The sequence below is a fragment of the Mytilus galloprovincialis genome, chromosome 4, assembly GCF_965363235.1.
Source record: "Mytilus galloprovincialis chromosome 4, xbMytGall1.hap1.1, whole genome shotgun sequence".
NCBI classification, from domain to species: domain Eukaryota; kingdom Metazoa; phylum Mollusca; class Bivalvia; order Mytilida; family Mytilidae; genus Mytilus; species Mytilus galloprovincialis.
In genome coordinates this window covers 85,190,964-85,256,958 of record NC_134841.1, presented here as the reverse complement: position 1 = coordinate 85,256,958, position 65,995 = coordinate 85,190,964, and the positions used below count along the sequence as shown (strand labels likewise).

The following is a 65,995-nucleotide window of genomic DNA, read 5'->3' as shown; positions in this document are numbered from 1 at the left end:
CCCTTTCGATTTTTATTAATTTTCGATTTTATGTTATTCAGTTAAGGGGTTTATTCATGAAACAAGGGTAAAACTATATGGCATCGACAACTTCGTTGAGGGGCCATAAAAAGATGGTATTTTCCAGTTTTCGGACAATAACTCAAAAAATGTTTTCAGCAGTTCTCATGAAACTTTGATGTATTGTTTATATACAGTTATGTGCAGCTTCGAAACCCAGTACATGGTGGGAACTTTCATTGTACAATGTATTTGGTTCTGCCTTGAAAGGTGCTGAGTCTATACCATATAATATAAAAGGTTAACTGGTTGTCAGGACCTAGTACTTAATTGAGATCCTTGTCAGATATCCCTGGCCATATGTTTTCCTTTTTGTCATATTAAGAATTGTTCTAATTTAATACGTTCGTACGGGAAACCAGAACATTATCCTCATACAAAAGAATAAGATAATTCTAAATAAATGTTCCAAAAAAAATGGAATGTATTACAAAGGATAATCATAAGATATACTGGAATATTGTCCTGGACCTCACTTCTGTGATGGGTATATGTTAATGGAATCCTTCTCCGAATACGGGACCAACATATTAGTAGTGGTAGACTCCAATGTCCAATGATCTTCAATTTCTACCGAATTTTGGCTGTCAAAAAAATGCTAACTTTCCAATTTTCAATAACAGTTAACAGCAAATACATTATCAAAATAACTGATAACAAAAAAACTAAAAGCCCAATAACAGCTAACAAAGAATAAGACAATAACAGCTAACAGCAAATAGATTTTCAAAATAACAGATAACAAAGAATTAAAATGCCCCATAACAGCATAACAGCTAAACCCCTTGCCCCCCTCATTGAATTGAATATATAATTTACTGGTATTATTATTTCCCACTAGGAGCAAAAAATCATAAATGTAAATACATTTGTGTACTGGTAAATATATTACTTATGATCAATAATTTGCCTTTAAAAATTCAACAATGTAATACCAGAAGTCCATTATCTAGTATTCGACTTCTGGTAATACGTATTCGTATACACAAATTTGGGAGAAGGATGCATATACAATGAATAAATGACCAAAGTCACATAATATAAAAAATCTTTGTCTTTTCGACTTGTATTTTTCAGTCATTTCAGTTATCTTGAGCCCCATAGGCGGGTCAAAAGGGGGGGGGGGGGCTTTAGGCACGCCCCCTTTGGTGGGGAAAATTTGGTTGATTATATAGGGAATCTCTGAAGCATAACGGGAGCGGGGCCCCCTTAGGTGATTAGCGTCCTCCCTCTTATCAAAAGTTCTGGATCCGCCACTTTTGGCATCACTCGGCATTACTTTCAAAACTTAATAGGTTTTTATGATCAGTACATTTTAAAAATTATATTTCGAAGTTATTGCCCCAATCACTGCCAGAAAACTGTAAGTTTTAAGCTAGTCGGACTAGAATTCGTCTTGAAGACATGTAACCATTGCTATTCTTATTCTTGTAAATTTTTGTGTCCTTCCCTTAAAAGTTCACTAAATAAAATATATATCAGATCATTCTCCAAAAACTTATAGGAGTAAGTAAATTATTTATTATAGTGACATGTGTACAGATTATACATATACAATATATGATAAATATTAATACACCCGGCCAAATGGACCTATAAGTCACCTCAAATGAAATTAAGTAATTATAAAACAATATATCACGTTCTTGGAGTATATAATAATATAAAAAATATTACTTTACCTTACTCACTTTTTTAAAACAGAAAAACAATCTATATGGATCGTCTTCATATTGCAGTAAAATATTAGTTCTTTAGCTCATCACGTAAGATCTAGAAGATTTCAAGACGAAAAAAAAAAGTAAAAAAATAGTTGTCCGGAAATGATTATCGTTGTATGCAAATTATGTAACGAACGGTAAAAATAAAGCCCCCCAAAAAAACGTATGCATACGGCAATAAACGAAAAACCACCGTATTACAGCACAACATTTAGAAGTTTTTAAAAGAACTATAAAAACAAGTTGAAAATGCTTGTCTAATCAGATCGGTTCTAAGCAACAAAAACTACAAATGACAAAACACAAAGTACTTATCTAAGAGTTCTCAGAATCACTGAAAACTCAGTAGTTCAAAGCCTAAATTCAAATAATGAATAGACTATGATAAGCTAGACCAAACTAAATCAACCAATGACACCTTCAAATAGGTTATGGAAAGAATGCATATCGGCAGTATGAGAAACTGATCGGTTCCTGCACTGCTGAAATCAAACTATTGACAGCATGCTGGATTATGAGCGTAAATAAGTGGATAACAATAAAGGTTTATTAGCTATAAATGTATTGAAATCGATAATAGTAACGATGGAGATCATAGGTAACTTCGAAAAATACCTTTTTAAAAGTGTATTCAAAAGATCAATAAGTTAAGTATACTTAGCCTGATATCTTACTTTAGTTAATGAGCTAAAGATATAAACCACATTACTGGAAAAATTAATATATATACTTACGTGATGTCTCGTTTGTGTTGTTTGTTGCAAGTCAAGACGCTATTCCAGACACGAGCATAGTCGCAAAGGAGAAATATACCGTGACATCGTTAGACTGGGCAAAAGAAAATTCGTCGTCTAAAATTGGAAAATGTTTTGTTTTATAAATGCTGCAGCCAGTAAATCTTTAAAAACCATCTATTTCTATTCTGTCGACAAATGCTTGTATAACCTTTAAGGAACTTGCTATCAATCTTTTTAACTAGTCTAATGTTAATATTAAATAGAGCTAAAAAGGGTGTATGGCGCGAATGGGGAGACATGGAGGAGTCTATGATAAGCACAGAATCCGTTTGTTTCCCTTGACAATTATGGTTTCTCAAGTTGTGCTTACGACCTTTACCCTGTCCCACATAACTTGAATATTATGAAATTAAATTATGATTGTGTAGTTTAATATTACGGTCTTTTGTTTGGTCCTAGATGTAACTGTATTGTGGTAGTTTCACTCCTTCTCTCCAGTCAGGAGTCTACTTCGTCAAAATTATCTCCCCATTACGCCAGTTCATTTTCACAATCGTAGAAATGGAAGCCATTGTAGGGATGACGCGCTACCAATATTGCTCTTGGTAACCGATAAATTTATCCACATTACACCATTACGATCCTTATATGTTAGTTGTATTTTAAAAGACAAATGTATCAACTAGCTAATGAGCATCAGTTAATAATCTTGTCTGCATTGATTCAACTTAAAACTATTGTCTGATCGGTTGTCAGGTGGAATTTTCGAAAATTCATAAACATTTAAAAAAATTCGAATTAAATATTTCGTGGAAGGGCAAACTAGATTTTTTTAGTGTATGAAGACTATAAACCTAGTAATCACACACAAAAAAAATAGAATTTTTCGAAGATATGCATTTTCATCATCCAACTTGAAAGACTGTCGTCAAGTACTTTCAGTAAAAAAATAGCTATTCGAAAACACCTTCTCTGTTTTTGTGACTCATTAGATAGGTATTTCACTTGACCCATATATTTCATCTTTTAGTACTGTGATTCTTTTGTGTTATAAAGTCAACCTGTAGCTTTAATATATAAAAATGATAGAATTTGAAGCGAGACGATGTATGAAATATTCTTACTTTGTACGATATCAAGACAAAATACCGTACTCAAACACGCCCTAACATAAAAAGGTGCATTCGATTTTCTCTTTTTGTTACCCATTTTTTGGAATTTTTTCTTCAGTCACATAATGGAAGGGCAGACACGAAAATTACTGAACTAATAGATTGATATGTTTTCCGTCCGTGGTAATTTTTTCATAAAAATCGGAGGTTATGCATTTTCTTCATCCAACTTGAAAGATACCCATGTCGTCGACTTGATATCTAATTGTTCTGCTTAACCATGTACTAGATAAATTGAAAACTTATGCAAATGGTGTTTTTAAAATAAAACACCTCGTAATTGAGAAGAAAACTGCAATTTTGTTTGTTTCTATTAACTTTCAAAAATTTGGTCACTATAGTTAACAATACAGTAAACATTTATCGCCTTCTCTAACAAAGAGCTTCGATTCTTTTGTTCCATTTCAACCTGGTTTCCGACTGTCTCATAGTGATAAATCTTTCAAATACTCAAATTGGACTGGCAAAGAATTGATAAACGCTTCTAGAACTTTTTGCCTTAGGTTTTGGGTTTAGTTATACAGACTAATTTTTGTATTCCGATTAGGACTAACTGCTTTACCGAATACCTTTCAAGCTATGATTGAATCGGCACACTTTATTGGCAATCTCCATGCTTCATTGATTGACTATTTGATATATTTTTTTCAACAATAAGAGCAGTCTAGGATTACTCTGACGTCCAACGTCTGTTTCGCCAGCAGTTGGATGTCAGAGTAATCTCGGACTACAATAAGAGTTGATATCTACTAGAATTATTCATTTTAATCATCAAGATTTTTTTCTTCTAAAAATACCGATAACATTCACCATTCTCTAATTTTATCGTACCAAGTTCTTATACGTAAAAAGTTGGATAGCTGTTCTTTGTATACCGCCAATACGATAAGAGAAGGTCACAGATGCAATGCCATACTAAATGAGCTTCATGTGAACTCCCTTGCTTTTGGCATTTTTAGATCAAATATTTATATTTTCTCGTTTTGTTTTGAATGGATATATCATTAATGTGATTGCAATAGACATTTTCTTTAATTCCCGGTTAGCATTCATGTGATTGAGAAGAAAATAATATGTTGTGTTACTTAGAATTCTGACCCTCTCCTTTAAAAACGATCTCTCTTATTTGCAAGGTGTGTGGTTTATATTGGTTAATGAAGCCATTTAAATGCAGCAGAACATAACTCAGTTGTGGTAAATGAATACACGAGTTATGGATCATCTTTATTCAGATGGCGGACTAGAAAACATAACGGAAAAACGATTGCCGGATTATTATGGTTTGAATTGTATGAAAATGATAACCTTAATATATGTCAGTTAGTATATTCCGCTTAATATGATGACCTCGTGCCTCGCAAGTATGGCAGAGATCAATTAGTAAGGGGAAAGCGAAAAACTATTGATGATTTCAAGTTTTATACAAACATATTTTATTACAAGTGATTGTAAAATTGATTGGATTGATTAGGTTTAACGCCACTCAGTTTCAGCACTCTTGACCGTGCTATTTCGTGGTTGTCGGTTTTTATTGGCTGAATGAGGAAGCCGCAGTAAACTATCGACCTTCGGTAGAATAACTGATGCCTGATTCTAGTCAATATAAGATTGGAGTCGAGCGCACCTGCGTCGACGTTTGGGATTCGAACTCACAATTGTCTGACCGTCACACGTGAATGAAATATTAAATTATACCCGGGAATCGTATATCAAAAGAACATTTGAATTGGTAATTTTTTGAGGAGTGATTATTTTCGAATATCTTGTATTATATCATATTTGTGCTGGGGCTAATCATAAAAAATAGTAACTTGAGACATTAAAAATAGAACTTATGGTTACCGTACATTATTCTATAGTTTGCATTGATAAATATATAAAGACTATAAAGAATATCAATTTCTATAAAAATATCTTATTCTGTCACCAATTTGGATCAAATAAGGATGGAATACTTGGAACAAAGATAACAAATGATAAAAATCTTTCGAATGGAAACGACAATACCAAATTTGGTCAGATTTTAAATGCGCATGTCTATACCACTACATCCGTTTTTCCAAAATCACTTCCGGGGTTTGCCGGGTTCTGAATCACACCTTCGCCAAGAAACTGATATAAACTAAAATTTGAAGCAAACCAGACATTCTGAAACATGACAGATACAATTCCTAGTAAGAATATGTATATTTCTTTTTATTTTTCATTTAAATTGTAAGTCAATGAACGAAAATATGTACTAATCTGATGTTTTCCGGTTTGTTTACATCTTTAAATATTTTATTTTTCTAATGTCTTGTATAGGACGGATTGCATAAAATGCTGATATAATTGTGTTTTCTCGTTATGAAAACAATTTGCGAATCAACTGGACGCACTTAGTTTCCCTGTTCATTCATGTATTGATTGAAATTTGTGCCTGTGGTTCAACTGACAACTTACTAATGTACAGAAATTGTCAGAAGCCCTCTCCTTCCCTATACACCTGGCATGCAGATTCATGCAATTTTGCCAAGGTGACAAGTTTAATATGGATATGGTTGGGATTAAACGACATATTTACTTATATTCTTTATCTGGATACTATCAACAATCCTTTTAGTTTTTGGGTTGTGCATATATATAAAAAAAAAATGATGATGTAGTATGATTACTAATGAGACAACTCTCCACAAAAGACCAAAAGGCACAGAAATTAACAACTATAATGAAAAACAAAACAAATATGTAACACATAAACAAAAGACAACCACTGACAGGGGCGGATACCGGATTAGACGTTAGGGGGGGGCGCAGAATAAAATTTCGCCGAGCAGAGCGAGGCGAAATTTTTTTGAGGTTAAAATAATCAAAGTTATTGAAATATTCTTCTAGAGTGGGTGCAATGTAGATAGATATCTTGCCAAGCGAAGTGTGGCGAGAAACATTTGTGGTAAAATGAGCGAGAAATTAAAGTTTCAATCTAAAACCGCAAAATTTTAATGACAATCTACATTAACCATAATGTGAAGAGTTGACAGATAGACAGGCGGACCGACAGACGCAAAGTGAGACGAAGCAAATGACGATTTTTCATCTGACCAATATAAGATTTTGAAAACGAAAATTATTACTGGTACAATTTATTTGTCAATTCATAATACGTGTTTTTATTTTTGTTCTATTTTCGGAGGTCGTAACAGACTTTTCAATTCTGTAAAAAAAAAATGGCCGCTAACCACTAAAATCAAAATGAGATCCTTCAAAAATTGTGCTTATTTTCTTGGGATCCCATGTAATACTGTAGTACCTACTGGTTTGGTCCTTGACCGTTTATGCATGATTCTGCAAAATTTATATGTTGCAAGTGAGAATCATATATTGTCACAGAGATATTAAATAATGAGTCAAATTAACAAACTAACCTCTCGCTTGAACCATAATCTTTATCTTTCCTTAAGAAAGAATCTAACTTAGACTGCTTTCTTGGTCGTGCCATGATGAAATAACCCAAATGGCGGGTAGGGCACTTCCACCTTCTTCGTGGGAAAGTGATGTAGGGATGTTTTTGAACTTCGATTATCAAAGAAATTGTTTATTAAAACTGCTACTACAATGTCACAGTTGTTTTATTCTAACTGCTGAAAGCCTATGATATTTGTCATCAAACGCAGTACCGCGTTTGACACCTTCCTTTGAAGTGTAACATGTTTATAGAACTTAAATAAACAATAGGTCAGTTGATTAGTAATCACGTTAAATAATTCTGTTAAATTACTGTTTTATATAGTAATACTTGTTTGAATGTTAAAACAGATTGAATGCGAAGACATAAGGCTAGCTTTCGTCGTCTCTTCGGATACTTATTACGAGGGGTAGCCTTCTCCCTTCTCCCACCCCTCTTCTCCTTTCTCCTACCCCCGTTCTCCTTTCTCCCATTAGAATAAAACATCTCCTTTTGAGATATTTTTTCTTGAAATATTAGAAAATTTTTTAAAAGGAGAGATATTTTATTTTTTCTCCTTTCTCCAACTTTTTCTCCTTTCTCCCAGCCTTCCTCTCCTTTCTCCTACCCCCTTTCTCCTACCCCCTTTCTCCTTTCTCCCACCCCCTTTCTCCTTTCTCCTACCCCCTTTCTCCCGGTCTCCCTTACCCCTGTCCTCCCCCTCTATTACGTGCGGACAACCCATGCTTTGCAAATTTTAGGGGGGGCGCACGCCCGCCACGCCCCGCCTAAATCAGCCCCTGACTGAATAATTTACAGGCTCCTGACTTTGGACAGCCACATACATACAGAATGTGGTAGGGTTAATCATGTAAGTGGGATCCCAACCCTCCACCTAATCTTGGACAGTGGTATAACAGTACAACATACATTTTAAGAACGAACTATAAAAATCAGTTGAAAAAGGCTTCACTCATCAGATGGACAAAAATACAAGTGGATGTGGTCAGGTATGGTGCTATTAGCAGGGTTTAAATTAAACTAGATTCAGAACCATAAATCAGAAAATAACATGAGACAACTCAATATTCAGGGCGCTTTAAAGAAAAATGAAGAGTTCTGTAAGTTGTATTGAATCCTGACCTTGGAACATTTACTCTTCACATAAATTTCAATATCATCATTTTCTTCTTGATTCTTAAAAAAGGATTACATTTTTAGAAAAAGAAATGTGATTAGGTGGTTTGTTCTCAATCTTATTTATATGTAACAGCTCCTGTAGTTGAGAAACAACTGTTAGAACTACATGTATGAGGAAAAAGATTAAGTTGAAAAGGGATTTCAGGATTTACATTTAAAAAAGAGAGGCCAAAAGGATATTAAAATCTCATAAGGCGAAGAGAAAATGAAATAAAAAAAACCCCAAATAGATAGCACAAACTTACAATTCCATTTGCCCCAAAAAGGAAACAATAAAAAAACAATGTACACAATACAACATAGAAACACAAACCAATAACCAGGATGTGCTCTCAGGTGTTCAAGAAGGATAAGTAATAAGTTTTTCATGTGCCACATGTGACATGCTTCATGTTGCCAATGTCTCCATCGAAGTCACAATATGTAAAAATTAAACCATTATAAATCAAAGTAGGGCCTTCAATATGGAGCCTTTGCTCACACATAACAAGCAAGCTATAAATGGCTTTAATTTCGAAGGAGGATTTTCTGGTTGCATTTTATAAGAATGATGATTTGGTGAAAGTTCTTGCTTTTGGGAATTTTAAACTTCTATATGTGCATTTAAAAAAAACACCTTTCTTTTTAAAATGATTATGATATTGATACATGTATTAAAAATTAAAACTGGATTTATTTATCCAGATATTACAAAATTTTATATAAAGTCTTCTTTTAAGACACTAGATTACAAATTGCTTAACTCAAAGGAAATTGTCAATATTTTATACTAAAAACCTAGGGTATACTGCTTTAAATGGAGATTTTTCATTGTTTTCATAATGAATTAATAACAGGAGGAAGGATGTAAGATGAGGTGATTTATCTATTTTTTGTCGAGCCTGCAACTTTTGTTGCAGAAAGCTCGACATAGCGATAGTGATCCGGCGGCGGCTACGGCGGCGGTGGTGTTAGCTCACTTCTTAAAAGCTATATATTTTAGAAGGTGGAAGACCTGGATGCTTCATATTTTGTATATAGATGCCTCATGTTACGAAGTTTCCGTCAGTCACATGTCCATTGTCCTTGACCTCATTTTCATGGTTCAGTGACCACTTGAAAAAAAGTTCAGATTTTCATACGACCGCAAAATTTGTAAAATTTTTCGTCGTATATTGCTATCACGTTGGTGTCGTCGTCGTCGTCCGAATACTTTTAGTTTTCACACTCTAACTTTAGTAAAAGTGAATGGAAATCTATGAAATTTTAACACAAGGTTTATGACCACAAAAGGAAGGTTGGTATTGATTTTGGGAGTTTTGGTCCCAACATTTTAGGAATTAGGGGCCAAAAAGGGCCCAAATAAGCATTTTCTTGGTTTTCGCACTATAACTTTAGTTTAAGTTAATAGAAATCTATGAAATTTTGACACAAGGTTTATGACCACAAAAGAACGGTTGGGATTGATTTTGGGAGTTTTGGTTTCAACAGTTTAGAAATTAAGGGCCAAAAAAGGGCCCAAATAAGCATTATTCTTGGTTTTCGCACAATAACTTTAGTTTAAGTAAATAGAAATCAATGAAATTTAAACACAATGTTAATGACTACAAAAGGAAGGTTTGTATTGATTTTGGGAGTTTAGGTCCCAACAGTTTAGGAATTAGGGGCCAAAAAGGGACCCAAATAAGCATTTTTCTTGGTTTTCGCACCATAACGTTAGTATAAGTAAATAGAAATCTATGAAATTTAAACACAAGGTTTATGTCCATAAAAGGAAGGTTGGTATTGATTTTGGGAGTTTTGGTCCCAACAGAATAAGGGGCCCAAAGGGTCCAAAATTAAACTTTGTTTGATTTCATCAAAATTGAATAATTGGGGTTCTTTGATATGCCGAATCTAACTGTCATGACTGTGTATGTAGATTCTTAACTTTTGGTCCCGTTTTCAAATTGGTCTACATTAAGGTCCAAAGGGTCCAAAATTAAACTTAGTCTGATTTTAACAAAAATTGAAATCTTGGGGTTCTTTGATATGCTGAATCCAAAAATGTACTTAGATTTTTTATTATGGGCCCAGTTTTCAAGTTGGTCCAAATCAGGATCTAAAATTATTATATTAAGTATTGTGCAATAGCAAGTCTTTTCAATTGCACAGTATTGCGCAATGGCAAGAAATATCTAATTGCACAATATTGTGAAATAGCAAATTTTTTTTTAATTAGAGTTATCTTTCTTTGTCCAGAATAGTAAGCAAGAAATATCTAATTGCAAAATATTGTGCAATAGCAAGATTTTTTTTTAATTGGAGTTATCTTTCTTTGTCCAGAATCAACTTAAATCTTTGTTATATACAATATACAATGTATATTCACTTTTTACTACCAACTGATAAATTAAAATAATCTTTACCATTCAGTGATAACAAGCAGTTTTTTTACATCTTAATATTTTATGATGTATTTAAATGAGTAGTTATTGTTTCAAACTCCATTAGAAATTTTAATTGAGATTAGTTTTGGAATAAGGGAAAGGGGGATGTGATTAAAAAAATTGGGTTCAATTTTTCTCATTTGAAATTTCATAAATAAAAAAGAAAATTTCTTCAAACATTTTTTTGAGAGGATTAATATTCAACAGCATAGAGAATTGCTCTAAGAGAAAACAAAAATTTTAAGTTCATTAGAACACATTCATTCTGTGTCAGAAACCTATGCTGTGTCAACTATTTAATCACAATCCAAATTTAGAGCTGAATCCAGCTTGAATGTTGTGTCCATACTTGCCCCAACCGTTCAGGGTTCAACCTCTGCGGTCGTATAAAGCTACGCCCTGCAGAGCATCTGGTTTGTAATGTTAAATTCTCTCTTACTGTAAGTAATAGGATAACAATATTTAGTATGTGCGTACCTTGCAAGGTCCTCATGTCCGCCAGACAGTTTTCACTTGACCTCGACCTTATTTCATGGATCGGTGAACAAGGTTAAGTTTTGGTGGTCAAGTCCATATCTCAGATACTATAAGCAATAGGTCTAGTATATTCGGTGTATGGAAGGACTGTAAGGTGTACATGTCCAACTGGCAGGTGTCATCTGACCTTGACCTCATTTTCATGGTTCAGTGGTTATAGTTAAGTTTTTGTGTTTTGGTCTGTTTTTCTCATACTTTATGCAATAGGTTTACTATATTTGTTGTATGGAATGATTGTAAGGTGTACATGTCTAGCAGGCAGATGTCATCTGACCTTGACCTCATTTTCAAGGTTCAGTGGTCAAAGTTAAATTTTTGAGTTTTGGTCTTTTTATCTAATACTATATGCCATAGGTCAACTATATTTGGTGTATGGAAATATTTTATGATCTATATTTCAGTTGTGCAGGTTTTATTTGACCTTGACCTGGTTTTCACGGTTTATTGCTCAGTGTTAAGTTTTTGTGTTTTGGTCTATTTTCTTAAACTATAAGCAATAGGTCAACTATAGTTGTTGTATGGAAGCATTGTTAGCTGTACATGTCTGCCTGGCATATGGTTCAACTGACCTTGACCTCATTTTCATGGTTCATGTTAAGTTTATGTGACAGTCGTAATAAAGCTTTATATTTAGGAGTATCAACATAATATCAATGATTAGTAAAGAAGGCGAGACATTTCAGTGTGTGCACTCTTGTGATATATTGCTCTAGTTATATCTTTCAGGAATAAACTATGTAGCTTCAGTCATTGTCAGTAGAATTTATAAAGTACAGGGTTAGAGTAGCTGGATAAACTGATAAGTTATGCTTAAATGTATGCATTGATGAACAATTCTGTAAATGACAGACAAAACATGAAATGTAATACAACATTAATATGTATCGTTGTCTAGTTAACAAGAGAAAAGAATTAATTTTGAATAAACTTTTTCTTTAACAGGATGTGTTTTTGCTTCACTGCCGAGGACAACCAGAGGTGTCCCAATAGTGTTAGGAGGAGATCCCAAAGGCAAAAACTTTCTGTACACAAATAACAACAGTGTTTTCATTAGGGATATTTCAGTAAGTAAATCAAAACAAAATACCCTTCATTTGTATCAAAAAGACCTTGGTACAATGTATATAGTGATAGCAGTGTCTACCTATTTGTCCATTTCTTCAATTCCATAAAACTTTTGTATCAATTTTTTGTTTCTGAGTTACCTGACAAATTCTGTATGAATCTTACTCACACGATGTACTGTTGTGCCTCATATTTAATTACTTCATCTAATTTCTATTTTCTAAATGATTTTTGAATTCTGCCTAGGATTTACAACAAGTTTACTGTGGCAGAAATTTTCAGTAGAATCCTTGAGTGGTTGCCCTTGAATTAAAGTCTGTTACCCGTTTTTGCCTTTTTTGGATTATACACAAATATGTGTATTCATGGGAATGTGTACATTCTTTAAATTCTAACCATGTCTATATCAAGCAGTTTATTGATAATAAATCATGCTATAATACAAGGCCAACCACAATAAATTCTTTGTTTGATGTTCCTGCTTTGTTGCCTACCTTCGCCTTGTAGGATTGGGTAGATTGGTAGTGTTTTTTTTGTCAACAGCATAACATGTTTTAGACAAGAATAGGACAAAGAGAAATGTGTTTATTCCATGTTTTTCAAGACATTCATTTTATTGAAAATTACAAAAGTTGCAAAAAGTAGTAAGTACTTGGTGTGTGAATCTATCAGGTCTACAATGTATATGGACAAAGGGACATTTCTCTAATTACAATATTGCCAAAGTATCATTATGTTTCTTTGCTAAATACAGTGCAGTGATTAATTTTTAAAGTTCACAATTCAAAATGAAAGCAATATTACCCTCTCAGCACATGGTATCAAGCACTTTGCTTAAATTTTGTTTTGACTCTGTGATAATGAATTTATTATAATTTTTAGGACCCATCAGTAGCAGACATTTATACACAGCACTCACTCAATGCTATTTCAGCTAAATATTCACCAAGTGGATTCTATATTTGTAGTGGAGGTTAGTAACTAGTTTTAATCCAAAAATAAAGTAGAGCGATAGCATAATGTACAAACAGAACAAATATATTATATTTTGTTGACAAAAAAAAAGAACAAATTATTGGTTTAACATACTGATCATATCTTCTTAACTTGTTTCCAGAAAGAAAGAAAAAATGTTTCTTACAACAAATGTATCTTTACTACCAGGTACAAAAATCTAGAATAAGTTGTTAGCAATCTAACAAATGGAACTGACACAAGTTTAACAATGTACAAATATCTTCTCCAAAAGTGGTGCAAGAGACTGTCTAGACCTTGCAGTGAGGTGTTAGCTTTTACTCATTATTGAAGGCCCTAATAAGTATATTTTTTTCTGGAAGTGCCATTATAAATAATTTAATCATGAAAAATTGATAGAAAAGAATAATGGATTACCATAAATCAATTGTGAAAAGTTTCAAACTGAAATATTTTAATTATGCTATACTTGATTCTGTATTTTTAACTATTAAAATGTACACAAATAGAAAAACAATAATTTTTGGCATGAAAACTGGAAATACTTGATCCTAGTCAACAAAATCTGAAAAAGATCTAGCTACAAAGTCACTATACTCACTACCAAATTCTTTGGGCACTCCACCTTATTAAATTAATAAATTCTGACAACCATGATATGGTCAAAGCTGAAATTTGTGTTCAACACCAAAAGACAAATAAACAATCAAATGTTAATATAAATAAAAGCATTTTTTCTGACTTTCCTGATTATATATTTTGTAGATGCCTCAGGAAAGGTCAGAATTTGGGACACAGTTAACAGGGAGCATATATTAAAGGCAGAATACCAGCCTTTAGGTGGTTGTGTCAAAGACATTGCATGGTCAGGTGACAGTACAAAGATTGCAGTATGTGGCGAAGGACGAGAAAAGTATATATTTTAAAGTTTTAGATTTTTGTAAAACTTTAGGCTATGTCTTTAAATTTTTAATGGTTTTCTAAAAAAAAAGAAAAAGGAAAATTACTTTTTTTTATTCACATAAATTAGATAAAGAATTTAAGGAAGCTGGCTTGTCATGTTTGGATATTTTGTCAGATTTTTGGAATCCTCTGGTTTTATCCATTTGAATGCCTTGAAAATGTTTGACCGGTGACCCCCATTTTTCTTTTTGTAAATCTTTTACATGTATAATGATAAGCCATCTGTAAAAGTCTTATAAAATTTTAATTATTTTTTAATAGTTTTTGAGAACTTAAACCTGTCAATGATAAAGCTATGAAAAGTCAAGAGAGAATATTTTCCCGCCAAAATTTCAATGACTAATATCTCGAAAACAAGCACGGTGACCTATATATTTTTTTTGCTCTTTGGTTTCCTTTATTAATCCCCTATCAATATAAACTAGTGTTTTGAAAAGTTAATTACTTTGAAACTGAGAAGCGAGCTTCCTTAAAAAAAAATCTGTTAAATTTATAGAGTGTTTTCCTATGGAATACTAGAAGTTACAAAAGTTACATTCCTGTCACTACATCTCAGTTTGACAATCGTATTATCAGGCTGCCCTCTAGGTCGATCAACTTTGAGTTAGTAAGCAGTATTGCTGTCCATCAGGTTGTCTTTTTCTGTATTTTCTGCCAGCAGGGGAAACACATCTCTGTGTGAACAGTTATAATTTATACAAAGCCTTTTGGGTTGCAGGGAAGAATGACAATCTGTTGGGTAACTGGAAACACATAATTTTTTAAGGAACAAATATCATCTTTGTATATATCAAATTGGAAAACAAATATCTCGGTTTTACATTAGAATTACACAGAAAAGTCATATAATCTTGTTATTATATGATTTTTTAAATAGAATTTAAGGTTATAAAAAAATTATATCATATTTTTATTTTTTTCATTTTAGGTATGCCCATGTGTTTAATATGGACTCAGGGACTTCAGTAGGAGAACTAAGTGGTGTTGGTAAATGTTGTCTGACAATAGCATTTAAAGAACAGAGACCATTTAAAATAGCTATTGGTTGTGAAGATAAGAGTGCTGCATTTTATGAAGGCCCACCATTCAAATTCAAAACATCATATAAGGTATAGTATATAGTTTTTTCCATAGGATTCAATATAAATAACCATTCCCATGAGCACAACCAAATTTTACCCCATAAATTTTTGGTGTACAATTCCTAATCAGACGTCATTTCCCCTGAATAAGAGGTTATACTGTACCAAGCATGAACTCTACAATCCTCTTGACCAAGTGTATGCTAGATACAGTGAACAAACAAGTAGAAAGGGGAATAACATGACTTTTGACATCGTTAATGATTCTTAATCTATCAAAACCTATACATGTACCACCCTACTCTTCATTCTAGCATCATTTGGGCCATTTATTGATGAGTATATTAAATATATGTTTTGAACATAAAAAATATGAATTCTTTCTATCCAGTCTAGATATATGGTAAAAAGCAATTATAATAAGTTGCAAAGAACAGCAGAAATTGATCTGTATTTCCATTGGTTAGAAATAAAAAATATGTTTGACAGTACATATGTCAGAAATTGAAACTTTGTTTAGTGAACGTATTTCCAAATAGAATCTTAAAGTACAGTTTATTTATTGATTTTTCAGGACCATACCAATTTTGTAAACGCAGTTAGATATGCACCAGATGGAAGTGTGTTTATAACAGGAGGTGCAGATTGTAAGGTGAGTGATCATTGTGTGCACACTTTAAGAATTGATCAGACACAAACCTCCAATTAACAGATACATGTACTTTGAATTTTTCAATACCGTGGTATTAAAGAAAGTTTCACACATTTCTCACTTGCTATTGAACAAAAAAACTTCATATTTGGTCTGCAGTTTGACATTGATGAATTGTAATGTGTGAGCGCTTTTCAGATAGACATGTACTTCAATGCTTTTCTTTAATTTGAATGAAGAATTGGTTATGCTTTGGGTGCAATCATTTTTTTTTCAATTAAAAAAATCATTGTTTAGTGAAAACAAATTTTTATGACACTATTTAGATAAAAACTGTTAGACCACTGTAACAACTAAATGAAAATTATGATTTTTCTCTTAATTTATATCTAGGATTCAGCCTAGTGGAAGTACATGTATGATAGGCTGTCTATAAATGATAGGAGAGCATGCAATCTTGAAAATTATCACATTTTTAGCATACCTGATACAATGTATGCCTTCATTTTCTTTTATTCAGGCTTTTGTGTATGAAGGTAAAACTGGAGAAATGATTGGAGAATTGGGTAATCCTGCCCATAAAGGTGGTATTTATGGTGTAAGTAGAATTAAAACCTATGTGACATGCTTCCTCGATGTGACAATCATAGCATGAAATTACTTCTATATCATGTCAAAGACTGAATTCTCAATTTTTGTGTTCATTCAATATTGAGTATTACATGAATAGACAATCAATAAGAATATGATATTTATAAGAAAAATTTCGTTTCTTAATCAGTTAATGTATAGGAATTCTAAAACATGAAGGAAAATTAAAATATATACATTGGCAATTATACCACACCTTTTTTTAATATGTATATGAATTTTGATCGTGTCACATATTTGGCCTTAATCAAAACATTGTGTTAATTAAGAATTTTCTGCAATAAAAAAAGGAAATGTAGTAACAACCCAATGAAGAGAATAACCATAAAAAAAAAATATAAAACTAAAATATTTCATCAAAGAAGTTTAGGAATGTGTAAAGGAGCTGGTTTCTGAAAATTCGGTTACATTATTTTGTTACAGATGTGTTTCAGTCCAGACAGTTCTGAAGTGTTAACAGTGTCTGCAGATAAAACAGCCAAAATATGGAATGTAGCTAGTAGGGAATTAGTTGTGTAAGTAGATGATGGTGATTTAGCTTATATGTGTTTGTCGAAAATTGTATTGTTATGAATTAGGCTATTAATTTTCTTGGTTTTTTTTGTCACCATTTTATACCTGACTATTGTGTGTAGGCTTTCTCATTGTTGAATATGACAGTGACCAATAGTTTCTTAGATCCAAGTCATTTGAACTCTGTTGGGTACCGTAGTTGTCTCGTTGGCAATCAAACCACATCATCTTTTATTAATAACAGTATCAGAACCATCAATTTTGAAAGGCTTTTATCCAGGAATGTTTAAAAAAAACAACTGGACTATATCTTATATATATATGCTTACTTGCTGTTAAACATTATTATCTATATTTTATCAGCTGAACAATCTAAGCGGCAATTTGACAAATAGAAGATTCAGAAATGATCTACAGTGTAATTAATATGTTTACAACAGCTTACATATTTTGCTCTTTACAAAACACACATCAAGGTCAAATTAACTCATTTCAGATTTAAGATTCCTGTACCTATACCTGTAGATAGTGTATGTTATGTAAAGAAAGTCCAATGCTTGTTGAGGTGACAAATGCATAAACTTTTCTGTGAAAATTTATATTTAAAGTAACAAATGTATTTTTGTTTGTTTATAGCTCCTTTGAAGTAGGGAAGACAATGGATGAAATGTTGGTTGGTTGTCTATGGCAAGGAGACAATATAATGGCCGTAGCTCTCTCTGGATACATATATTACTTCAACAAAAATGATCCATCTACACCACTAAAGGTTACCAAGGTATTATTTGGCTACTTTTACTTTTTTATTTAAGGAATGACTGTAATCTTTTTTCTGTCTATGAAGAAATAACATAAAAAATGTGGTGCACATTGAATAATGGGCGTAGCGGATTATTTAACAGTGTGCACCACAATTTTTATGTTATTTCGAATAGACTGACAAAATATTACAGTTATTTCTTATAATTTAATTCTAAATTCCATTTTAAACCGGTGTAAATCATGAAAAACGCTGATGACATCATGATCACATGACAAAATTGTGTCTATGATATGATAAACAAAACAACGTTGGCCAATCAGAAGACGTGTTACATCCAAAATTAAATTATTTGATAATGGAGCTAGGTGTTCTAAATAATCCAAACTTGAATGCACCAGGTCCAGCATTTGGGAAGTGAGATTAATAAAGGTCATTCTTTGAGTAAAAAATGTGAAGTCTTGCATTATGTTTTCTAAACTTTTCACCCTGATTGATAACAATATATCACCATAGAATAAGGCAACATAGGAAAGGATAGAAAATATATATTTATGAATACCTTGTAAGCAAAAAAAAAAATTGAATAAAAAATATTCAAAATAGACATCTTTGAGAGTGATTATATTGCCCTTATAGGGGTTAGAACGTTAAAATGATCAGCCAAATGAGATCTACCAATAATCAAACATTACTGAATAAAGGTACACACCATTGTCAAAATGACATATTTTGTCATATAAGCAATTCAGACTGTTGTCTACAAGTTCTTTAAATCACAGAGAAAATAACATGTTTAGGAATAAGCCAACCCCCAGAAAAGAAATCACATTTCAATAAAAGAAAACAATGTACAAGTCATTTATCTTACTTTCAGGGACACAACAAACCAATTACAGCCATGGCACTCAGTGAAGACGGTTCTACTATTTATACAGGGGACCAGTCTGCCAGAGTTGATATCCTTCCATTTTATCTTTGACGTAATCATATGAAATGAAGTTGTTGTTCAAAGCTATTTTACCAAAACAAAATGCCTTCATACAACACTGGAAATTCATGACTTAAAATAGCAATGGAAAAGCTTTTTTTTTAGGTTATTATGTACCATTTATGGGCATTATGTTTTTTGGTCTGTGCATCCATTCTTTCTTTCATTCGTCCGTCCATTCGCCCACCTGTCCCACTTCAGGTTAAAGTTTTTGGTCAAGGTAGTATTTGATGAAGTTCAAGTCCAATCAACCTGAAACTTTGTACACATGTTCCATATGATATGATCTTTCTAACTTTAATGCCAAATTAGAGTTTGTACACCATTTTCAAGGTCCACTGAACATAGAAAATGATAGTGCGGAAGGGGCATCCGTGTACTATGGACACATTCTTGTTTTTATCTGTTTTTAATAAAGGAGGCACAGTTAAATCTTTTCTTTGTCAATTGTTTATGTGTAACATTCTCCTACATTGCATGCAAATAAGCAGTGAAATGTTAGGTAGGGCTAATTTCAGAGTAAAATTTGTACTGGAAACATAACAAATATTTGACACCTTGCAAAAAATTATCAATAAACAGAATAACAGGGGATATCTCAGGTTTATCAAATACTATATTTTTCATTCCCATGGGTATCTGTTTATAGGTCATAATAATAATGTTTGTTCATGTACAATGCACAAAATGTTTCTTTGCTATATAAAGTGAAATCAATGAAAAACCTGACAAGTCAACGTTCTTTTCAAATAATAGTAATAGATGGTACACTCATTCAAGTTGTTAAAGATTACTGTTAAAAATGATTAAAATTTTTATTATACAAAAAATTCCTTAACTTTTCTTACTTCTGTGGAATGCTGTGTCTGGAGAAAATGATGTGTTTAATGGTAAAGGCCATAGTAACCAGATACAAGACATGGTTGTTGCCGACGGTAATCTGATCTCTGTTTCCATGGACGACACAATACGATTTACAGATCTTAGTCAAAATCAATTTGGGTAAGCTTTTTTTACAATATTTGAATTCAAATAATAAATGTTATTGAAATGGGATAGTTGTTGATTAAAAAAAGTAATTCTGAACTTTTTAACTAAATTCAAGTCTAGATGCTTAATTCTAACCAGAAAAGTTTTATATAATAATAATAATAATAAATTCTTTATTTAAAGAGGGTAAACTCAGTTAGTTACAATAAACTAATCTTCCCTGAGGCCCTCACATACAAATTACAATACAATCAAAACAGATATTTACACATAGTTAATTTACACTCATATAGTTCAATGTATTGTTATTGCTTAAAAGTAAAAGTGTTTTGAGCTTTACGCATTGTGTGTGGTAATCCCTTCCATAATACTGATCCAGAATAAGCAAAGGATTTCTTAAATAGTTCAGCTTTTGGCTAAGGAACTATCATATTACCTTGAGTGACACCTCTTAAGGAGTAAGGATTATTATCTGATTTCAGTTTAAAGTTTTGAACTAGGTACATTGGTGCTTCCATACGCATACATTTATATAGAAGTAAATATTTGAAAGTCATGGATGTTTAATTCCAAGATGTAATCTAAAATTCTAATTACTATACTAAAGAAATAAATTAATTTACAGACCTTAAACACTTCATTTATTTGTGATTCCTGACCAAATAGAACAAAATAACAAGAGATAAGTAATGTTTGTTTACAGGGATAACAGTATAAAATTAGATTCTATGCCAAAAGCAGTAGCAGCTAATGGTTCAGGACTGGTAGCAGTAGCATGTATTAACCATGTAAGTACTTCTCTATCAAATGCAGTCTTCAAAACTGAAACATACAGTTCAAAAGTTTTATTAATTTTCTGTATTAATATGGACAATTTTTAAAATAGATAACTGGTAATAAGAAATAGAACTCATTTCAAACAGTTTTGTATACATTTTAGCTGAATTTGAACATAAGATATTTTTATTTTTGAATTCAAACTTCTCAACTTAAACTTCATTTCAGATCATAGTATTCAAGAATGGAACGAAGATAATATCTCAGGGAGTAAGCTTTGAACCTGTCAGTGTAGATGTTTTAAAGGGAGGTTCAATTATAGCAGTTGGAGCTCAAAAGGTACGAAATAAAAAAAATATATCTTGTGGTTGATCTCTTACAAGCAGTTCACCTTAGATAGTTATATCTCAAAGCTTTTGGTTCTGTACATTAATGTTGCTTATAGGTAGATTATTTAAAATCAATACAAATTTTTGATAATTTGACAAATTGTAGTTAATATCATTGGTATTTCAAAAATATAATAAAAAATACATGTCACAGAGCTTTTTTCATTCTACAGATTGTGCAAAAGTTTGTTTGAAGAAAAAAAACATAAAGGATAGAATTATCATAAGATATGCTGTTTGAAAATAAAAATAAAATAAAAATGGGGTCACATGTATAAAATAATTTCTCTTTTAATTTCAGGGCAATAAAGTACATTTGTATGATGTTTCAAGTGGAGGGCTGACAGAAGTGCATGTTTTAGATAACACAGGTGTTGCATCAGCTGTCCAATTCTCACCTGACGGACAGTATATAGCCACAGGTGGTGCAGACAAATATGTTAGACTGTTTTCGATGACAAATTATGAGGTAATTGTAAGAAACAGGGGACCATGCAAATACTGTGGATTCATTATTATTTGTGGGAAAGCAATTAACATGGATTTCATGGATACAGTTGAACCACAAACTTTAATGTTTGACAAATTACAACTTATTATAGTATTATATGCAGATTCTTTTAAACCAAAAAAAATAAAAATGTCCATAAATGCTAGTTAAACTAAATTCAAGAAAATTGGTAGCTAGGAAAATAATGAATCTATAGTATCTTCCAGTTAAAACTTGGTATTGTGGAATTACGCCATATTTAAAAATAATTTCCTGATCTTCAGTCTTATCTGTGCACTGTTTCAGTTAAATAGAATAAAAGTCAAGCAAAAACTTGAAGGCAATAAAATGAAAAGAACATTCTTGCAACGAAAATTTCCCAGCTGCATAAAGAAACATATATATTCAATAATTAGAAATTAGAAATTATTTAGATTTTAAAAGTTTTGGTTAAGAAAAGTTTTTATACGACCGCAAAATTTGAAAAAATTTTCGTCGTATATTGCTATCACGTTGGCGTCGTCGGCGTCGTCGGCGTCGTCGTCGTCCGAATACTTTTAGTTTTCGCACTCTAACTTTAGTAAAAGTGAATGGAAATCTATGAAATTTTAACACAAGGTTTATGACCACAAAAGGTTGGTATTGATTTTGGGAGTTTTGGTTGTAACATTTTAGGAATTAGGGGCCAAAAAGGGCCCAAATAAGCATTTTCTTGGTTTTCGCACTATAACTTTAGTTTAAGTTTATAGAAATCTATGAAATTTTGACACAAGGTTTATGACCACAAAAGAACGGTTGGGATTGATTTTGGGAGTTTTGGTTTCAACAGTTTAGGAATTAGGGGCCAAAAAAGGGCCCAAATAAGCATTATTCTTGGTTTTCGCACAATAACTTTAGTTTAAGTAAATAGAAATCAATGAAATTTAAACACAATGTTAATGACTACAAAAGGAAGGTTGGTATTGATTTTGGGAGTTTAGGTCCCAACAGTTTAGGAATTAGGGGCCAAAAAGGGACCCAAATAAGCATTTTTCTTGGTTTTCGCACCATAACGTTAGTATAAGTAAATAGAAATCTATGAAATTTAAACACAAGGTTTATGACCATAAAAGGAAGGTTGGTATTGATTTTGGGAGTTTTGGTCCCAACAGAATAAGGGGCCCAAAGGGTCCAAAATTAAACTTTGTTTGATTTCATCAAAATTGAATAATTGGGGTTCTTTGATATGCCGAATCTAACTGTCATGACTGTGTATGTAGATTCTTAACTTTTGGTCTGTTTTCAAATTGGTCTACATTAAGGTCCAAAGGGTCCAAAATTAAACTAAGTTTGATTTTGACAAAAAATCAATTAGTTAGGTTCTTTGATATGCTGAATCTAAAAATGTACTTAGATTCTTGATTATTGGCCCAGTTTTCAAGTTGGTCCAAATCGGGGTCCAAAATTAAACTTTGTTTGATTTCATCAAAAATTGAATAAATGGGGTTCTTTGATATACCAAATCTAACTGTGTATGTAGATTCTTCATTTTTGGTCCTGTTTTCAAATTGGTCTACACTAAAGTCCAAAGGGTCCAAAATTAAACTTAGTCTGATTTTAACAAAAATTGAAATCTTGGGGTTCTTTGATATGCTGAATCCAAAAATGTACTTAGATTTTTTATAATGGGCCCAGTTTTCAAGTTGGTCCAAATCAGGATCTAAAATTATTATATTAAGTATTGTGCAATAGCAAGTCTTTTCAATTGCACAGTATTGCGCAATGGCAAGAAATATCTAATTGCACAATATTGTGAAATAGCAAATTTTTTTTTAATTAGAGTTATCTTTCTTTGTCCAGAATAGTAAGCAAGAAATATCTAATTGCAAAATATTGTGCAATAGCAAGATTTTTTTTTAATTGGAGTTATCTTTCTTTGTCCAGAATCAACTTAAATCTTTGTTATATACAATATACAATGTATATTCACTTTTTACTACCAACTGATAAATTAAAATAATCTTTACCATTCAGTGATAACAAGCAGTTTTTTTACATCTTATTTCCTTATCTTATCTAAAATGTTTTTAGATAATGTATGTTGGACATTTGCCAGACATGACTATGATGTCATTTTCTATTTTTATTTGCCCATTACTTTATGTAAATAACTTCATTGGAAATTTGCAAATATAAAATGTTGCTGATGAAGTTTTTTTTATTGTTTTATACAATAAACAATGTATATTCACTTTTACTACCAACCAATCTTTACCATTCAGTGATAACAAGCACTTTATTTTACATTTTAATATTTTATGATGTATTTAAAAGAGTAGTTATTGTTGCAAACTCCATTAGAAATTTGAATTGATATCAGTTTTGGAAAAAAGGAAACGGGGATGTGAAAAAAGGGGGGGGGTTAAATTTTTCTCATTTCAGATTTCATAAATAAAAAGAAAATTTCTTCAAACATTTTTTTGAGAGGATTAATATTCAACAGCATAGTGAATTGCTAAAAGGCAAAAACAAACTTTTAAGTTCATTAGACCACATTCATTCTGTGTCAGAAACCTATGCTGTGCCAACTATTTAATTTTAGATTTAAAAAGTTTGAAGAAGAAATCTTTAATTGTAAAATTTGTAAAATCTTGACATTTGTTTTGTGTAAAAAAAAACCATGTAATGTCAAAAATTTGATCACAATCCAAATTCAGAGCTGTATCACGCTAGAATGTTTTGTCCATACTTGCCCCAACTGTTCAGGGTTCGACCTCTGCGGTCGTATAAAGCTGCGCCCTGCGGAGCACCTGGTTCATGGTTACAATGAACAGACATAGTACAAGTAATCAGTGAATTTAAGTGATGTCTATTCTTCATTTAGTTGGCTTTATACAACACTTATATCAATTGTGTATAAGCATTTTTTAAGCTTACAATTTGCTGTATAAAGTTTTTATAGTTAGAAAAACAAAGAATATGGGGTATCCATCCATGAAACAAAATCTCTTATAATTATCTATATCAAAACATGCAATCTGTGATCTGTACATTACTGTAACAAAGGGTGTAATATACTGTGTCCTTGGATTACTGTCTCATTTACATTCATGTATATCTCCTGTTTGTATTCATAAGAAATATTGAGAATTTACTCTAAAAATTCATATTACTTTCTTTTAGAATACATGTAATTTAAATAAAATGGAAACTTTCCCTCAACCAGTATAACATAGAACTCTGTTTAATATTTTGATTACTAAATGTATTTAAAACGATATGTTTCAGAATCTAATTAATTTCCCAGCACACACAGCTAAAGTTACATGTCTTGCATGGAGTCCTGACTCATCAAAGTTTGCTACTGGTAGCATAGATACTAATATTGTAATTTGGAAACCAAGTCAAGGAATGTCGCCCAAAATTATTAAAGGTAGGTTAGACATATTTATAGTGGTTCATACTAAAGTGACATAAACAATTGATATCTATTTTATCCTTTAGTCAGCCTTTTATTATACAAATAACAGGTACACAAATAAATTTTTGCTTTATTTGTACTTGTACTTGTACAAAAAAATCTCCTGTTACTCCACTTCTGTGTTGAGCTAGTGGTCATATGAATAGTTTTGTTTCCTAACCAGTTCGTTTTGGGGTTCTCTTCGCAGTCCTTGTTTCAACTTTGTCTATTTCTTTGAGAAATTAGAAACAATGATTTAGATTTATAACTAAAGTTTCAAGTGTAGGGAGAAATCTCAGGATTAAAACAATATATGTACATTGTCGGTCAATATAAAATTTATTTGTACTCGCTACGAAACAGGAGAAAAGCAAGGCAGAGCCTCGCTTTACGTCCTGTTTCTAAAGCTCATACAAATAAATTTTATTTTTTCTGACAACATACATATATTGTGAATAAGAATAGTTTGTTTAACAGTTCTCTTTTGAAACATTTGAAATTAAAAATAATGATTATGAAAATCAGGAGATTTGATATGATTGGCAATGAGACAACTATCCACACAAGGCCTAACTAAAGAAAAGGAGATGAGTAACTTTAGGTCACCCTACCGTCTTCAACCATGAGGAAAACTGATTCCTGTGTTGCCAGCTATTTAAAAAAACTTACATGACAAAATGTAAAATGAATAAAACAAAATAAACCAGCGGCATGATTTAAGACAAAACAAATATGACAGATAGCAATCACAGACAACCATAATTACCTGATTTGGGACAAGCTTATCAAGAATGTGGTGGGGTTAAACATATTTGTAATCCTCTCCTTAACCTTGAACAGTATTATTACAGCACAACATAAGAACTAAGTTTGATCTTGTAACCAAGGTTTTAGAATTTACTTATGCAAAACATTTCTCTTATTGATAATATTATCTTACACTAGTTTATCTTTTATGTTAAATCACTATCGCTCGGGCAAAAATAATCACGAATATAATGCCTACCCATGTTAAAACTACAATAAAGTATAGCTTGCATCAATTATTTCTTAAATAACATTACCAGTTAAAGATGTTTTTTTATTATTCACTGATTTAACCGTATATTCTGAATGATTTATATATAAATGTACCCGTTGATTCACAAATGATATATACTTGTATTTTAGGAGCCCATCAAATGAGTGTAGTGAACAAATTAGTTTGGTTAAATGACAAAGTGCTAGTATCAGCAGGTCAAGATAGCAATGTGAAACAGTGGGATAATGCATAAACCAAAAGACATTTGATATCATGTGATTTGGTGCAGGAACTACATTTGTATCATGTGATAGTCATGTGACCAATAAATCTTATGATGATACTTAACAAATTTCAGCTGAGGATTGTTGGTACAGCCATTCCCTAGATACTTTTTTAAAATTATATTTATAGTCATTCTTATCAGTTTCAAAAACTCAATAATGAAACTATTTTGTACCATTAGTATAAAAATGACACAAATGAATTTTTATAACATAAAGGTTTAACATACTGTTTTACACACAAAAAAAAGTAAACAGTAAAGCTCTAGGTTAAATATGACTGTTGATTCATATATAACAGTGGTATACTAATTTTTCATGGAATTTGGGGTTTAAAGTGAACTATGATTTTGAGTACTGGTACTTAACATAAAACTGGCTTTCTTTCAGCTTATATACAAAATTTGTTCTAGCCACAAATTCAAATCTCCTGAAAAAATACAATTTTCACTCAATGCATGTATATTTTCCATCTATGCACAAACAATTATACCACTGAAAAATAAATGAATCTATAGTAGGGAATCGGAAAATGAATTTTGACCTCTTTTTGCCACTATATGTATAGACATAAATAATATAGAAATGTTCACAATAACATAATCTTCATTGTTATGTTTGGCAGTGATTATGTGTGTAAATAGCTAAAGTTGCACTTCTAGATTTAATAACAGCATAGTTTCACAATCAAATACCAATGACTATCAGTTTAAATCTTTTCAAAGGTAATTGATGTACCAATATCCAATCCAGATGGCTAAGGTGCAATTTATTAATCATGATGAACGATTTACATTTCTTGTTATTCATATAAATCTTACTTTGTACTTTATTTTGTTTTCATGGAATGTATGAGTGATCAATGAGGACAAAATTGTATGCACTTATGAAAAAAGTATTTGCTATTCACACATGTATTGAGTTAAATATCTAGGAAATCCAAGGAGTTTAAAAATGTAGCATACCATATCTGAATGGGTCTTTTCAAGTAAAAAAGCACATATATATGATTTTATATTTATAATACATAGAATTCCTGTAAAGGGTATAAAGGCCACAGATATTTGTAATAATCAGGTACTCTGGAATAAATATGAGTGATCGAACAACAAATTATTCTATGAATAAACATACTGCTTGAATAAAAATTCAGAGTCAGCAAAAATAAATTGCATAGCACAAATGCCTAGAATAAATGTTTTCTGCTATAGTTGTTATCTGATATTGTTTACCTTTGTTATTTGTGTAACCATAGTTACAGCAATATTATTTTAGTTGCCTACCATTACTTTTTAATTGTATTAGCTAGACACTGATATTTGTATTTTCGTTTGATCTTTTAACTTTATTTCTTTGGACTTGATATGATAAAAAATATAGAAAAATCAAACACGAGGTGACCTAGACATAAAATTAACAACGGTCAAAAGCTGGAAAAGAAAATAATATTACTGGTAACAGTGCCTGTGAGTGCAATGATATTTTGTGTGACTAATCAAGTGATTAAAATATCATGTAAATTTGTGTTTACTTATTAAGGTCAAAACAGAAGTCCATGTGTCTATAGTCTATACATACAATTTAGAATTACAGAAAAGAAAATGAAGGACAGTTGTGTGAGAATAGGAAGAAATTTTTTAGTGTATAAGTTCACAATATAAGGGAGATTTTTTAAATATATAGCTTCATATGACCTTTCAAATAATAAGAGGTAAATTGAAACAATAACATTGTAATCCTAAATTCTTTAAAGTTATATCCTTTGTTATTTTTATTATTTTCCTTATTGTGTAAATGTCTACCATTTGTGATATTTTTTTTAAGAACAAACTATGCAACTTATTTTTGAAAGGTTAAGCTTTTTGGTAGATAGATTTGCTGCCATGGTCTGAATGTATGCATGCATTGTCTTTTTTTTATTATAGAAAAAGAAAATAAATATATTTATCTAACTTTAAATTGTTACTTTAATGACAAAATATATGACTTTATTTATACAATGGAGTTTTGAAAGAAAAATCTATTATGGCTATTTTCTCAAATTTTCCTTTTATCTTTTTTAACCTGTGACCATGCCTGAAGACTGATAAATAGAAAATATTTGGATATTTACCTAACTTTTTAGAATTTCTGTGAAGCATATCAACGTACAAGATTTTATTTCAATTAGTCAAGAAACCAGGAGATGACAACATATAAAAATAGTTATCAAAGGTACCGGTACCAGGATTATAATTTAGTACGCCAGACGCGGTTTTGTCTTCATAAGACTCATCAGTGACGCTCAGATCAAAATAGTTATAAAGCCAAACAAGTACAAAGTTGAAGAGCATTGAGGACCCAAAATGAGATATGTTATGGTTGCTTATGAGACAACTATCCATTAAAGACAAAAGGATAAAGATGTTAACAATAACAGGTCGCAATACACCCTTCAACAATGAGTAAAACCTAAAGATAAATTGTAGTAAGTTATAAAAGGCCCTAAGATGACAAATAGTGAGACAATTCAAAAGACAAGACCAACAGCTTGATTTATACTACATGTACAATAAACAGTTATGGTAGACAGCAACAAATGACAACCACTTGACCACAGGTTACCTGCTTTGGAAAAGCACACAATACGTGTTTGTGTGTGCTAAACCCTCCGGTCAACCTGGGACAGGTGCGCATCATTACATTAAAGTACAGTTAAAATTAGATGGATAGGGAAGGACTCAGCAGATTGGTTCTTGGCACAAAAACAATATTGACTAAACAGAAGTCTTTACAATGATTGCTAATTTGATTGTCCTGCTTTACCAGCTGCTTTTTAACCCTGGTTCATTTCAAGTTCATGTCTTGGTATTATTACTTCATTGTAATATCTATCCAGGGGCGGATGCAGGAATTTTCGAAAGGGGGGGTGCTAACCCAGGGCAAAGGGGGGGTGCAAAACATATGTCCCGATACAAATGCATTGATCGGCAAAAATAAAGGGGGGGTGCGCACCCCCGGAACCCCCCCCCCCCCCTGGATCCGTCACTGCTATCTATAGGATCATTGAAACTTAGATGGGGCTCAGAACATAAAGGAATGTTTTATATATTTTATTCCTATTAAAATGAATGAACAGATTAAGGAAGAACATGTTTTACAGAGAAAAAAACTGATTTAAATATTCAGAAACTTTAAAAATAATAAAAAATTGTTATATTTAAAAATTAAACATTTTCATTAAAAAAGGGGTCCATACCAAAGCGTTTGTAAGATATTTAATTAGTCCAAAATTGATAAGTCAGTTGTCTGTCAATTTTTTTGTAATTGTACAATAAGGTAAAAATCATGTAAGTATTCGCTATTAAAACTAGTCTAGTAAAAACTACTAACATTGAACTATTATAATTTGAAAACATAATAAAAAAACCCAAAAAAAAACAATATGATGAGATATCAAGAAAAATTATAAATACAAAATCAAATTCAGCAGTAAAATACTGGTATACGATACCTGTAATATCAAACTGTGCTATCACAGCTGAGGTTTCTCTATTAATTATCTCCCTTGGACCATTGAAAAGTTCATACATTGTACTACTATAACGTAAATTCCTAATTCCAGTGCATGTTTAAAGATATATTTAGTTTATATATCTTGTACATTCCAGTGAAAATAATCTAACAAATGTCCAAATCATTACTACTTAGTATGAATTTGAATTTTCAAAATCAGATAGATCAGAAAAAGATGGAATAACAGATATGATATTGTTAAATAATTCTTGAGGACATGTAATCCAGCAGAACATGACATTTATAGAGCAAAATTTAATTTTTACATCCATTTAATATTTCACTGGTAAACAGTTTGCATATCAACCTCCGCATACAATTAATTCTTTTTCTAGATATAAAAATGAATCTTTATTTTACAAAATCAAATTCAAACAGTTTTCTCTATTGAATGTTTCCAATATATATATATTTATATATATTTAAAAAAAAGCTTTCCATCTTATTGAAAATGAAATAATTTAATTTGGTGATAGTTTACAGTAAAGGTTTGACTTGCAGGCACTTTTCATAGGTAAGAAAAAACAAGACAAGTTCATGTGGTTTGACTCATTGTTGAAGGTGCTGCTGTGACCTATAGTTGTTTACATCCTTGCCTTTTGGATATATATAGTTGTCTCATTTGCAATCAGGCATCATTGTTGTTGTGTTGAGTCATTGGCATACTAAACAAGAGTTTAGTGGGTTCTTAAATCTGATTCTATGCATCCTTTCTTTCCTTATATTTCTTGATTAAATTGGAAGGTGTTGAATACAAACAACACCAGATTAACTCCACTACATGCAACAAATGACTTCCTGAGATTAAAATTCACATGGATTCAAAGACAATTATTGTTATAACTTATATGGTAGGTATTGTCATAAAGTTTTGTTCTCAACTGACACTCATAGTCATTGTCAATTTTTAGATGTAGACTTAAATGTATTTATTGTATTCATTTTCAAGTTAGATAAGATGAAGATGCATTCAACAAAAAACTGAATTAGGGGTATTATGTTTTTTTTTGTAAAGAAAAATCTGATCCCCAATTTGATGACCAAAAAAAAATCAGAAAGCTAATCCTTCCAAACATGTACCTTTATAGTGTTCATGTTTGAAAAAAAAGTCTGGTTGATCGATGAAAAACTAAAAAAAATTGTTCACTTAATTGTGTGTTTTGTTAAATTTTATTTTAAAAGGGAAAGGTTTATCTGTAAGCAACAATGTATTTAAAAGTATGTTTTTAATTACAAACTTGATCATGGTTTTATAGTTATAATCCGGAAAAATATCCCTGCCAACCGTTATCGACTTTGGATTTTCTGATGCATTCTGGGAGGCCAACCTGTTAGGTCATATTTTACATCTTTAGGAGTGCCTTTGACAAAAGAATCACTATGATCAACTTCTTTGTTCTATCCTAAGTTGAAACTAAACAAGATATACCACTACCCGATCCTTGCAATGCTTAAACTGCACTTACGATACACCCCCTAATTTACATATCGCACAAACATGGCGGACCTTGATCTGTCAAAAATGGGAGGAACAACAAAAACATCTGAATATATCAACAAAACATGGACTTATTAAACAAAATCGAGTTTCACAGTCACTGTTTATACATCATTTATTTAAGTGTGAGTTTAGACAAGATATTTTGGCTCTACTATGCCGCAAGTTGTATGGCTTCTAAAGCATACCCGACAACAATAATTTTTTGAAGGAAAGAGGAATGTTTATTTTAGCGTGATGTTCTTTGAGCAAACAACAAAAAACTATGAATTACCTTTGTAAAACGTTTTATTATAATGGGAATTTTCCAAAATTCTTTTGACCATCTCGAAAATAGAGAAAAAATGCGCATTGGAATGTCTGAGAACACAGATTCAACATCAAGTTTTCATTTAGTTAATTCAAAAGTAGATATGGGGCCAACTGATTCAGTGTCATTTGTGAATCCAAATCCAAACAAACTAATTCATAAGGAGGTTGAAAAGGGGAAATTCAGTTTATCTCTCCGTAATGACTATGAAAGAGATCTTTTAATAAAACGCTTAGATGAAAGTGCAGACATTTCCAGTGGTGATGACAGTTCTCCTTCCAAAAGTCTATGTCCAGCAGATGCTCAAAACATAGATGATTCACAGGGGTCATTTGACAAAATGGAGATTTACAATGACGATGAAAAAGAAGCATATGATAATACTGACGATTGTGACAGTGATGGGAAAGAAGCAAAGTCCACTTTGAAACCTGTTGATTCAGGATTAATTATTTCACCCATTAGATTAACAGAGGACATGCCTATCAATATCAATGATGACGAAACAAAATTTTCCTCAGTGACAAGTAATATGCAGCAAAAATTGGTATATATTCCAACAACAAAACAACTTGTAGCAGAAAGCTCAAGTCATGCAAATTTTTCTAATACTCATGATCAAAATGCACAAAATACAAGTAGACCAGACCAGTTGAATGAAAAAGATAGCCATGATTTAAGTTCTTCAACAGAAACAATTTTGAATGAAAATGGTGGTGTTAAATTCAGTATACAAGTGAATGACACGTCTAGTCTTGGTGGTGAAAGTGATTCCCTTTTGTATCTTAGTTTAGGCAAGAATAAAGACAATGATCAATTATCATTGAATAATTCCGAAAATGATACATGTATGCCCCGTATCAATACTGGAGATTCTTTACTTCGGACATTCAATGATACTACAAGTCTTTCTAGTCTTAGTACATGTACAGATTTTTCAATATCAGCAGCCTCTATGGATGAGGGTTGTGATGGAACTGGACTTTGCATAGATACAGGGGATGGAGAATTTATGGAGATTAGTTTACATTCCAGAAATTCTTTTGAAAGAAAAAAGAACCCATCTCAGGATAGTGGGTTTGAAGACAGAGGTTCTAAATCTAAAAAGAAGGGATTGTCTGTGTCAGATTTTTTAACCAGGTATGGTTATTTTTTCTTCAATTTCTATGTACAAAAAATGTACACAAAATGTAAGTTTTCTTCTTCTAAATCATCAGTTTAAAAAAGAAAGATTTTATATGAACATGATGAATTAAAGGAGATGCAGACTATTGCCTTTTGATATAAGTAATGTGCAAACAACCCAATAACACTCAAAAATTCTTATGGTCAATACATGTATATGATTTTCAACACTAGACAATTGCCTTAACAATATTCTTACATGTATCTCTGAATTGTCTCTATTCTGGAAAAAACCCAGATACAAATGTACTATTAAAAACACCTTTACCTTTAAGGTGGTTCATGGGTTGACTGGGATTCAGAATGTATATTTGTATTAATACATGTACATGTATGCAGCCGTGTCTGATTTGATGTAGGACATTAAATTTGAAGCTGTGTAGAGACATGAGAGAGGGACTCTTATTAACTATTCATGTACATAACAGTACATTGTACATGTGATGTTGGTTGTCTGTTGTAGTGCAAAATCTTTGCTCCTATTCCAACATTCATTCAGACATGTACCCATTGACCCATTGGTGGCCTTTGGCTGTTGTCTGCTCTTTGGTTGGGTTGTTGTTTCTTTGACACATTCCCCATTTCTATTCTCAAAACACATTTATTTTCTGGTCTTGCCATTTGCAGTCATATTCTCGTCTTCATTCGGTTTTGAATTACATTTTTTACCGTGTATTGCAAATGTATGTACAGTACTCTTCAAAAATATCGATTCGATAACTTTTTTCTCCGATTTCCGTGTTTCTCGGAATCACACCGAGTACCGCGGATTTCACTCCTAAAATCCTCTAAAGATTCTCTCCCAACACCGCGTGGCTGTTAATTGGTTTATTGCCCATCGGATGTACTTCAAATTAACGACGCGTGACAACATAATTGGATTACCCAGATAATTTACCTTTGAACATTTAATCGATCTTGGTTGCACAGGTGTGCTTTAAAATCACGGTATTATAAATTGAACAAATGTTTTCCTTTCTTTGACAGATAAAGATGTGACAATATCATTTAGAATAAGATAATTATTATCCTTTATATTTGTGTCTTATGTCGTTATCTTTAAAATAGAACGTACATACGAAAAAGTATGAAGAAAATTGTTATTTTGTGTTACAGTCCGGTCAGGTCATACATTGTGTAACTGTGTTCTTTCAGCAAGGACGATTTTGCCACAATTAGTTTCTTTTATAACTTATTCAATAAGCAATATCAGCGCATTAATTGTTCATTATTAAAAAATCAACTGGCTAATAAAATCATGTTGTTTTTTCGGTAACCCGATTCATCGGATCATCAAGTAAACTTAATTTATTGAGCAATGTAAAATATGATGTTTCACCACCTCGGTACATTTATACAGACTTGAATAATTCAAATTACGAACAGAAACTGTTAAATGACAACTCTGTTGACAAGGAAAATAATTTCAAGTGATATTGATAGTGCTCGTCATTTTCGCATTTTACGGAACGGTTTTCAAATTGACGAAAGTATTTATATCAATTTCGTCATTTGAATTTGGAAAGTGAAAAATATTTTCACATTAATTATATAATAAATGTACTATAATTCTACCGGTGTTTGACAAGTTTATGACGCTCAATCATTTTACGTTTACAAAAGATGTTAAAAGTTGTGATGATAAGTAATCCGCTTATCGCTATCCGATAGGTCACTAATCCTTTAATTATTAATAAAATTTATCAAACCTCATAATTGCCCATCATAATATTCTATTCCAGTTAAATCAGTCATCATTTTATTTTCAAAATTTCCCAACCGCCTACAATTGGCATTTCTTTATCGTATTATCAAGGATCATGATTATTGTCATTTGAATACAATCAATCACCCCGGACAATTTCCATCATAATTTCAATTAATACATCACCAACTGTAAATCTATATTATTGACCATGGACATATAACTATAAATGTACTTTCTTTTTTGAAAGATAAAACATTAAAATTCAAATAGTTAAAAATGTGTTCACGTTTATTCGGATAAGAATTATATTTTCCCGATAAATCAATTGTAAAAGGACCTTCTGGAGCCTCAATACGATTGCACAAAAATGTCGTTCTGCAACTTTAGAAACCTTGAATGGACTTTCCCACGGTCGGCCAGAAAGGTCACCTGAGTTTACTAGTACGCGATATTTTTTCCCGCCCTTTAAAAAACTCGTGCTGTGGATAACATTGGTGTTAACTATTTTTAGCATTTAACATTGTTAAGTAAGTCAAGTTCAAGTTCAACCCAAACTGTTGATAACTGAGATGTGTATCGTGGAATTGTCTTCGCACGGCAAATAATTGTTTTTAAAATCTTTTGTTGAAAATACACAAATTTACATTCATTGTGCGAAAGTTAATATTAAACAAAGTTGAATTAATGCAGCTGGAAGTATTCCTGTTGTAACGGAAATGTATTATTATTCTGCTGTACTGCCAACAAATCGTAAAACGAAAATGCCGTAATTGTTAAGCATAACGAATGGTGAATAATATTTTCCTTTTTACTTGAATATACAAAACTTTCAAACACGTAATTTTATTTAACTGCTCAAATTATTTTAGCGAAAGTTTCCGGTTATTTTTACACAAGTATGCTCATTTCGTCAATAAAATATTAATTTACTGGTGAAGACATCGAGGTCAAAATTAAGTAGTTTTCATTTTTTATAAAACTTGAATACAATTGAAAGAATTAACAACAACATTTTGCTTTTAAATCTTTTATTCATTCCAGCAATTAGATAATCGTAAAAAGAAAATGCCGTAGATTTACACAATTATTACGGGGCAATTATTTTGTCTAATGAATGGTGAATAAATTTTCCTTTTTACTTGCATATATAAAACTTTTAGACTTATAATTTTTAAATAAAGACTTTAACTTTGAAGTAGAATATTTTGTTTTTCACATATTCCGCTATATTTTATAATCGGTTTTTTTTTAAAGCAAGTACATTAAGGTTAAGATATTTTTAGATGGGCAAACAAAAAATACGAAAATATTTTGACTTTAGTTTTTATTACCACAAATGAAATTTAATTAGTATTAAAGACATTTAAAATTATACACCTGTTTGACACTTAAACTGGTACAGTAGACCGGAAATATAATTCTTTATTACTTCAACCTTTACCTGTCAGGTAATCCAATTACCCATTCAGTCTTGTGCCGGTATAGATCAAAGTAGGATAAGGGCAATTAATTCCTCGGTGTAGAGAGTGAGCTCGTTATCACAATAAACATTTACCTGATTTTGGGAGAGATTACTCCCAAATTCCTCCCAACATTTTGGGAGGAATATCGGAGTTTTTCGGAGTGGCTCCGACATTTTCCTCGGTGTAGGGTGTGGGAGAGTTGGTACTCTTGAAGGGTACTGTACATTGTACATTGCATGAATTGTTATTTTCTTCATGAATAGTGAATATATGTGTCCTGAATATTAAATAATTGCAGGTCAGTCTAAAAAGGTTTACTGTATTGTGTATAAGCCCTGTTAAATTTGCACACACACACTTTATAAGGAAGGAAAACTTGTAGTTGTATCCTGTTGTAAAAACACTTGTTTAAAGTTGTGTAATATGTCATATTTTAATAATGTCATGAATGCTCAGCAGAAGGATCCTTTTATTATCTGTTTTTCAATTATTTCTTTGTTAAATTTGTAAGTCATAATGGATTTGGAGAAAGTAAAGAAGTTAACAGGTTGAGGTAAATATTATTTAATGATTTGCTTGTTAATGTATTGCTTGCTTAAATTTACATTGTGGGTTTTAGTCATTGTTGAAGGGCTTTTGGTATTGGTGGATCCAGGGGGTTGTCAGAACCCCCCCTTTTGATTTTATGATCAATGCATTTGAATGGGTACATATAGTTGGAACCCCCCTATATCCTGGGTTGGAAACCCCCTTTTAAGAATGGCTGGATTTGCCGGTGGCTTTTGGTGACACATATTTGCTTACATTATTTACACCATTGTCTCCTGCGTGTATCATTTCCAATTAAACCACATCTCTTTATTTTATAATGTATACATACATGTTTGGGATGAAATTGAGACTTATGTTTATTCAGGATTTTGTGAAATTTGAAATGCATTTGACAATTTCTTCATGAATGTGACAAATGTACAAAGTACATGTATATATATATGTTGTATGTGTCAGGTTTAGATTTAAAACCATGAAATACATTAACAAGCCAGGTAAATTGGCTCTTCCAGAATCATTTGATTAACAAGCCAGATAGATCGGCTCCTCCAGAATCATTTGAAAATGTGTCATTCAAAACTAAAAAATACAAGACTTTGTAATATCTATCACGTTTATATTACATATACAATGTATACATAGTACATGTTGTACATGCATATTGTATGTCATGTGAAGAATTTTCTAAATTAGAATTTCTGTGGACTAATAAAGTTATTCTCTCCTCGAATACCCCTAGATTTGTTACTCAATGCTTATAAAGATACTAATAACTAGAATCAGGACTACAGAATTCGACTTTCTGAACTATCTGGGATAAACAATTACTAGTAATTGAAATGTCTACTTTAGTGAAATTTTTTTAACTTTATATGTAATGATAATGTGAATGTGAGCCAGTTGACCAAATGTCCAATATGTTTCTCCGTTTAGAATGTATCATGTATTTCTAATATTATACCATATAGATACAACAGGGAAAAATGTGATTCTACTATGTATGCCTGTAACATGTGTAAGGGTTGTAATGAGCCCCATCATTCAGGATTGATGTAGTGGTACATGTACACATTTAAATAAGGTTACTGATTTATGTTGCAATATATACATCATGTACATATATACAATTTTATCTTATTACAAGGTGAGAAAATTTATGCTGTATCACACTTAATGTGATATTAAGTTTGATTTATAACTATTTTTAACATACAGTCTTACATACATGTACATGTACTTGAACTGCTTAATTCATCTGTTCATAAATAGTATTTATTAAATCCTCAGTGTAAATCAATACACATACATGTTGTACATGTACTACATCTATACATGGATATGATTTTTGGAATGGACAAAGAAAGGTAACTCTCAAAAAAAGTTTGTTTATAAGATTTAGCTTTATGCAATATGTAAGTGCATGATTTGACTTGTATTTGAAAAAGATGTGGAAACATTTAATCTTCATGGACAAGATGATGCATAAGTCATTTGTACATATACCATGTTTACACTTCTTTCAATTACTGTTGGGAAGAAACAGTTTGAAAGAATGTGTTGTATGGTTGTACATGTATTATAAAGGTTTTGTTGGCAATATAAAATTATTCAGATCATATGCATAGCGAATAAAAAAGGAGGGTTTGTAGGCATTGTCACTGTCTTTGGCCACATTTCCAAATATACACACATTTTTAAATTAGAATTAGATCAAATTGTAGGTTAAACTAACATATCTTGTGATATCTGAAATGGAATCCACATAAACATTAAAAGATAGTACAACAGTTTAACTTTTGTTAAATTACTGACTGAATAGTGATTGAGACATCCCAAGGCTTTTGGATGTTCACAAGATTTTTAAGATTTTAAATTGGTCAGATATGACCTGTATTCAGTTTAATTTTATATAGTGTGTAAAATATATATTAAAAAGCTGACTAAAGTATATAAAATCTAGTCCTTTTTGACTACATGTACACAAGGAAACTACAGAAATAGACATATTGAAGTATTGTCATGCTCAAGAAAATAAGGAAATAGGTAAAATCGAAGACAAATGATTGAGTCCAGTATTTGTTCTGTAATTAAATGTTCATCAAATTGATGTTTGGTAATTAACATGCAATACATTGAGATGGATTATTTACCATCATAGACGATAGATATGACAAAAGTTGGGGAAAGTATAGTTATTTTGGTTTTTCTCACCAGTCCTACCAAATAAATTGTTTGAAACAAGTTTTTAAATTAGGCCAAATAAAAAAGTATGTGTGGTTCCAGTTACATCTGAAAAAAAGTTAGGGTAGGTAGGTAGGGATTTTTTTTATTTTATGTTTTTTTTATACGACCGCAAAATTTGAAAAATTTTTCGTCGTATATTGCTATCACGTTGGCGTCGTCGTCGTCGTCGTCGTCGTCCGAATACTTTTAGTTTTCGCACTCTAACTTTAGTAAAAGTGAATAGAAATCAATGAAATTTTAACACAAGGTTTATGACCACAAAAGGAAGGTTGGGATTGATTTTGGGAGTTTTGGTCCCAACATTTTAGGAATTAGGGGCCAAAAAGGGCCCAAATATGCATTTTCTTGGTTTTCGCACTATAACTTTAGTTTAAGTGAATAGAAATCTATGAAATTTTGACACAAGGTTTATGACCACAAAAGGAAGGTTGGGATTGATTTTGGGAGTTTTGGTTCCAACAGTTTAGGAATTAAGGGCCAAAAAAGGGCCCAAATAAGCATTATTCTTGGTTTTCGCACAATAACTTTAGTATAAGTAAATAGAAATCAATGAAATTTTAACACAAGGTTTATGACCACAAAAGGAAGGTTGGGATTGATTTTTGGAGTTGAGGTCACAACAGTTTATGAATTAGGGGCCAAAAAGGGGCCCAAATAAGCATTATTTTTGGTTTTTGCACCATAACTTTAGTATAAGTGAATAGAAATCTATGAAATTTAAATACAAGGTTTATGACCATAAAAGGAAGGTTGGGTTTGATTTTGGGAGTTTTGGTCCTAACAGTTTAGGAATAAGGGGCCCAAAGGGTCCAAAATTGAACTTTGTGTGATTTCATCAAAAATTGAATAATTGGGGTTCTTTGATATGCCGAATCTAACTATGTATGTAGATTCTTAATTTTTGGTCCCGTTTTCAAATTGGTCTACATTAAGGTCCAAAGGGTCCAAAATTAAACTTAGTTTGATTTTAACAAAAATTGAATCCTTGGGGTTCTTTGATATGCTGAATTTAAAAATGTACTTAGATTTTTAATTATTGGCCTAGTTTTCAAGTTGGTCCAAATGGGGGTCCAAAATTAAACTTTGTTTGATTTCATCAAAAATTGAATAAATGGGTTCTTTGATATGCCAAATCTAACTGTGTATGTAGATTCTTAATTTTTGGTCCAGTTTTCAAATTGGTCTACATTAAGGTCCAAAGGGTCCAAAATTAAACTAAGTTTGATTTTAACAAAAATTAAATTCTAGGGCTTATTTGATATGCTTTATCTAAATATGTACTTTGATTTTTGATTATGGGCCCAGTTTTCAAGTTGGTCCAAATCAGGATTCCATATCAAGTATTGTGCAATAGCAAGAAATTTTCAATTGCACAGTATTGCACAATAGCAAGAAATATCTAATTGCACAATATTGTGCAATAGCAATTAATTTTCAATTGGAGTTATCTTTCTTTGTATAGAATAGTAGTTGATAATATATGTTGGAAATTTGCCAGACATGACTATGATGTCATTTTCTATTTTTATTTGCCAATAACTTTATGTAAATAACTTCATTGGAAATTTGCCAATATAAAATGTTGCTGATGAAGCTTTTTTTCCTTATCTTATCTAAAATGTTTTTAGATAATGTATGTTGGACATTTGCTAGACATGACTATGATGTCATTTTCTATTTTTATTTGCCAATAACTTTATGTAAATAACTTCATTGGAAATTTGCCAATATAAAATGTTGCTGATGAAGTTTTTTTTATTGTTTTATACAATAAACAATGTATATTCACTTTTACTACCAACCAATCTTTACCATTCAGTGATAACAAGCACTTTATTTTACATTTTAATATTTTATGATGTATTTAAAAGAGTAGTTATTGTTGCAAACTCCATTAGAAATTTGAATTGATATCAGTTTTGGAGAAAGGGAAACGGGGATGTGAAAAAAAGGGGGGGGGGGGTTTAAATTTTTCTCATTTCAGATTTCATAAATAAAAAGAAAATTTCTTCAAACATTTTTTTGAGAGGATTAATATTCAACAGCATAGTGAATTGCTCAAAGGCAAAAAAAAACTTTTAAGTTCATTAGACCACATTCATTCTGTGTCAGAAACCTATGCTGTGTCAACTATTTAATTTTAGATTTAAAAAGTTTGAAGAAGAAATCTTTAATTGATTTGTAAAATCTTGACATTTGTTTTGTGTAAAAAAAACCCATGTAATGTCAAAAATTTGATCACAATCCAAATTCAGAGCTGTATCACGCTTGAATGTTTTGTCCATACTTGCCCCAACTGTTCAGGGTTCGACCTCTGCGGTCGTATAAAGCTGCGCCCTGCGGAGCACCTGGTTTACATTGAGTCTATGGGAGCAACATTCTGACTTTAACAGTGGTTAATGAAAAAAGACAATAAAATCTTTAGGGTAGACTTTTTTTGAGGTGAAAAAGTAGGGAAGGTAGGGTTACTGGAATCACACATATATTTTTATTTGGCCTTAAAAGGTAAATACTACTACTTATCAGACCTTAAAGCTTTTTATTGTGGCAAAAATGTTCTTGCAGTTTAAGTTACAATTTAAAATTGCTTATAGATTCTGATGGTTTATGCAGTTTCAATTTCTATGTCTATGATGAAAACTTGCTAGATGTAAGGTGTATTTTGATATTTTCTTGCACCTGCTTAATTGATTTAAATGTAGATGTTACATCATTTTGAGACAAATTTTGGCTCAATTAGATACAAAAATAAATACGGTTTCAATTGATGATCTAATATTCACTAATAATATATAGTAAGACACTTTCAATTAAAGTTCTGATTAAAGATGCCTAAAATTGTGTAAAAAGCCCTATGAACATTGATGCAGAGACAGTGCCCCCCCCCCCCCCCCCAAAGTTACATTGTAGCAATGTCTCTACTCCATGAAGAAATGTTAGGGACCACTATTTACAGATGAATATTGAGTTTGATCCATTATACATATTAACAAAGTACAAGTAAATGTTTGCTTGCATTATATATGAAGACACTTATTGACAATATGCTTTATTTCTAGCAAATGAACTTAAAGGTTGTGAATGTTCATACTTTAGTTAGAGATGCTGATATAAATTTTAATCATAATTATTATACTAGAGTAGCAAGCTAACAATCTCATGATGATAGATAGTTAAAATATTGATTTCATCAAATTATCATATAGATCAGTATTTGTGTTTTCTTTTCAAATCAATACACCTTCCTTTTCGCTTTTACTGGGATTGAAGTTCTAGGTTAAGCCCTCAATACTGATCATTCATTTTAAAACTGAAAATACCTCAAGTGTTCAAATTTGCCTTAAGCATGTAGAGATATTTACGAAGTCATTTCGATTACATATATGGTTGTCATAAATAACTAATGACCTTAAACAATATGACTATGAGGCTTCTTTTTAAATATGAAGATAACATTTATTGTTGCAGAATGTTTTAAATCCTTCAGTAATAAAAAAAATTTAGTCTTGATTAGAAGTTTAACTGTATAACACCAAACTGTAAATTTTAGGCCTTTTAAAGATGAAAACAGAAAGTTCAATTAAAATGTTGAACAAGCTATTTGGATGAAATTGATAAATCCATGAATTTCATTAGTGTAAATATTCATAGAATCAGGGTGCATATTCACTGTGTTGTTCAATAATCTAAGAAACTGAATGTACCATTTTAGGTAATAATTGTCTAAATTAAGCCATTTAGGAAATTGACAATCATAAAAGTAAATTGAATTTTACTAGTACATGTATATTTATATATTTGATTTGGATGTTGTAGATGCACTTAAGTTAAAATAGCCCAATGATCCGTAATTTACTAAAGAAAATAAATGACTCAAAAGATATTTAAGCAACAATATATTGCACAGTTTTTAAGGTTGAATCTTACAATGTCTTAAAGATATAAACAGAAAGAGAGTCACATAATTTTAAGCACAAAAAAGTCACTTCTTATTAGTTAATAATTGTCTCAATATGTTCAATGTTAGAGAAAATTCTGTTCAGATATCTCTTCATGTGATAAATTGGTTTACATACAATGTTGTAGTTTGTAATTTCAAATGGATTAAGTCATTTTAGTGGTATGTCAATGATATATGGTATGCAGCTGTATATTTATGGGCACATCTCATTCTACATGGATATTATTTGGCCCTGCCCCCTCAGATCTAAATTAATATATTGTTTGTTTCCCCAATCCCGATCCTGCCAAGCCAGGTGTGGGTAGGTAGGTAGGAAAATAATTGTATTTTTCCAAAAAGCTGAAACATCATCGGAAGATCCGGCAAACCTGAAAATCAGAAATGAATAAAATAATATTTGACTTAGATCTGACAATAACATTTTATGAGTAGCACCATTTTTGCAGGGTCTGTCGGGATTAGGAAAACAAACAATATTTTATTTTAGGCCTCATGCAGTCCAGGTCTATTCATGAACATTTACAAATTACAGAAGAGATAAATTTTGAATTATTTTAAACACTGAATTGTAAAATTTAAAAATGTCTGAATTTTTAAACTAGAGAAAATTATATATACCGGTACATTGAGTATTCCATGTTATAGATAGTATCAAGATTCATGCCTGAGGCCTTTATACATAGAAAATGCATTTACAGTTAAATAAGGCATAAAAGTTATTCATGAAAGTCAAACAATTTACATGCAATTTAAGCATTGAAAACAAGGTGGATTAATATATGTACAAAGCTATAATATTTTCATAAAAGGAGAGACAGAAAGATAGGGTTGGGATAAAGGAGAATTAACTTCCCTAAAAATGAATACACAAACAGTAATATTTCATGTTGTATTGCACTAAATTACTCGATTAGGTTAAAATTTACTGCTCCTGGTGTCAAAGGAATCTTTGTGATACAGGATTATATCTGGTACCCTTGAAAAATATCTCTCTGTTATATAATATTTATTGCATATACATCTATATATATGTAAAGATATTTGTTTTTATAATGCACTATGCAATATTATCACCAGATGGCTTTTTAACTAAATCACTTTGTGCATACTATGCATACAAATAACATCAGTAAACTGCTTTTGTTTAATGAAGCAAACATTTTTAACCACAGATATCTTTGAAGATATATAAATATAATTTCACTTTGGCTAATTATCCAGCAACCAGAACAGAGCAGTACTAATGCTTTTAAAAAAAATTATCATTGCTCTCTTTCTTCATTGATTATAATAATCAATAAAGTTATTTTAGAAAATCTGTAGAAAACATATAATAAATAGAATGTAATTGGTTATTTTTTTCAGAAATCTGTTTTCCAGAAAAGCTAAAGAATCTGAAGATGATGCTGAGCAAGGATGGAAATTATTTGGTAGAATTCCACCAAAGCAAGCTCCTGATAAAGACCCTCAACAGATAACACAGGAATTCCAAAACAAACTCAGATCAGTAGCTCAACCAAAGAATAGTAAAAAATCTGATATAGAAGTCATGTCCACCACTGCTCTCATTCTAGAGAACAGACCACAGTAAGTCTAATACAGTAACATACAGTGATACTGTCAGTACTCTCTCTTATGTCTTTGGTTTAAAGTGGAAAATTCTTCTAAAATTTCAAATTTCAGAAAAAAAGGGTTTTTCCAATATGACATCAGATGATCTGTATCAACCTGAAACACCAATATTATCCCAAGTGCTTCGCTCAAGGGATTATGATGATTGAGGGTTGATCATATACACTTAATTATACACCTCAAGTAGATGTTTTTCATATGAGTTGTGACAAGATGTAAAACTTATTAGGGGTTAAAGCCATTGCAAGAGTGACTGATATTTGATTTATCATGTAAGCATGATATAGCAGGATTGCCATTTTATTCATACACATTTTTTTGTATTTACTGCTAAGTATAATTATAATAAATAAAAGAAATAATTTAGTTGATCAATTTATAGAATTAATGGTTTGTATTAACCATGAAAAAAATTAAAAAAATGTCTCTCTAAAATAATGACGATGTCATGAAGTCAAGGACTGTACTGCTACACACAATTGTCGTCCCTTGATTTGTAGTTCCCAAATATAGTCCCTAGTGTTGACAGTGGGTTACTTGCCATGAATTTTTATACCTCTTCCAAATTTATTTCTCCATGTTTAATGCCTCAAATTGCATATAGGGGGGTGAAAGTACACTGTAAAAAAATTTGGGTCCAGAATTTTAAAGGAAAGTAGTGATTTGGTACAGCTGAAAAAGGTTTAAAATTAGCACTTCAGAAGCTGTCAAAAGATTTCAAGACGCCCTAAACATAAAATTGTCCATATTTTGAGTTAGAGCCGATGAAGTTTTCTATAATTTTGATATAATTTGTCCCAAAAGTAGTACAACACACTGTAAAAGTTTCTTTGAGAAAGCGCAGGTGGGATTTTTTTTATTTTCATTTATGTTCTAAAAGAAATGCATTATGAAATAATTGTGATCTCGGACCATAATTGGAATACGATAATGAATAGAACATGACCTTGTGAAATCTGTGTTATTTTAAAGATTCACATAAGAATACAAATAGTTGAATTTTCCCCCTTCATTTACATAACTATATGTTGTCGGTAATAGAATGCAAAGCCCTGACAATTATGGAAAAAGTGGAATGATAAAAGATTTTTAAAAAAAGCTAAGATAGTATAATTAATATCTTCAATGCCTTAAACATTCTATCTCAGGTATTGATTTTTCCTTAAGAATAATGTTAATGCTATCTTTGATGATTGTACAAGATTAGAATTTCCACTAAAGCATAGAACAAAGTAATATGGTAACTAATTAAGCTTTAAATTAATAGGAATCTACCAACCAAAGATCCAGAAGAGGCAGAGAAACACAGACAACAGTATGAAGCAATGGTAGAGGCTGCTAGGAAAAAGGGTAGGGGAGAAATATAAGATTTCAACATTTTATTCGAACACTCATAGAATTCTACTATAATTGGGCTTGAACCTAAATTATTACTCAAGATGTCTGCAGTGCTAAATGTAAAACCTATCTCGAAAATTTGGGCCCCTAGATTTTTTTTCGTGCTTGTACAAATGTATACATTTTCATTTTGAAAGAATGATAATTATGTCCATCCGATATGCCCAGTATTGCTGTATAATCAGCAGAATCAGACAAACGAAATTACATGATTTTATACGTAATTACAAGAAATCCTTATCTTTCCATCAACCTATTCCAGATGGATTTAAAGAAAAAGATGATTTGGGATACAAACTTTAATTTTATATTATCTAGATTATGTCTTCATCTTGAGGCCTTCTTCAAGTTTTATATAAATTCTTTACTAAAATACAGATGCATTCATTCACTTCATGTTTACTTTTAATCAAGATCCCCTTTTGTGACACACTCATTTACACAGTCAAACATGGTTTGATTGCAATTAAACGTGTTTTGACAAAAAGGTTGAGGTTATATGCATTTATGGTTGTTTGAAGTGTTTATGGTTTATAAAACTTTTTTCCATCAGTCTAGGTAATAAAATATTTTTGCTTCAAAAAAAATAATTTCCTTATTTAACAGTTCAGATTCAGATTTGACAATGTGAGATTCACAGCAGTTATCTTTGCCTTGCTAGTCATCGACAAAATTGAGGAAAGATGAGGTCCACACCAGTTATATGACTGGCCAGACACTGGCAAAATATTAATGTGGTTATTATAGGCACTTGATTCATAACTTGATAACAAAGTTCAGCACTGAATTATTAAATTTGTATGATATGAATGTTGAAGGGCATTATTTTTTTTGTCTCTGATATGAATTTAAACTTTAAAAAAAGAAAATAGATTATTAGGATAAGCAATTTGAATATATCATTGAAAGAGTATGAAAATATATTATACAAAAAATGCAAATGACTTCTGAGATATCTAGCGTTATTGAAATATTGTGAATGAAATGTTTATAGGATTGCCAGTTTATTTTAATTTATATTACTATGTGAATGTATTCTATTTAGTAACAAGAATGCTTGTTATTTATTTTTAGGACTTGAATTAATCTTCATGTAAATTGATATTTTTAATGTTTGTCATTTTAGAATTAAAGGAATTGAAGATGAAGAAAAAACAAAAGCAACAACAGTTGAAAAATGAAGACAAAGTGGTATGTGCAGCTAAAAGATGGACAGATGAAATATTACCAAACTGGGAAACAATGTATGTTAATAGCATTTTGTTGTTAACAACATGTTAACATTATGTCAAAACTAAAAACATATATCGTGCAGTTATATTACATAATATTGTGTGTTCTTTTTGAAGAGAATTTAATTGTAAATCCTACTAAATATACAAGAAAAACTTTACATTCTTTCCAAACTAGGAGTTAATTATCAATAATTACAAAAAGACTTTGATTTTGTAGCATTTTGTCCAGGCTTTTTTTTAAAGTAAGGAAAGGGAGGTAAGGAAGGTTTGGACTTTTTTGGACATAGGTCATTGGTTCTATATTTTTGTCAATTTGATGTATGCAAAATTACTCAAAGAAAGTATGATAGTTGTGGGGGGATTTTGGAGTCACTTCTGTTCTTCTCGCACACATCCATTTTATTAGAATAGACCTGTCATTAAGGTGCCTTGCATGATAAAGTGACTCATTTTCTCATTCACTCCATAGAAATCATCCAAACTTCAAATAATCTGCAACTATTCATGCTAATTGTGCAGTGTTGCATATCATATACTTCATTTTGATGATAGCCTTTATTGAGTGTTTTGAAAGATACAAAATAAACAAGGAAAATGAAAGTCAAGAGATAAGTTAGTAGGTTTCATCCAGAATTAATTTTCTAAAAGTACAACTGCAACGATTATTGAACACTTTACAAATATTTCCTGTATAAGAATAAGGAGATGTTGGTATGGTTGTCAATGAGACAACTATCCACCAAAGTTCAAATGAAGTGTATGTAAAGTCTCTGTTTTGAGTCTTTATAGGTTAAGCTGCATTAGACGCTACGTTATGTACTCAGCTATTATCCTCATGTAATTTGATTAATTTCTAAGGATAGAAGAATTAAGTACATATCAACTGCATAGATATATTAGTAAATACTTGAGTTATAATACTAAATAATAGGATTTAATTCTTATTTAAGGAAACAGGTAAGGATGTATTTTGTACATTATGAACTTTAAGAGTGTGAATAACTTGTAAGAAAATAGAAAAAAAAACATTGTAATGGAAAGTCAACGATTTATGTATAGATCTTTTAACTTGGAAATATCAAGTTCTTTTTGGATCAATCTGAGCAAGAGACACGTTCAAGATTAAATCACATTGTGTAACAACATTTTTCACACATTTGTTACGAATACGTTGGGTTTTGCATATGTAATAACCTTAAAATTGCCCGCGGGAAAAAAGAGTATATTGGTTATTGTGCCCCGATTCCAAATGATGTGATGTCATTGTGTCCTTAACGACTTTTTAATTGCTTTTGTGATAAAAAATAATTAAGATTTACCTGTTATGATTCAATAAATTGTTATTATAATTGAACTTTTTTTCTCTTTTCTGCAAAACCTAAATATGTGATAAATAGATTATAACATGTTTTTCCATATTGGCCCTGGTATCATCCCTCACCCATATTGACCAGTCTCGGGATGATACCAGAGCCAATATGGAAAAGGGCATGTTATAATCTATACTAAGAATCGTATTACAGGATATAACTATATAAAAAATTTAAATGATGGCATATTGATTATACTACTTTGCTTTCTCTTTTTCATATATTATAAATGAGGAGATGTGATATATAATTTCAAATGAGACAACTTACAATGAGTCAAAAAATGAGGATGTAATATATAATTTCAAATGAGACAACTTACAATGAGTCAAAAAATGAGGATGTAATACATCTATAATGCACTGAATGGTCTTCAACAATGATCATAACGCAAACTGAATAGAATTAAAGCTATAACAGCACTGGCATGTCAAAATGCGTAACAGTTCAAAATATTAAACCTACATGAATTTATATCCTACATAATACATGTAATAGCTCTATTTGAACATTTTTCCAGGAAATCACAAAAGAAAACGAGAGAGTTATGGTGGCATGGTATACCTACAAATGTTCGGGGGAGAGTGTGGCAGCTAGCATTTGGAAATGATCTCAATGTTACTAACGGTAAGGTTTTAATGCTATTGGTTAGATGCAAATAGTCATTAAAAAAGCAACGTATGATAATTGATATGCTATGTATAGTCATAAGTGCCTAATCTTTATTCAGGTTCTATGCTTTCTAAAATAATTGGCCCCATTCTTGGTTTAGTCAAATCCATTGAAAATTTGTTCATTTGTTGTTGGTCAGTTTTTATCGTTTTACATGACAGTAACATCTGTAAAATTTGACACCTCACAAATAATAATAGTTATTGACAATTGTTACTTAATTCAAAGTAGATACCTTTTCTCACCATGAGGATCAATGAATTGTTTGTATTTAGGGATGTGCCCGAATTAAATGCATGGTTGGGCATTAGAAGCTTTTTTAAAGACCCAAATCATGCATGATACAAGATTTTCATTTTATAATTACAAAATTCTTACAAAAATGCAGCCACTCATTATATATCAATTTCAGTACCTCTTTTTCCCTCACCATCATCAATTTTGGAACATATTGAAATTATTGATAAGATTTTAATGATGACATAAAAAAATATCAAAGTTTGAACTAATGTAAATCTATATTATCTCTTGAAATAATGTTATATCTTTCAAAAAAGGAAAACAAAACAAAGTATTAAATCTCACATATTCCAATAATGACAAGTGTCAATATCTTTTATTCCTAAAAACTAGGTCTGAATTATTCTTCTTGGCTTGATAGAGAAGGTGTTTTGTTAAGTTTTCAGTTAATCATTTTTGCAATACACCTGAATTTGAAAAATCTTATTTCAAAAATGACACTAAATTAAACTCTATTTGTATGCATTCTGATTTTCGACCTGTTCTGTTGTTAATTTAATCTTTTTGTTATTTTCAGAATTATACGAAATTTGTTGCAGTAGAGCTGATGATAGAATTAGAATGACTATTGAAAGCTCTGAAATCTATGGCAATTCTGAAAGTAAGTTTAGTAACAGAACATGTATATTAAATCAAGCAAGTCCTGGAATTTGAAGTAATTGCTGTAACAATGTGACAGGATTCACATCTGAATTTCGTTAACCCTTTCCTCCATAATGACACTTTTTGACGCCACCCCCTTTACTCCATAATGACGCCTTTTGACGCCTGTGTAGGACCTCAGTTCAAACGTTTTGACTACAAAATGTCTGCATCAAACTTTAAAAAAATTGTATCCAATATGAAAAGTATATTCATGAGAATATCTGATTTGAATTCTATTGATGAAATATTCATTTTCACAATGCACTAGTACTTTAAACCTGATGATTTAAAATCCTATGCAAATCAAGTATGTAAGAAAATAAATTCCATGGAGGAAAGGGTTAAGTGGTATTCTACAACAACATGTACAGAATCACAACACTGTTTGTCAAAAACATGCACTAATAAACGCATACCTAAATTATCTGCCTGAATAAACTGTCCTTCATTTGGAATTTTTTATCTCTTTTAATATTTCCATTTATAATTTCAGCAACATTTGGACCTATTTCACTGTAACTGATTTATGATCAGTGGTTTTTGAAAATTTGAATCATTTGATCTATGTTCTATGAACTTAAATCAGCTTTTGGACCAAAAATAACTGATTCATTTGTGGTTTAGTTGAAAGAATGATGTGGTCAATATTCAAGATTTATATATGACAATCTTTATTTCAGCCTCCTCAGAACCTCCGTCCAGTAAGGAGTCCAGTGTAGAACTGATCAAATTAGATGTTTCTAGAACATTCCCACAACTTTGTATTTTCCAAAAAGTAAGTTTGATTATAAAAGTATTTAGCTGAAGCAAGCCTCTGGGTTGCGGTAGATTCTCCCTGCATTGAAGATCCATTGGTGGCCTTCGGCTGTTGTCTGCTCTTTGGTCAGGTTTTTGTCTCTTTGACACATTCCCCATTTTCATTCTCAATTTCATGCTAATATTAAAATGGTATATTCAAACACGTAATAAAAAGTACAATTGTGATAATTTCAAAGAATAAACCTAACTTGGTTGTTGTTGTTTGTAGAAATATTGGTAGGAAATATATTATATAGTTGATTATTCTGCTAATTCCAATTTAGTTCATTCTAGTTAATGTTTCTTAATGTCAAATCGTCTCAGTATCTTGTTGTTAAATATTAGAAATAGGAAAAATGTATTTAAATAAAACAGAAAAGCAGCAGCATTTCATATTTCAACTACTTAAAAAAAGAACAAGAAGACAAAGGACCATTAATAGAAAAAAAACATTAAAAAGAGTCCACACCATGGCCAAAATGAAAGATAGGAAAAATGAAATATTCTTGAGCAATCAAAATTTGAAGTGGAACTGATAGAACTTTATTATGATTTACTTTTTAGGGAGGTCCATATTATGATTTACTTCATAGTTTACTTGGTGCCTATGCATGCTACAGACCAGATGTAGGCTATGTAAGTATATAGGTACTAGTAGATTATATGAATTGTGGGATAGTATTTATCATTGTTACACAACAGTAGGTGGGTAATCTTCCTTAAAAAGATAAAAAAAAAAAAAAAAAAAAATAGAATGATTGTCAATCAGACAATTCTCCATCAGAGACCATATGATGTAGATTTTAGCATATGTGTCGCCATACAGCTTTCAACAATCAGAAAACCCCATACAGCATTGCAATCTATAAAACCCCTGAATGAAAGATTTAAATTAATCCAAATGAGAAAACAAACAGTCTAATTTATATACAAAACAATAAACGAATAACAATTATGATATACAACAACAAGCAACAACAACAGAATTACAATCAAGCTCAAAACCACAAATTAGGTATCTACAGTTTTCCTCAATCTTTGAAAATTGGTACCCATGAAAATAATAGATTCCACAGTAATCTTTGATATTTCATTTTGTCCCTAAAAGATTCATATCCATTAATGGACAGTTATAATATTTCTACTTTCAGGTCCAGGGTATGTCTTTCATTGCTGCTGTATTACTCCTCAATATGGATGTAGCTGATGCCTTTGTTTGCTTTGCTAACCTACTGAATCGTCCATGTCAAGTAGCCTTCTTCAGGGTGGATGAGGAATTGGTAAGTCTGATTTGGTCAAAATTGCTGTTTATATAAGATTTTATAAGACATGTAAAAAAAATTTGAAATCGAAGAAATTAAATGCACAGAATTGACAAAGTTCTGATCCTATATAGGGGCTCCAGTAAAAGACCTTTTAGGTAGTTTGACAAATCTGATCTAATCACTTCTGTTTGTCACCACTATAATATTTTTTTGTCTCCCTGATTTTTTGCAAAAATGGCTATGTTTTCTGCCAACCTGATAAACTGTCCAATACTCAGTGTAGATTGTAGATTACAGAACATTTTGAATGTACAAATTTTTTAAAGCTTAAGTTTGTCATCAACTATATAAGTAATTTATTTTCAAGATATCTTTTTAAAAACATTTAACATTGTTTTTAAAAATAAATTATGTTCAGATCACATATCAAGACATTATTATGAATATCTCTGTTGATATTAAACCAATGTCCCAGCAAATGTTATTTATTATGTATGGTTATATCAGACCTTTCTTAATTGTTTGTTTGTTTATTTCAGATGAAGGTTTATTTTCATACGTTTGAAGAATTTTTTGACGAGAATATGCCTGGATTATACTCACATTTTAAAAAACACAAAGTCACTCCAGATCTGTATATTACTGAATGGTATGAATTATATTATTTCACATACATATTTATGGCAAAGTATCAAAGATACAAAAGCCCTGTTGTTACCAATACTATTATTGTGAGGCACATTTCTTCTACAGTGTGCTTTAGAATGTTTCACAGCCAAACTCAATAGATTAGTTTAAATTACGATTCTAATATGACGTGCTTCTTTCGCTTTATGAATAAACCACTGCTCTGAATCCAATAATTTGTTTTTGGCACATGCGTATATTGACTACTGCAGAATAATGAATTTTATCAAATTTACATGCATTTAATATATTTAATTAACTTAAAACACTTCCACTCTTAAATAATGCACATGTTGTTACTAATTCATTTATTATAACTGTAATGTGTTGCATTCCTAAATTGACATATTTGACCTAGATACGACAACTGTTCATGCTGGCTGTTCAAAAACTCCTCCCTCTGAAAAATCACAGTGCCAGCTGTTTGCTTCTTTACAAACAAAAAAGGGAGGTTCATGAAAGATCCTACACAATCACTTAACCCTTTTACACATCGGACAAAGAAATTACCTTAATTGTCCTAATCAGAATCGAAATAATTGATGCAAGCTATACTTTATTGTAGTTTTAACATGGGTAGGCATAATTATATTCGTGTTATTTTAGCCCTCACTCTCGCTCAGGCAAAAATACAAGAAACTACAATAAAGTATAGCTTGCATCAATTATTTCTTAAATAAACAACAACTAACACAAACATAATAGACATAAAGCACCAATAAAAGAATGCTCTCAGTTGCTCGAGTCTTGCTCAAAGCTAATAAAAACTAATAAATGAATCATGTTCTCCAAGACTTAGGTATACAAAAATGCACATCTAACAGATTTAGTGTATAGAAGTCATACACAGTCTGAGAAGCAAATTACATCATGTTCTTATAAAATATAAAATATTCACTAGCAATTTCTAAAGTTTGTATCAATGTCTTACCTTAGTTTTATAGCACAATGATCTGTATCTACTTTACATATGATATTTTTTTTTCTTTTGCAGGATATTTGCTTTATTTAGTAAATCACTGCCTTTAGATATTGCCTGCAGAGTATGGGATGTATTTTGTAGAGATGGTGAAGAGTTTCTGTTCAGAACAGCTTTAGGTATGATTAAAGATTAAATAACAAATACCATCTGTCTTATTTTGACAAAATAGTATGCAGTAAAATCTTTTCCTTTGTAATATTATAGGTAGAGTTTATTGGTAGGAATATTTGAGGCGTTTTAAGTAAAATTGGATTAGAAACAGTAATTTCAAGGAAAGAAGATTGTTGAAATGTCAAATGCCTTAATATTTAGTAATTTGATGATAGATTTTATTTATTTGCTGTTCCAATTAACCTTTAGTGAAACATACTTATATCTGCACAGATCTTTTGATGATTTTTTTTTGTGTGCAAATCACCACAAGTAATAGGGAACTCTTTTTTGTGTAAGTTTTTTATGTAATATATACTACTTGCTTTTCCTAATCCTATCAGATTTGTCTCCTACATGACAGGTTTAAACTTGTAGGAAGTCATTATCATCTCAAATAGTGTAAAAATGAAAGATGTTAAAAAGTTAATACTTATGTTGCTTATTAATTGATCTATATTTGTTCAAGTGTTATCTGTATATCTTTGGAAAATTAAAAGCTGATAAAAGGTAGTTAGTTACAAGTGGTAACTTTTTTTTTTCTTTTTCTGGCAAGTAGCCAATTTGTCTCTGAGACTAATTCATTTTTTGTTTTTTGTTGTTGTTTATTTTATTTTTAAAAGTTTTTTTTTTTTTTTGCTCATTATTAGTAGCCTATTTTGTAACCAATTAAGAAACATTACTTGAAACAAGTGAATTTGATGTCTAATTTAGATTTTTAAATATGGCTATACATGGTCGTTCTATTGTTAAGAACAATTTGAAAATATGTTACTGGAACATTGGTGGTATAAATACACATAATATGAATAAGTTAGAAGATCACCTTTTTGTACAAGAAATAAAAGAGTATGATGTGGTTATTTTAGCAGAAACACATATTGGATATGATGTTAACTTACATGTTGAAGGTTTTAATTATTTTCCTGTTTGTAGAAATATTTCAACCAATGGAAGATACTATGGTGGGTTAGGCATTTTTCGAAGGACATCTTTAAAAGATCATATCAAAATAATTCCTGGGTTGTCCAAAGATTTTCAGTGGATAAAATTTGAAAAACAGTTTTTCTGTCTTCAAAATGACATATACTTATGTGCAGCATATGTACCCCCTGCTAATTCATCTTATACTAAGAAGCTAGATTTTGATATAATTGATCAAATAGAAAAGGACATTGTTTCTTACAAAGGTAAAGGGGATATTTTGTTTTGTGGTGATTTAAACGCTCGCACCTCCACTGAAGAAGATTACATTGCACAAGATAGCTCCAGATATCTTCCATTGTTTGAATCTTATAAACCTGATAATCAAATTCGATTTAGAAAGAATTGTGATGAAACACTTGATAGTAGAGGGAAAGAGATTATTGATTTATGCATAAGCAATCAAATGCGAGTTGTAAATGGTAGATGCATGGGTGATTTACTTGGTCATTTTACTTGTTTTAATACACATGGCCAAAGCACTGTTGATTACCTTATAGCAAATGAAAGATTATTTAATCAGATACTTTATTTCAGAGTGTCGGAGTTTGTCTCAACATTCTCAGACTGTCATTGTAAAATATCATGGGAAATTTTGGCTAAATATCAAATAACAGAAACTCAGTCAAATAATCTTCATGCTGCCCCTGTTAATTTTAGATGGACTGAGGACTCCCCACTTAAATTTCAGCAAGCACTTTTGTCACTGGATAACCAGCAGAAAATTTCATCTTTCCTTATTAATGATAGTGATTGCTCTTCTGAAGACATTAACAAAAAGGCACAGGATTTATGTGATATCTTTCTTTCTGCAGCCAAAATTTCCCTGGTAACCCCAAAAAAGAATAAAAAGGGTTCCAGACCCCAGAAAAAATGGTTTGATAGTGATCTTTTTAAAATGCGCAAAAATGTTATATCCTTAGGTAAAATTTATTCAAGATATCCTAAGGATCCTGTTATTAAAGGCAGATACTATAAATATTTTAGAATCTATAATAAATGTAGAAAAGTTAAATATAAGCAATTTATCAATTCCATGCTACAAAAACTTGATACTCTTAGAGTTGAAAACCCTAAGCAGTATTGGAAATTAATAAATGACATTCAGGATAGCAAAAAAGAAAACTGCTCTTCACAAATTGATTCTGATACATGGGCCAATCACTTTCGTAATCTTCACTCTGCAATTGATAACACATTTTATTCACGACTTAACCAGTTGGAAATGATCCTGAATGACAAAGAAAATTTTTTAGTTTTTAATGATTTAGATAATGATATTAGTAAAAAAGAAATTTCTGATGCTATTGCGAGCTTAAAATCAGGCAAGGCCTGTGGACCTGATTTGATTTCAAATGAAATGTTAAAATATAGTCAGTCATATTTGATAGGTTGCTTATATAAATTATTTAATTTGTGCCTCAAGAATAGTGTGTACCCAAAGATTTGGGCTGATGGTTTTATTTCGCCAATTTTTAAATCAGATGATCCTTGTGATCCATCTAACTATAGAGGTATAACAATTACTAGTACCATTGGTAAACTTTTTAACAATATTTTGAATACAAGACTTGACAAATTTTTGTACCAAAACAACTTAATTCATAATTCTCAGATTGGCTTTACAAAAAATGCCAGAACTTCAGATCATATATTTATTTTGAAAACACTGATAGACAAATACTGTCACAGTAAAGAGGGTAGACTATATACTTGTTTTGTAGACTTTTGCAAAGCATTCGACAGTGTAATTCATATAGGTCTTAAACTGAAGCTTATTAATATGAAAGTTGGTACTTTATTTTATAATATTATATCAGATATGTATAATAATAGTAAAGCATGTGTAAGAGTTGGAGCTTCTCTCACTGACCCTTTTAGCATTAAATTAGGTGTAAGACAAGGAGACAACTTGAGTCCTTCATTATTTAAAATTTTTATGAATGACTTCCCATCTTATCTTGACTCCTGTCTGGATGCAGTTTCCCTGCACTCAGAGAAATTAAATTGTTTGATGTATGCGGATGATATTGTGATTATGTCAACATCAGCCACAGGGCTTCAAAGTAGACTTGATCAGCTAGAAAAATATTGTGCTGACTGGTGCCTGAAAGTTAATATTAGAAAGACTAAAGTCATAATTTTTAATAAGGCTGGAAGGAAAATTCAGGAGAATTTTCGACTGCAGAATAACTTGATTGACTGTGTCGCTCATTACAAATATTTAGGTGTTCACTTTACTGCATCTGGAAGTTTTCATCTAGCTAAAACTGAACTTTATAATAAGGCTCTTAAGGCCTACTATAAACTTAGAAAGGATTTTATCAATTTGTCTCCTGGAATAAAATCTTGTGTTCATATTTTTGATCATACCCTTAAACCCATTCTGTTATATAATTCAGAGGTATGGGGAGGTTATAATGTCTCTTGTAATAAATTACAGTCTTCCTTATTTAATCTTGAAAATATTTTTAAAAATCTTAAGTGTGAGAATCTTCATCTTAAATTTTCTAAATTTATACTTGGTGTACACAAAAGGAGTGTCAATTTTGCTGTATTATCAGAACTGGGACGTTTCCCCTTACATTATGATATTGTAAAGTCAATTGTAAAATACTGGTATAGATTTGAAAATCTTACAACTGAATTCAGTCTATTGAAAGATGCTTATAAATGCAGCCAAGAGCTTCACAAATCTAACATAACTTCTTGGTTCTCATTTGTTAAAAAATTATTAGAAGTTTTTGAAATTAAACAAGAAGTAAAACATTTCGGACAATATAAATTTTTGAACATATCTAGTAAATTAATTCACACTAAATACATTAGCAATTGGTATGCTAGCCAAAATAAAGCTTCTGATGGAAAACTGTTTAATTATGTGAAATTTAAGCAGAATTTTGGTTATGAAAATTATCTTTCTTTAATTAAGAACTTTGATTTTAGAAGATCTGTATGCAAATTACATATTTCTGCTCATAAGCTTCAAATTGAAGTTGGTCGTTTTTCAAATATTCCACGAAATGAAAGAATTTGCAAAAAATGCTCCTCTGGCTGTGTTGAAGATGAAATCCATTTTTTAACTAACTGTGAAAATTTTAAATCAGATAGAGATGCTCTCTTTGACTTTGTTTGCCAAAGAATTCCAAATTTTTCTACACTTGATAATCAGCATAAATTTATTTATTTATTAAACTGTGAAGACAATCAGGTCCTTAATGCTGTTGGTAAATTTATTAAAGTGAATATGAGTTAGTAATTGTATTGTAACTGTATGTAAAAAATTGTTTGTATCTATGTATCTATGCAAATCAATATTCTTTGCCTTATTCATGTATACTCTGTATGCCCCTTGTGGGCCCTTAATTGGAAATAAAATATGTTCTGTTCTGTTCTGTTCTATTAATGACATTGTTAACTGTACACAGTTTTGTCTGATCTGTAAAGGCCATTTTGATATATTTGTTCCTGTTTTATGTTGATGCCTGTCACTTGGTCTCTGGTGACCAACGGTATTCTAGAAATGAGTCCTGAGCACTGAAATCATCACACATTTTGTGGGGTCAAGATCATTTAGATGACATTATCACAGATACATGAAAAGCAGTAGTGAATTATACCATGTTAAAGAATGCCATTATATTTTGATAAGCTCTTTGTGACTAATTCTGTTTTTAATTAAAACACTTTTCTTTTTTTACAGGTATATTGAAGATGTATGAAGATTTGTTATTACATATGGACTTCTGTAACTTAGTGCAATTGTTGACAAAAATACCAGAAGATATCTCTGGTGATACTCTGTTTAAACATATAGACACGATACGAATGAATATTGACAAGAAACGTTTCAATCAAGTGTTGGCTGTTAATAAGGAGTCATGATGATAAGTGTGTGTTAGATTTCTAAGTCATTTCCTCACATGTGCATTGGTCTGGATGTCAAGATGCGTACTTTGTGTGATATCAAAATTATTGCTTTATCCCAAATGGAAGTAGTATTATGATGGCGTGATGTGTTAGCGTTGGGAATGTATGCATGTAATGTTTTAAAATGTTGATGGTCAGTAGTTGTGCTGTAGTACACCGAGGAAATAAAACCTTTTTTTTTACCGAGAAACAAAATTAAGATGGAAATTGATATGGTCAATATTTTAAAGCTAGATATTTTAGTTTGAATTAGTGAGAAAGAAAATAACTTTTAGAATTATAAAATGCTATGTAAATTATTTAACACTAAAAAGAATGTAAAGTATTACATGATATTATATTCGCATTTTAACCTTCATTTGACATTGAAAGTCTTTCACTGATTTGATAATTGTTTATTTTTATGTAGAAGTTGTTATCTGTTCACACATTATTTCCTAACACTCTATGTGCAATTGTATTGAGATATTATGTATAAAAAGATAAAAGCCATAATTTATTCAATTTGTACATGAAACAAATGTGGAATTAGATATTTTGCATGTCATTATTGTATATTACCAATTTTTTTTTTTTTTTGTGTTTGATCTTTCTATTATGTATACAAATGAAATCAAGGTTTTTAAAAATGACTATTGAAATAGAAATTTATCACCAACTGAATTAAGTTCTTCTTCTGTGTCTTGCTTTCGGATATTGGATATGTTAGGAAAAATTAGTGGCAATTGTGACCATTAGAGATGGGGAATGTAACTACTTTTGATAGGTATTTGCAGTAAAACTTAGATGAGTATTTCTAATCATTGTAGTTGTGGCATAGTAAAGCTAGATTTTTATGCCCCACCTACGATAGTAGAGGGGCATTATGTTTTCTGGTCTGTGCCTCCGTTCGTCCGTCCGCTTCAGGTTAAAGTTCTTGGTCAAGGTAGTTTTTGAAGAAGTTGAAGTCCAATCAACTTGAAACTTAGTACACTTGTTCCCCATGATATGATCTTTCTAATTTTAATGCCAAATTATAGTTTTGACCCCAATTTTATGGTCCACTGAACATAGAAAATGATAGTGCGAAGTTCAGGTTAAAGTTTTTGGTCAAGGTAGTTTTTGATGAAGTTAAAGTTACATCAACTTGAAACTTAGTACACATGTTCCCTATGATATGATCTTTCAAATTTTAATTCCAAATTAAAGTTTTGACCCCAATTTCACGGTTCACGGAACATAGAAAATGATAGTGCGAGTGGGGCATTCATGTACTATGGACACATTCTTGTTTTCAACATGTTAAAATTTCCTTTGTCTTCTTACAAACAGTAAATATTTCCAGATCAGAAATTTGACTTACAAATGATTAAGGCTATTCCAGAAAAAAGTGTCTACTGGAGGCAGAACACATATAAAAATAAGTGGTACCAACAACATATTAAAATCAAGGTGCAATATTTGTTTTACATAGAAAATTTTGAACTTTTACCTCCACCAACTTAATAATAAATCTTGGTGTTGTGCTTCCAAGTGACATTTTTTCAAAGCCCTGAAAATACTGATATATAAAAAAAGCACAGTTGATAAATTGAAAAATGAGTATGATAAGGTAACTTGTTTTGCCCTTTAAGCTTGAAAACTAAAATGCTATATAAATCTGTCCAAAAACATCCTTTAGATGTTTACAAGAAAAGCTGTCAAATTTTAGTTTGTTTTTTTACTTAATTTTTGTCATGCATATTTGATTCAAATTATTCTTGCATTCATAACTTCCAAAAAAGCATCCTGTTGAGATCTTTCAAAGTTTAGACATGAGTATGAGCATCAACCCTACTACCATAGAAGAGGTTTTCTGCAAACTGACTTTTACAAAAATGCTTTTAATAGTGAATAAACAAATTGTTTAGTAAGATATGGCTTATATTCAAATTTTACTCAAAACTCTGTTATTAGTAAAAAAAAAAAATTTTGAGGATCGAAGATTTTTTTTAACTTTTGCAATTTCAGGGGCAATATAATGACTGGTCATACCTCTTACTATTTATGAATATATTTATGCTATTTTGTTAAGTAAACTTTGTATCATGTTGGTTTACTTGTTGATTGTCATCTCAATAGTTGAGCAAGAAATATGTGCCATATTAAGTACTAAAACGAGTTTGAAATTTTTCTAGGAGCATTGAGCTCTGGGTTACTAAATAATTGAAAAATAAGAGCAGTGAAGCTGTGGCTTCTATTAATCTTGGATATAATACAAATGATTATTTAACTTCTTTTTTGCAGTCATTTATGTATGAATTATTGTTATAATTTTTATAAAGAATTATGCCAAGCATAATATTGTCTTTCATTAATGATGAGATTATTTGTGAAGTATATATGTATGTATCACTTACTAACCAGGTCCAGTTTTGTTTTGGAAATCTCACTGTTAAGATATATAGTTGACCCTGTTAACCAGTCGGCAATAGAGACGATATTCTTCCAGTTGTGGCAATGACATTTTTGTAATTTGAAACAATGATCTCTAATAAAGGTGAACCTGTTAAAACAATATAAAAAACTAAGATGAGTTTGAAAGACATTTTTGTGGTCTTATATATTAGAACAATGGAATATTCATCTGGTCTGAAAATTTGTTGATTTTGTCCTATTTCCTTTTCTTACTGATTATGAATTTGAATGGTTTGAGATGCTTATACCCTGTGGGTACACCTTGTATAGCTTTCTTTTGGAGTTTTTGCAATTTATTCAACTTTGGTTGTTTGGTTGATATTTATTCCAAAAAAAATGTATATTGCAAAAAAATAAGTTTAGAATATATTTAAACTATTGTCTCCCCTTATTTAGATTTCTAAAAATTTGAATCAAAACCTTTTTGACAAGGAAATAGGCAAAAGTTCTCATGCAATATTTACCTCACTATAATTTGGCTATTTATTTTTGGTCCCTTTTGGTGCTCTTCACATATTCAAGTATATACTTCCTTATATTTGAGTTATGGTGGTTTGAGAATTCCTAATGAAGGTAAACCAAGAACAAAGCTTCAAACCTACCAAAAAAAAATTAATGTTATTTTCATGTTTGATTTAATATTAATTTCCGATATTTTTAAGCTACAGATGGGTTGATTAAGAGTTTGACATTTGTAAAGAATTCTAAACATCTATAAATCAAGATAGTTGGCAGTTCTGTAAAGTATTAACATAACCCCTCATACTGCCAATGTTCATTGGCTGCAAAAAGCTTGTAATCCACATACAGGGAATATATCAGGGAGAGTAAAAATTTCTCATGATAAATTGCAAAATTGATTCAATTGTGTTACTGTATTATTTATTTTCAAACTTTCATCAGAATATTCTTTTAATTCATAAATCATTTTTGATGTGTTCATTTCAAACTCTCTTCTTATTCAAGTTTGGCTGCTAGTATCTTTTTTTCAAACTCTTGTGTTAGCCAGGGTTAAACTTAATAACTAACTCACCAAACAAATCAAAATCAAGCATTCACAAATGATAAAATAGAACAACAAGTTGAGGGTTTCTAGAGGAAAAACTCAAAGGTAGAGTTTGCCTTGTTAGTTGCATGTGAACTCATCCTCTTAAAATCCTTATACTGTGGATTCATTTATTTTCATGGGTATTAATTTTTGTGGATTGAGGAAAACTTGCTTTTTCATGGATATTTGATTATGTGGTTTTGGCAATACCCGCATACAGAGTCTATAGAAAATGTGTAATTCATTGAACATTTGAATTTGTGGTTCACCTGTACCCACAAAACCCATAATCAATCAATCACAAAAATTGGTATCCAACGAATAATAATGAATCCTTAGTAAATCATAAAACATGTTCCTGGTTCCACCAGTAAACAGACTTTTAAGTTTTGAACAAATAGTGCTGCCTTGTTTATGTCATTCAGTATAGGACCATGTGTAGTTTATGTAAATAGTTAGATGGGCATTATATTTCATCAACATGTGATATTTACAATGCAATATTGAAGTCTTTCCAAACACATCTCAAAATTATTCTCAACATGTGTATAAGTGTAAAAAGGTATCATTACAGAAGCAAAACCATAAGTTACAGTGGCGGATCCAGGGGGGGGGGGTTCCGGGGGTGCGCACCCCCCCTTTATTTTTGCCGATCAATGCATTTGTATCGGGACATATGTTTTGCACCCCCCCTTTGCCCTGGGTTAGCACCCCCCTCCCCTTTCGAAAATTCCTGCATCCGCCCCTGAGTTATTAATATATATTGCAATGTTTGTAAATACAACTTTTATGTTTTCTGATCAATCCTTTGTACAATTGATGTCTTTATGAGTGAACAAAATCCCATTGGTTTCTCATTTTGTTAGACAATTTTTTTGCTTAATTTTTAGGTTATAAAGTCGTCATAAAATAAGTCCTTTCATAATACAAGTTCCAAATAAAAAAAATATTCTGTAATATCACAGTATTTACTCCAACAGAAACAGATATTATGGCTTTGTCTGTAACAAAGTTTCCAGTGGAAGCTTGAACCAATATATGTTTAACTAAAAGTAACTAAGTAAACTGTCTGAAATTCTGACAGGCTAAAAAAATAACAGAAGAGTCTCATATTTGTCTGAAATTAACTTTTTGGATATTAAATGATAAAATCTGTGTATACAATTTACAAGGCATTTGAATGTTGGAACAACTCCTCACTAATCAGATGTTAAAATTATTTTTATTTCCTATGAAATTTACAAAAGTTGTTATAGCACAGAAAATTTTAATTTATGAAAGAAATCTAAATTTGGTATACATTCAAGATCTAGAGTTGTCAGACTTGAACCATTTGATTTAAGGCAATATTTCACATAGTGATTTAACTCTTACTCAAGTATCTTGAATCATTTTATTTGAAGCATTTAAATTTTATAAATACAGAATTTGCCATTATCTGCAGTTCATGCTTTATGTATATGAGGACATTTTTTACTTTGCATATTTTTGATAAATTTTTATATGTTTCCTGAGGCTTGAGAAGAATCTTAAAATTTCACCGTCTTCATTGAAAATCATTTGACAGCAGAATGGCTTTGTAATTATATAAATATAATTATCAGGTAGAGTCTTTCATAAAAAAATAGATCTTAGCTTCAATCCTTTACCAAAATGTTTTTGGAAAGGGGTTAAAACCTCACAACTTTTGATTTCAAGGTCTTAGAAATGGCATATTGTAAAAAGCTTGTAGGCACAATAATTAATAGAATATGGAATTTACTGCTTATCTTTATCAAGATTTAATAATTTACATTCAGACTCCCAAATTTGTACAGTCCATTATATATCATGACATGAATCATTCTTTTTGAAAAAAAAATGTAGTTTGCATAGCTTGGCAAAAATACCTAGCAATACTGCATGCACAAACTGTAGTTAATCATCTAGTTGTACAGCAGTCACAATAGTATTTTTACAGATAATAATATAAAATGATAAAATTCTCTGAAATATGTTTTCATATGTTTGAAATAACAAAATGAATTTTTATGTTCACTCAATTAGATATATAAAGATCATAAATGCTTTCTTCTTACATTCTTAGGAAGGTTTCAACTATGTCATTTTGTCAATAGTATTTAATTTTGAATGTGTCATTTGTACATATGATTTTTTTGTAAATCTGTAATATTTGAAAAAATGCAATGCAATATTTATATTTTGCATTATTAAATTTGTATAGAACCATCCAGTCTTGACTTGATTAACTTTATTTTCATTTCACTGATAGAACTTTAGCACCAGGTAAAAAAATCTTTCTGCCAGTGGATAAAATTACTTTTTCCAACAATTTATTTTTTTACACATGGAAAAACCTTTGATGATATAATTGTCCAAGGCAGTCATTAGATAGGTCAAAGTTGAACCTTTGGTTTAGTGTCATTTTTATACGACCGCAAAAATTGAAAATTTTTTGGTCGTATATTGGTATGATGTTGGCGTCGTCGTCTGTGTCGTCGTCGTTGGCGTCTTCGTCCGAATACTTTTAGTTTTCGCACTCTAACTTTAGTAAAAGTGAATAGAAATCTATGAAATTTTAACACAAGGTTTATGACCACAAAAGGAAGGTTGTGATTGATTTTGGGAGTTTTGGTCCCAACATTTTAGGAATTAGGGGCCAAAAAGGGCCCAAATAAGCATTTTCTTGGTTTTTTGCACTATAACTTTAGTTTAAGCGAATAGAAATCTATGAAATTTTGACACATGGTTTATGACCACAAAAGGAAGGTTGGGATTGATTTTGTGAGTTTTGGTTCCAACAGTTTAGGAATTAGGGGCCAAAAAAGGTCCCAAATAAGCATTATTCTTGGTTTTCGCACAATAACTTTAGTATAAGTAAAAAGAAATCAATGAAATTTAAACACAAGGTTTATCATACCTGTCAACCTGTGACGATGAAAATGCAGGTCATGACCTGCATTGAAGAATCAAATCTCAGGTCATAACGTGTACGAACTTTTTCGAGCTGAATTTCAGTATTTATGGTACATTTTCTTATAATGTATATCAAAAATACCAAAACATCAATGCATTTTCACTTGGTTAAGTCATTTTAAATCTTATTTATTATTATTTCATTGCACTGTTAAAGATTTTTATAAATTTGTGTAACACAGTCTTATGTTCTTTACTTTTTGTCATCATATGAAATTTATTTTTCAAATACTACTGGCTATGTAGCCTTTAAACATACCATGTAGAGGTATTACATCTATGAACATTCATCTCTCAATTGACAAGGAAATTAGACTATGATAAAATATAGTAATACAGTTAAAGGAAGTATAAATGTAAAAAATCATTTTCAACTTTTTAAAAAAAAAATTGTATAAAGGTATAAAAATAATGAAAAGTAATTTTTCAATATGTATTTGAATTTTATATTTTTATGATTTAATCTTTTTCACCCAGCAAACGTAAATAAAAGGAATAATTTTGAATGGTGACAAATAAGGGGAAGTAACTCTAGTTCAAATATGTTTGTAAACCAGTAGTGCAATTTATTTACGACCTAAAGCTAAGGCAATTGGTGTTAACAGTGTGTTTGACACCAAAGCTGCCAAGTGAAGCCATGCACTTAATGGGTCACTTAATTTGTCAGTTTACATAGCTAGATGAACTGCTTGTTCATGGAAAAATTACGA

The 65,995-nt window shown here is 31.0% G+C and overlaps 2 protein-coding genes across 2 annotated transcripts; both read left to right on the top strand.

Annotated features, from left to right (window-relative positions):
* Window positions 1-5,749: 5,749 nt before the first annotated feature.
* Window positions 5,750-26,743, top strand: LOC143073220 (actin-interacting protein 1-like). Its single transcript, XM_076248586.1, has 16 exons — window positions 5,750-5,864; window positions 12,202-12,323; window positions 13,207-13,297; window positions 14,065-14,212; window positions 15,191-15,371; window positions 15,919-15,996; window positions 16,517-16,594; window positions 17,071-17,162; window positions 17,797-17,938; window positions 18,798-18,879; window positions 19,760-19,913; window positions 20,605-20,689; window positions 20,907-21,017; window positions 21,369-21,536; window positions 24,825-24,969; window positions 26,167-26,743. The coding sequence occupies exons 1-16, from the start codon at window positions 5,846-5,848 to the stop codon at window positions 26,268-26,270; spliced, it is 1,800 nt and encodes a 599-aa protein (XP_076104701.1). The 5' UTR covers window positions 5,750-5,845; the 3' UTR covers window positions 26,271-26,743.
* A 4,602-nt stretch (window positions 26,744-31,345) lies between these two features.
* On the top strand, window positions 31,346-59,306 carry LOC143073219 (TBC1 domain family member 14-like). Its single transcript, XM_076248585.1, has 12 exons — window positions 31,346-32,804; window positions 44,143-44,364; window positions 45,677-45,759; window positions 46,934-47,051; window positions 48,933-49,039; window positions 49,902-49,985; window positions 50,710-50,804; window positions 51,392-51,463; window positions 51,979-52,107; window positions 52,632-52,741; window positions 53,774-53,877; window positions 58,599-59,306. The coding sequence occupies exons 1-12, from the start codon at window positions 31,651-31,653 to the stop codon at window positions 58,778-58,780; spliced, it is 2,460 nt and encodes an 819-aa protein (XP_076104700.1). The 5' UTR covers window positions 31,346-31,650; the 3' UTR covers window positions 58,781-59,306.
* The last annotated feature ends 6,689 nt before the right edge of the window (window positions 59,307-65,995 follow it).

Excerpts from the sequence above, each read along its gene's own strand:
- LOC143073220 (XM_076248586.1), top strand. Across the intron at positions 16,595-17,070 it reads ATAAAGGTGGTATTTATGGT|ATGTGTTTCAGTCCAGACAG; the intron begins GTAAGTAGAATT and ends ATTTTGTTACAG. Across the intron at positions 21,537-24,824 it reads TTTCGATGACAAATTATGAG|AATCTAATTAATTTCCCAGC; the intron begins GTAATTGTAAGA and ends GATATGTTTCAG.
- LOC143073219 (XM_076248585.1), top strand. The coding sequence starts at position 31,651 with ATGGGAATTTTCCAAAATTCTTTTGACCATCTCGAAAATAGAGAAAAA. Across the intron at positions 44,365-45,676 it reads ATTCTAGAGAACAGACCACA|GAATCTACCAACCAAAGATC; the intron begins GTAAGTCTAATA and ends TTAAATTAATAG. Across the intron at positions 49,986-50,709 it reads AATCTATGGCAATTCTGAAA|CCTCCTCAGAACCTCCGTCC; the intron begins GTAAGTTTAGTA and ends TCTTTATTTCAG.